The sequence below is a fragment of the Lolium perenne genome, chromosome 7, assembly GCF_019359855.2.
Source record: "Lolium perenne isolate Kyuss_39 chromosome 7, Kyuss_2.0, whole genome shotgun sequence".
Taxonomy (NCBI): domain Eukaryota; kingdom Viridiplantae; phylum Streptophyta; class Magnoliopsida; order Poales; family Poaceae; genus Lolium; species Lolium perenne.
Window position 1 is genome coordinate 234,980,721 of NC_067250.2, and position 72,089 is coordinate 235,052,809.

The 72,089-nt window shown below is 45.9% G+C and overlaps 1 protein-coding gene and 2 long non-coding RNA genes across 6 annotated transcripts; 1 reads left to right on the plus strand and 2 right to left on the minus strand.

The window, feature by feature from the left end:
* The first annotated feature begins 25,216 nt into the window (after positions 1–25,216).
* LOC127313982 (uncharacterized) lies at positions 25,217–28,076 on the plus strand. 4 transcript variants are annotated; one of them, XR_007859285.2, is made up of 4 exons: positions 25,217–25,333; positions 26,592–26,656; positions 27,095–27,602; positions 27,706–28,076. It is a non-coding gene; the product is annotated as an uncharacterized lncRNA (long non-coding RNA). The 4 variants fall into 4 exon arrangements; XR_007859284.1 differs by lacking the exon at positions 25,217–25,333 and having other exon boundaries at positions 25,340–26,656; positions 27,095–27,212; positions 27,347–27,602; XR_007859286.1 differs by lacking the exon at positions 25,217–25,333 and adding an exon at positions 25,340–26,003.
* Positions 28,077–28,685: 609 nt separating this feature from the next.
* On the minus strand, positions 28,686–34,883 carry LOC127313981 (uncharacterized). Its single transcript, XM_051344452.2, has 5 exons — positions 34,419–34,883; positions 30,399–31,888; positions 30,096–30,308; positions 29,882–30,009; positions 28,686–29,621 (listed from the first exon to the last, which is right to left on the minus strand). Exons 2-5 carry the CDS (start codon positions 31,838–31,840, stop codon positions 29,116–29,118), a joined length of 2,289 nt encoding a protein of 762 aa, XP_051200412.1. The 5' UTR covers positions 31,841–31,888; positions 34,419–34,883; the 3' UTR covers positions 28,686–29,115.
* Positions 34,884–50,178: 15,295 nt separating this feature from the next.
* LOC139833770 (uncharacterized) lies at positions 50,179–51,663 on the minus strand. Its single transcript, XR_011749356.1, has 2 exons — positions 51,285–51,663; positions 50,179–51,202 (listed from the first exon to the last, which is right to left on the minus strand). It is a non-coding gene; the product is annotated as an uncharacterized lncRNA (long non-coding RNA).
* Between the last annotated feature and the right edge of the window lie 20,426 nt (positions 51,664–72,089).

Genomic DNA, 72,089 nt, shown 5'->3' on the forward strand with positions numbered 1-72,089 from the left:
CCTAGAGATGTATTCAAAACTTGTTGGATCAATGATGAGATAAAATATTGATGCCATTATATTTTTGTGGATTATGCTTTAGAAGCTACCGCTTTTACACTAGATAGAGCATCATCATGATCCGTTGAAATGACATCATACAAGTTATGGCATGGGTATGAACCCTAATAGTCTTTTCTTAAATTTTGGTATGCATAGCATAAGTAAATGAGTTTACAACCAAAATCGGATGAATGTCTTTGTTGGTTATCCCAAAGTATTGATTGGGAATTCTTTCCACTATGGATACAAAGTCAAAAGTGTTTGTCGATGTTTCTTATTTATTTCCAAGAAATTGTTTCTAGCGAAGTATTAGAGTGGGAGGACAATAGAATTTGATAAGGTTTATGAACCTGAGCACAATGATCAAAGCAGCGCAGCATCGGAATTGGTTCCGGAAGCGGCCACGACGATCATGGCTCCCATGACTACAAAGTGTTTTAGCCATGGAGATCGAAGTACATATTGAACCTTGTAGGTATGGTTTACTTTGTGATCAAATAAATGATTTGTGGACAAAGGATTGATTTTGAACAATGATAAACCAACTACAAACAAAGAAGTTATGATGGGCCCTGACTCCGTTAAAATGGCTATACGCCATGAAATCCAAGATAGATGAATACTTATTGAAAGTAAATGGATCTATAAAATTTGATGAAATTTGACTTGTCGAAAATTTGTTTACGACAAAGTTCAAAGAGTTGACTACGATGAGATTATATCTTCCGTAGCAATGCTTATAGTCTATGTGGATTATTCTAGTAATCACTACATATTTCTTTTATGAGATATGCTAGTAGGATGGCAAAATACATTACTTATCAGAAGTGTGTATTAAAGGTGTATACAAGATACAACCAAGAGTTTTGCTGGTCCGTGGAATACTAGATAGGTATACAAACATCAATTGGATGAAGTGAGTATCGCGGAGTTGGAATCTTCACCGGATGAAATGGTCAAAGAGTTTTTGATTTCATCAGAGACGATGAAGAGGCTTGCATTTGCAAAAAATTAAGTGGGAATGCTGAGACATATTTATAATACTTTATGTAGATAACATATAGTTGGTTATAAATTATGTAATTATATACTTGATTAAAAGGTTTCATTGAGAAATTAACTTCAATGAAAGGAAATGGACTGAAACAAATTTAGTGTCAAGATCTATGAAGATAGATTGAAACACATAATAAGTTTAATTCAAAGTACATAGAATGGATATTGAAGTAGTTCAATATAGAAATATTAAGAAAATGTTCTTGTCATGTGAAGGTTTAACAAGACTTGAGTGTATCTGACACTAAATGAATAAAAACACATGAGTGATTTTAGATCACAAATAATATGTAAAAATCAGATGTCCTGTGCTCTAAAAAGTTAGGAGCATATACCAGAGTGATTCATGTGATGATCATTGGACAAACAGTAAGAATATCCCTGTGTGCTTTAGAAGAACCAAGGATACACATATAGTTTTATATGGGGTAATGACAAACAAATCACTATAAGGTGTTGCACCGATATTTGTTTGGTCACATATAAAAATAAATTTCAAATCTCAATTGGGCTAAGTGTTGTTTAAAAGGTAGCACAATGCTAGATTTAGAAGAGTTCTAAATATTGTGACGGATTCTACAAACGAAGGCAGAGTATGTCATTGTTTTGACAATGACTAAGGATGTTTAAGTCGAAGAGTTCTTTGAGAACTTGGTGTAGTTCCGATAGTGTCAGAACTTTGAAGCTATATTGTGTATGACAATATTAGTGACATATTTCAGACCGCGGAATTAAGGTTCCACCAGAGAACTGAACATATATGATTATGCCGACTCATTTGGAAAATGAGTGATGCGTTGAGGCGCAAATGAATTGCAAAATACATACGTTTCTGAGCGTGTCAGATCCGTTGACTAAAACTTCTCCCGTGAGAAAAAACATGATAAAGCACCGGAAGACCAAGGTGTTATATCTTTACATATGTAAACTAGATTATTGACTCTAGTGCAAGTGGGAGACTGTTGGAGATATGCCCAAGAGGCAATAATAAATGGTTATTATAATATATCTTTGTGTTTATGATAATGTTTACATACCATGCTATAATTGTATTAACCGAAACATTGATACATGTGTGTTATGTGAACAACAAGGAGTCCCTAGTAAGCCTCTTGTATAACTAGCTTGTTGATTAATAGATGATCATAGTTTCATGATCATGAACATTGGATGTTATTAATAACAAGGTTGTGTCATTATGTGAATGATGTAATGGACACACCCAATTAAGCGTAGCATAAGATCACGTCATTAAGTTATTTGCTATAAGCATTCGTTACATAGTTACCTAGTCCTTTCGACCATGAGATCATATAAATCACTTATACCGGAAGGGTACTTTGATTACATCAAACGCCACTGCGTAAATGGGTGGTTATAAAGGTGGGATTAAGTATTCAGAAAGTATGAGTTGAGGCATATGGATCAACAGTGGGATTTGTTCATCCCGATGATGGATAGATATACTCTGGGCCCTCTCGGTGGAATGTCGTCTAATAGCTTGCAAGCATATGAATTGTTCATAAGAGAACACATACCACGGGACGAGTAAAGAGTACTTGTCAGGAGACGAGGTTGAACAAGGTATAGAGATACCGATGATCAAACCTCGGACAAGTAAAATATCACGTGACAAAGGGAATAGGTATCGTATGTGAATGGTTCATTCGATCACTAAAAGTCATCGTTGAATATGTGGGAACCATTATGGATCTCCAGATCCCGCTATTGGTTATTGGTCGGAGAGAAGTCTCAACCATGTCTACATAGTTCGCGAACCGTAGGGTGACACACTTAAGGTTTGATGTCGTTTAAGTAGTTATGGAAATATGGAATGGAGTTCGAAGTTTTGTTCGGAGTCTCGGATGGGATCCAGGACATCACGAGGAAGTCCGGAATGGTCCGGAGAATAAGATTCATATATAGGAAGTCATTTTCTAGGTTTGAAAATGATCCGGTCTTTTTTCTGGAAGGTTCTAGAAGAGTCCGGAAGAAATCAGCATGGAAGGTGGAGTTGGGACTCCACCCACCTTGGCCGGCCAGCCTAAGGGAGGAGGAGTCCCAAGTGGACTCCTCCCCATGGTGGCCGGCCACCCCACCAAAGGAAAGGGGGGATTCCCACTCCCCCTAGGTTTGGTCATATGGAAGGTTTTATGTTGGGTCTTATTCGGAGACTTTGACCTAATCTTTGGGGTTTTCCACCTATATAAAGAGAGGAGGAGAGGGGCTGGCCGGCCACTCTTGCCACCACCTTGGCCGCACCCCTTTGAGGGCCGGCGCCCAAGCCCCCTCTCCCAAACCCTAGCTACCTCTCCTCCACATACAACTCCCGCATACGCTTAGGCGAAGCCCTGCCGGAGTTCTCCACCACCACCGCCACCACGCCGTTGTGCTGTCGGGATTCCAAGGAGGATCTACTACTTCCGCTGCCCGCTGGAACGGGGAGGAGGACGTCGTCTTCATCAACACCGAACGTGTGACCGAGTACGGAGGTGCCGCCCGATTGTGGCACCGTCAAGATCTTCTACGCGCTTTTGAAAGCGGCAAGTGATCGTCTACCGCAGCAACGAGAGCCTCCTCTTGTAGGCTTTGGAAATCTTCAAGGGTTAGTCTCGTTAATCCCCTCGTTGCTCCCATCTTCTAGATTGCATCTTGGCTTGGATTGCGTTCTCTCGGTAGAAATTTTTTTGTTTTCTATGCTACGAATCCCTACATGTATCACCTTGAATGAGCAAGATCTGAGCTTCTTCTAACTCTTTCCAAAGTTCCTTTGGAATCTCCCATTCCGTAGGTTGATTATCGGTACTTTTTCTGCTTATAGCATCTGCTACTACATTAGCTTTACCTGGTGTATAGTTGATCGTCAGTTCATAATCCTTAATCAAATCAGACCATCTCTTCTATCTCATATTCAATTCCTTTTGAGTGAAGAAATACTTCAGACTCTTATGATCTGTGTATAACTCACACTTGGATCCATAAAGAAATTGTCTCCAACTCTTTAAAGCATACACGACTACCGCCAATTCTAAGTCATGTACTGGGTAGTTATGTTTATGTGGTTTCAATTGCCTCTATCCATGAGCTATTACCTTACGGTCTTGCATTATAACACATCCAAGTCCATTCTTGGAAGCATCACAATACACTGTGTAATCCTTTCTAGGTTCTGGAACTGCTGACACTGGTGCTGTGGTTAACTTCTCCTTGAGTTTCTGAAAACTCGCTTCACATTCCTCAGTCCACACAAATGGAGTGTATTGATGAACCTGAAAGCTCATTGGATGAAAAAGAGGAGGAGAGTGATGAACAAAAGGAGGAAGAATGGATTAGCTACCCATGCCAACCTTGTAATGAGAGTAACTCTTTATCTCTTACACTATTTGATTGTCCTCCATGCTTACCAAAGGAGGATGAATGTTATGTTCCTGTGGATTCTCTTGAAATATTACCTATGAGTAAAACTTGTGAGAATAATTATGCTACTATTATCTATGATAATCCATGCTACTTTGATAAATCTTATGATAATGCTTTGTTTGTGCCTGATGTCGAAATGCATGGTACTAAAGAGTTTTGCTTAGCAAATGTTTATGATAAAGCTCTAGATGATGGTCCTATGTTACTTGATAATATTAATTGTACTGCTAATGAAAATGGGATTGGATAAGTCTTGACTTTATCTAAGAGTCCCATATCTCTTGAGATTGATCAATCATCTTGTTATATTATTGATAAAAGTGGGTTTGAAAGTTTTAATCCCACTATTTTTGAGCTTGATAAAAATTATGTGTTTGTAGATCATGAAAAGCATGCTGTAGGTGATAGTTATATTGTTGAGTTTGTTCATGATGCTACTGGAAATTATTATGAGAGAGGAAAATATGGTTGTAGAATTTGCATGGTACTAAAACACCTCTCTACATGCTGAAAATTTTGAAGTTACTCTTGTTTTATCTTCCAATGCTTGTCACTTTGTTCTTCATGAATTTATTTGTGTAGAAGATTCCTATGCATAGGAAGTGGGTTAGACTTAAATGTGTTTTGAATTTGCTTCTTGATGCTTCTTTTGCTTCAACTCTTATTTCTTGCGAGAGCATCATTAAAATTGTTGAGCCCATCTTAATGGCTATAAAGAAAGCACATGAGTAGCAAACCGAGGAAACGGAAAGATAAGAAAACGATCAGTACATCATGCGATGATCTAAAGCGCCACATTGTTCTTTCAGGGAAAAGAAACATCGTGGGAGTGGAGGGCAAGACAGACATGTCAGAAGATTATAATATGTTTGGTGAAATTCCGCCCTTCAAAGTGAACACCGACCCAAGCATTAAGTTAAATGATGAGGATGCTCCATGGATACGACCCAATCGTAAGCAAGCAGGGACACAAGGGAAGAAATGATGTGTAATAATTTATTTTACCAAACTTTGTTGAATGGATCATGTGAATTATATTATCTGTGATGTGTTTGGTGTCCATTTTCGAATGATTCGATTGATTCGAGATACCACTGATGATACATGAAATTTGGAGTGACTAAGTCATACTCCTGCTTAGGCGTATAATGGGAAAAGGACTAGAGGAGCCGTAATTGCATGGGATTTGGTGGATCTAGCATTGCCGAAATTGATTGGCCATGCCATAAATACCACTGATGATACATGAAATTTGGAATGACTTAGTCATACTCCTTCCTAGGCGTATAATATGCATACTCATAGTCTTCATAGTCGCCGCCATTGTACTGGTAGTCGTCGCCTTCTATGTTGCCGCCGTTGTCATCGCTGTTGTCGTCGTCGCTGTCGTCGGGCGGCGCTCGTGGCTCGAACTGAGGGTAGCGCAGGCGGGGGATATCGCCGGCCGTGATGTAGTCCATGACGCTCTGTAGAGTCCGGCCGTACCACCATAGCCGACGGCCGGCCTCGTGGAAGTTCCCAGGAGGCAGACCGTCCTCCTCATACCTGGCGAGCGCCCTGTCACGCCGATTAATTAAGAAGGCGTCCCAAGTATGCTGGTTATCGGGATGCCAGCGGGGATTCATCCGCTGCTCTGGCGTGAGATCGAGGTAGTAGTGGTTTGTGTTGGCCGCCCGGCGCGCAGTACCCTGAGGGACAGGAGGGACCGGCACGCCTCCGGCGCTTAGGCTCCAGCCGGCGGGGACGCGGTAGCCCGGTGGGCAAGGGTAGTTCGAGGCGCAAAGCTCCTCCACCTGCTGGTAGGTTAGAGTGGGTGCGGTGGAAGCCATGAGAGAGTGATGAGAGATTGTAGAGATGTGATAATGCTGGCCAAGCCGGGCTACATATATGTAGTGAGAAATGGCGGGAAAAATGGGAGCAGGAAGACAGGAGGCGGGAAGAAAGTGGCGGGAAGAAAGAGGCGGGAAGACAGATGAGTGAAGAAATGGCGGGATAAGGACGTTTGGGTAAGTTTTAGTCCCGGCTGGTGGGTGCAACCGGGACTAAATGTGGTTTTTGTGTCATCTAAGAAAACTGTCGGTGGGATAAGGACGTTTGGGTAAGCTTTAGTCCCGGCTGGAGGGTGCAACCGTGACTAAAGCTGTCGGCGGGATAAGGACGCGTGGGTGGACGCACTGCTCGATGAGATAAAGCATGTAGCGCACGACGCCCTGTCGGAGGAACAAGACAAAGCAGAAGCGGCGCCGTGCCTATAAAAGGAGCATCGATACGCCTTGGCAAGCAGACCAACAAGCCAACCTAGCAGGTAGGGAGAGTTTCATCCCCATGGATGGAGTAAAGGTTTGGAAAATCACCCGTGGCGCAATTTCTCGAAGATGTCGTCGGTGCACACGCCCTACGACATCTTCGGAAGTTGCTCCTCGGGAAAATTTTCCTGCAGGCCCGTGAAAGACTCCATCTCCTCTAACAGTGTTGGGTAAAGGGTTGGAAAATCTCTCGTGGCGCAACTTCTCGAAGATATCGTTGGTTTACACACCCTACGGCATCTTCGGAAGTTGCGCCTCAATTTTTTTTCCTGCAAGCCCATGAAAGATAGCGGCGGGAAAACAGAGGCGTGAAGAAATGGCGGGAAGACATAGGCGGGAAAGAACTGGTGGGAAGACGGGCCGGGGAGAACTTGTGGGAAGACAGAGGTGGCCGGGAAGAACTGGTGGGAAGCGGGGGGCAGGAAGACAGATGAGGGAAGAAATTGGATTTTTCTGATTTTTTTGATATATTATTTGTATTTTTAACATTTTGAATTGAATTAGTTTTATTTTTCTTAACTTTTTGATATATTATTTGTATTTTAAGATTTTGAAATGAATTAGTTTTATTTTTCTTAACTTTTTGATATATTATTTGTATTTTTAAGATTTTGAAATGAATTAGTTTTATTTTTCTTAACTTTTTGATATATTATTTGTATTTTTAAGATTTTGAATTGAATTAGTTTTATTTTTCTGATTTTTTTGATATAATTTGTATTTTTAACATATTGAATTGAATTAGTTTTATTTTTCTGAATTTTTTGATATGTTATTTGTATTTTTAAGATTTTGAATTGAATTAGTTCTATTTTCTGAATTTTTTGATATATTATTTATATTTTTAATATTTTGAATTGAATTAGTTTTATTTTTCTTAATTAGTTTTTCTGAAAAAGCACCTTTAGTCGCGGTTGGTGTCCCCAACCGCGACTAAAGGTGGTTTCCGCGGAAACCGCAAAACTGCCGAAAATGGGCTTTAGTCGCGGTTGGGGACACCAACCGCGACTAAAGGTCGCTTTAGTCGCGGTTGGTGTCCCCAACCGCGACTAAAGCCCGTTCCCTATTTATACGCGCGCGAGCGCGCCTCCGCGCCCCATTCGTCTTCTCCGCCCGATCAAGAGCTCTTCCCGTCGGGCTGCCGCTGCCGTGTCGCCCGTTGTCGCTGCCCCGCCGTCGTCCTTCGACGCCGCAACCGTCGCCCACCGCCCCGTCGTCGATCGCGTACGTCGTCTCGATGAATGCGCGCGCCCCCGCGCCGCCCTCTCTCGCCCGCCGCTCTCACACTATGGCCGCGCGCCTCGCCCGCCGCCGCCGCGCCGCTCTCACCGGCCCGCCGGCCTCCGGCCACGCGCGCTGCCGCGCGCTACAGAGACAGAGAGAGATGAGAGAGGGAGAGAAGGGGCCGAGGCCGGCGCCCCATTTTTAGTTTTTTTTGTTTTTATTAAATAACTCACAATTTGTTAATTAAAAATGTAAACTAAAATTTGACTTAAAAAAGATTGTGTAAAAAAAACTAAAATTTGACTTAAAAAAAATAAAAATTGACTTAAAAATTCTGTCTCAAAAAAGAACTACAATTTGACTTAAAAAAGAACTTAAATTTGACTTAAAAGTTTGTCTCAAAAAAGAACTAAAATTTCACTTAAAAGTTTGTCTAAAAAATGAACTAAAATTTCACTTAAAAAAGAACTCAAATTTGACTTAAAATTTTTGTCTTAATTCTTTTGACTTAACTAAAATTTGACTTAACCACCGCGCGTATACGGAGGGGGCAGCGAGCCCCTCGTCGCCCCCTCCGTATACGCGCAGTGTTTTTTTTGGGATCGAGAGGGGGCGGCGAGGGTTATGTGTGTTGTCCTCGGCACCGCCACTGCCCTTTCGCCACCGCCGCCCTTTCGCCGCCGCCTTTTCGCCACCGACCCCGCGTGTATACGGAGGGGGCGGCGAGGCCCTCACCTCCCCCTCCGTATACGCGCAGGTTTTCTTTTGTTTTTTACGAGAGAGAGGATCGGCACCGCCACCGCCACCGCCCTTTCTTTATATGTAGAAGAGATGTGATAATGTTGGCATATACACAATTAATTAGTTTTTACTACATGTTTTCAGGAGTGACACATATGGCGGACGATAGAGCCGACCCGATTAGGGATAACTATAATCCGGAAGCCGAGGCACATCTTTTCGGCATCATAAACGGCGACATTCTTTATGTGCTGGCCCAAGAAGATGAAGAATAGGATATCTCTTCTTATCTGAACCTTGGTGGTGAAGATGAAGGTCGTCAGCGAGGTGATGACGAAGGAACGGGCACTGTTGATGGAGGTCAACCGTCGACAAACACCTCCGGCGATGTTGATAAGCAATTAGCAATCACCACCTCCGGCGAGGTATATATATACATTGAGCCTCTGGTGATACAAATTTACCGATTTCAATAAATATGTGTATTAACTCGACTCTCTTTCTTATTTTAGCCCTCGGCCAGCGGATCATCGAAAAAATCGGTGAAGACAAAGCGTGGCAAAACCAAGACGCTGAAACAAGGAGTAATATATACCATTGATGTTATCAGTCCAAAAGGCAAGCCACTGGAGCCCGAAGAGGCGTACACCAAGTTCATCAACCAATGCGGAGTCGTTGTTAGAGACAGCGTCCCGATCACCGTCCAGGAACGGCATGAGCCAGTGAAGGCACGTGTTGGTTCCAGTTTCGTCAGCAAGAGAAGGAAAAAGGAATGCTGGAGAACGCTTATGGAGCATTTCGTTCTACCTCCGGAATACAACAAAAAAGATGAATTCGGTAACGACGATCCGGAGGGACGTAAGAGGAGGAGGCTGGTCAAAGAGTTCGCTCTTCAGAATATGGCCACGGCATTCCGGACATACAAGAAAAATTTAGCGGCTCAATATGTCGAGAAGGGGAAGACTGCGGATTTCACCGGTCAGTATGAGAAGCTGAAAGATGATTGGCCCGAATTTGTGAGGCAAAAGAAATCTGAGGAATTCAAGGCCATATCGGATAAAAATAAGGCAAATGCGGCTAAGAAGCAGTACAATCATATTATGGGGCCAGGAGGATACCGCCTTTGGGAGCCTAAGTGGCAGAAGATGGAGGATGACCTGAGGGCGCGAGGAATCCCTCTAGGTACCGAGGGATGGGACGCTAGGGCCAAAAGCTGGTGGTACGGGCATGGGGGAACGCTAGACCCGGTGACAGGGGAGTGTACCCACCGAGACACAAAGTTTAAACCCACCCAAGCCCTTATTGACGCAATGAGGGATGCTCAAGAGGGGAAGGTCAAGTTCAACAGAGAGAATGACCAGCTGACAAAAGCCCTCGGGAATCCTGGACACGGAGGACGTGTACGAGGCAAAGGCGTCATTTCGTGGGAAGAAGGGTTTTCCCAGGAAAATGACCCCTACAGTTACAGAAGCCGTAAGAGAAAGGCGGATCGGGAAAAAGATGAGCTGGCGCGGTTGGCATCGGAATTCAATGAGATGAAGAAAACCGTGGATGTACTAGTACAAGAAAGAGAGGCAGCTCGGACGCATGAAGATTATCCACCGGATGTCGGAAGCCAGCAGCGGAGAAGCAGCGTGGCTTCCACGGAGGCCCCACCGGATGGTGCTAATGCACATGCACCGACGATCGAAATTACTGCACCGGAGCCTCCGGCGATCGAAATTACTGCACCGGAGCCTCCTCGCTACCCCGTGGACGATGTAAAGGAGATGAAAGAATGTCATATGTATTATCCAATGGGGAACATGTCCATGAAGGTAGCCATCGGTAGTGCTTTACCATGTGAACCTGGAGCACTCCACCACAACAACCCCATTCAAGATGGCTATGCTCGTGTCACGGTGGAGGACTGATACGTCTCCGACGTATCGATAATTTCTTATGTTCCATGCCACATTATTGATGTTATCTACATATTTTATGCACACTTTATGTCATATTCGTGCATTTTTTGGAACTAACCTATTAACAAGATGCCGAAGTGCCAGTTCCTGTTTTCTGCTGTTTTTGGTTTCAGAAATCCTAGTAACGAAATATTCTCGGAATCGGACGAAATCAACGCCCAAGTTCCTATTTTCACCGGAAGCATCCAGAACACCCGGGAAGGACCAGAGGGGGGGGCACTGGGCCCCCAGACCATAGGCCGGCGCGGCCCAGGACCTGGCCGCGCCGCCCTATGGTGTCGTCGCCCCTTCGACCCTCCTGCGCCGCCTCTTCGCCTATTTAAAGCCTCCATCGCGAAAACCCTGAGACGTTCGACGAAACCCACAGAAACCTTCCAGAGCCGCCGCCATCGCGACTCCAAGATCTGGGGGACAGGAGTCTCTGTTTCGGCACGCTGCCGGAACGGGGAAGTGCCCCCGGAAGGCTTCTCCATCGACACCGCTGCCATCTCCACCGCCATCTTCATCACCGCTGCTGCTCCCATGAGGAGGGAGTAGTTCTCCATCGAGGCTCGGGGCTGTACCGGTAGCTATGTGGTTCATCTCTCTCCTATGTACTTCAATACAATAATCTCATGAGCTGCCTTACATGATTGAGATTCATATGATGATGCTTGTAATCTAGATGTCGTTATGCTAGTCAAGTGAATTTTACTTATGTGATCTCCGGAGACTCCTTGTCCCACGTGTGTAAAGGTGACAGTGTGTGCACCGTGTGGGTCTCTTAGGCTATATTTCACAGAATACTTATTCACTGATGAATGGCATAGTGAGGTGCTTATTTATATCTCTTTATGATTGCAATGTATTCGTATCACAATTTATCTATGTGCTACTCTAGCAATGTTATTAAAGTAGTTTTATTCCTCCTGCACGATGTAATGGTGACAGTCTGTGCATCCGTGTTAGTACTTGGTTTATGCTATGATCATGATCTCTTGTAGATTATGAAGTTAACTATTGCTATGATAGTATTGATATGATCTATTCCTCCTACATATGCATGAAGGTGACAGTGTGCATGCTATGTTAGTACTTGGTTTAGTCTTTTGATCTATCTTACACTATAAGGTTACTTAAATATGAACATTTAATTGTGGAGCTTGTTAACTCCGGCATTGAGGGTTCGTGTAATCCTACGCAATGTGTTCATCATCCAACAAGAGTGTAGAGTATGCATTTATCTATTCTGTTATGTGATCAATGTTGAGAGTGTCCACTAGTGAAAGTCTAATCCCTAGGCCTTGTTCCTAAATACTGCTGCGTTACTACTGCTCATATATATTCATACCACCTGTATTTCACTATCTCTTCGCCGAACTAGTGCACCTATTAGGTGTGTTGGGGACACAAGAGACTTCTTGCTTTGTGGTTGCAGGGTTGCATGAGAGGGATATCTTTGACCTCTTCCTCCCTGAGTTCGATAAACCTTGGGTGATCCACTTAAGGGAAAACTTGCTGCTGTTCTACAAACCTCTGCTCTTGGAGGCCCAACACTGTCTACAGGAAAAGGAGGGGGGCGTAGACATCAAGCTATTTTCTGGCGCCGTTGCCGGGGAGGAAAGGTAAAAGGTACTCACACTCCGGATCTCGGCTACTAAGCTATTTCCCGGCGCCGTAAGTACTCAAAGCTATTTCCTTTAGATCCTGCAATTGTATCTTTTTGTTTCTTGTTTACACTTGTTTGGCATAATGGACAAGAATGAGCTTCTTATTCTATTTCCTGATTTAAAACATGGATTGTTTGATGCGAAAATTAAAAAACCTATTGAATCTTATTTGCATGCTGGTAGTAATATTAGTATGAACGCTTTGAACACCATTGTTGATAATAATATAGAAAGTTCTAAGCTTGGGGAAGCTGGTTTTCATGATCTTTTTAGTCCCCCAAGTATTGAGGAGAAAATTTTCTTTGATGATACTTTGCCTCCCATATATGATGATTATAATGATAGTGGTCTTTTGGTGCCACCTACTATGGAGAGTAAATTTTGTTGTGATTATACTATGCCTCCAACACTTGATGAGAATAATAATGATAGCTACTTTGTTGAATTTGCTCCCACTACAACTAATAAAATTGATTATGCTTATGTGGAGAGTAATAATTTTATGCATGAGACTCATGATTTATGTGATAGTTATATTGTTGAGTTTGCTCATGATGCTACTGAAAGTTATTATGAGAGAGGAAAATATGGTTGTAGAAATTTTCATGTTACTAAAATACCTCTCTATGTGCTGAAATTTTTGAAGTTACACTAGTTTTATCTTTCTATGCTTGTTGCATTATGCTTCTTGAATTTGTTTATTTACAAGATTCCTTTGCATAGGAAGCATGTTAGACTTAAATGTGTTTTGAATTTGCCTCTTGATGCTCTCTTTTGCTTCAAATACTATTTCTTTCGAGTGCATCATTAAAACTGCTGAGCCCATCTTAATGGCCATAAAGAAAGAACTTCTTGGGAGATAACCCATGTGTTATTTTGCTACAGTACTTTGTTTTATATTTGTGTCTTGGAAGTTGTTTACTACTGTAGCAACCTCTCCTTATCTTAGTTTTGTGTTTTGTTGTGCCAAGTGAAGCCTCTAATCGAAGGTTGATACTAGATTTGGATTTCTGCGCAGAAACAGATTTCTATCTGTCACGAATCTGGGCTGTTTTCTCTGTAGAAAAATCAGAAAAATATGCCAATTTACGTGCGTGTTCCTCAGATATGTACGCAACTTTCATTAGTTTTGAGTTTTCTGATCTGAGCAACGGAAGTATTTATTAAAAATTCATCTTTACGGACTGTTCTGTTTTGACAGATTCTGCCTTTTATTTCGCATTGCTTCTTTCGCTGTGTTGGGTGGATTTCTTTGTTCCATTACCTTCCAGTAGCTTTGAGCAATGTCCAGAAGTGTTAAGAATGATTGTGTCACCTCTGAACATGTGAGTTTTTGATTATGTACTAACCCCTCTAATGAAGTTTATGAGAAGTTTGGTGTGAAGGAAGTTTTCAAGGGTCAAGAGAGGAGGATGATATACTATGATCAAGAAGAGTGAAAGCTCTAAGATTGGGGATGCCCCGGTGGTTCACCCCTGCATATTCTAAGAAGACTCAAGCGTCTAAGCTTGGGGATGCCCAAGGCATCCCCTTCTTCATCGACAAATTATCAGGTTCCTCCCCTGAAACTATATTTTTATTCGGTCACATCTTATGTGCTTTACTTGGAGCGTCTGTATGCTTTTATTTTTGTTTGTGTTTGAATAAATTGGATTACATCATGCTTGTGTGTGAGAGAGACACGCTCCGCTGTTGCATATGAACACATGTGTTCTTAGCTTTTAATATTCATGGCGAAGTTTCTTCTTCGTTAAATTGTTATATGGTTGGAATTGGAAAATGATACATGTAGTAATTGCTATAAATGTCTTGGATAATGTGATACTTGGCAATTGTTGTGCTCATGTTTAAGCTCTTGCATCATATGCTTTGCACCCATTAATGAAGAAATACATAGAGCATGCTGAAATTTGGTTTGCATATTTGGTTTCTCTAAGGTCTAGATAATTTCTAGTATTGAGTTTGAACAACAAGGAAGACGGTGTAGAGTCTTATAATGTTTACAATGTGTCTTTTATGTGAGTTTTGCTGCACCGGTTCATCCTTGTGTTTGTTTCAAATAACCTTGCTAGCCTAAGCCTTGTATCGAGAGGGAATACTTCTCATGCATCCAAATACTTGAGCCAACCACTATGCCATTTGTGTCCACCATACCTACCTACTACATGGTATTTCTCCGCCATTCCAAAGTAAATTGCTTGAGTGCTACCTTTAAACAATTCAAAATTTATCACCTCTGATTTGTGTCAATGTTTTATAGCTCATGAGGAAGTATGTGGTGTTTATCTTTCAATCTTGTTGGGCAACTTTCACCAATGGACTAGTGGCTTCATCCGCTTATCCAATAATTTTGCAAAAAGAGCTGGCAATGGGATTCCCAGTCCCAAATTAATTAACAAAAATAGACACTCCTCCATGGTATGTGATTGTTGGACGGCACCCGAAGGATTCGGTTAGCCATGGCTTGTGTAAGCAAAGGTTGGGAGGAGTGTCATCATAATAAAACTAAAATAAAAAGGCACTCCTTCATGGTATGAGATTGTTGGCAGGCACCCGAGGATTCGGTTAGCCATGGTTTGTGAAAGAAAGGTTGGAAGGAGTGCCACCCAAAAATAAAATAAAATGGGAGCCGCTCTTTGAAGGTTTGTCTGGCAAGGGGGTTAGAGTACCCGCTACCATTCGTTGACAACAACATACACCTCTCAAAACTTTATTTTTATGCTCTCTTTATGTTTTCAAAATCAAAGCTCTAGCACAAATATAGCAATCGATGCTTTCCTCTTTGAAGGACCATTCTTTTACTTTTATGTTGAGTCAGTTCACCTATTTCTCTCCACCTCAAGAAGCAAACACTTGTGTGAATTGTGCATTGATTCCTACATACTTGCATATTGCACTTATTATATTACTCTATGTTGACAATTATCCATGAGATATACATGTTATGAGTTGAAAGCAACCGCTGAAACTTAATCTTCCTTTGTGTTGCTTCAATGCCTTTACTTTGAATTATTGCTTTATGAGTTAACTCTTATGCAAGACTTATTGATGCTTGTCTTGAAGTGCTATTCATGAAAAGTCTTTGCTTTATGATTCAGTTGTTTACTCATGTCATTACCATTGTCTTGGATTGCTGCATTCATTACATATGCTTACAATAGTATGATCAAGGTTATGATGGCATGTCACTCCAGAAATTATCTATGTTATCGTTTTACCTGCTCGGGACGAGCAGAACTAAGCTTGGGGATGCTGATACGTCTCCGACGTATCGATAATTTCTTATGTTCCATGCCACATTATTGATGTTATCTACATGTTTTATGCACACTTTATGTCATATTCGTGCATTTTCTGGAACTAACCTATTAACAAGATGCCGAAGTGCCAGTTCCTGTTTTCTGCTGTTTTTTGTTTTCAGAAATCCTAGTAACGAAATATTCTCGGAATCGGACGAAATCAACGCCCAAGTTCCTATTTTCACCGGAAGCATCCAGAACACCCGGGAAGGACCAGAGGGGGGGCACTGGGCCCCCAGACCATAGGCCGGCGCGGCCCAGGCCCTGGCCGCGCCGCCCTATGGTGTCGTCGCCCCTTCGACCCTCCTGCGCCGCCTCTTCGCCTATTTAAAGCCTCCGCCGCGAAAACCCTGAGACGTTCGACGAAACCCACAGAAACCTTCCAGAGCCGCCGCCATCGCGACGCCAAGATCTGGGGGACAGGAGTCTCTGTTCCGGCACGCTGCCGGAACGGGGAAGTGCCCCCGGAAGGCTTCTCCATCGACACCGCTGCCATCTCCACCGCCATCTTCATCACCGCTGCTGCTCCCATGAGGAGGGAGTAGTTCTCCATCGAGGCTCGGGGCTGTACCGGTAGCTATGTGGTTCATCTCTCTCCTATGTTCTTCAATACAATAATCTCATGAGCTGCCTTACATGATTGAGATTCATATGATGATGATTGTAATCTAGATGTCGTTATGCTAGTCAAGTGAATTTTACTTATGTGATCTCCGGAGACTCCTTGTCCCACGTGTGTAAAGGTGACAGTGTGTGCACCGTGTGGGTCTCTTAGGCTATATTTCACAGAATACTTATTCACTGATGAATGGCATAGTGAGGTGCTTATTTATATCTCTTTATGATTGCAATATATTCGTATCACAATTTATCTATGTGCTACTCTAGCAATGTTATTAAAGTAGTTTTATTCCTCCTGCACGATGTAATGGTGACAGTGTGTGCATCCGTGTTAGTACTTGGTTTATGCTATGATCATGATCTCTTGTAGATTATGAAGTTAACTATTGCTATGATAGTATTGATGTGATCTATTCCTCCTACATATGCATGAAGGTGACAGTGTGCATGCTATGTTAGTACTTGGTTTAGTCTTTTGATCTATCTTACACTATAAGGTTACTTAAATATGAACATTTAATTGTGGAGCTTGTTAACTCCGGCATTGAGGGTTCGTGTAATCCTATGCAATGTGTTCATCATCCAACAAGAGTGTAGAGTATGCATTTATCTATTATGTTATGTGATCAATGTTGAGAGTGTCCACTAGTGAAAGTCTAATCCCTAGGCCTTGTTCCTAAATACTGCTGCGTTACTACTGCTCATATATATTCATACCACCTGTATTTCACTATCTCTTCGCCGAACTAGTGCACCTATTAGGTGTGTTGGGGACACAAGAGACTTCTTGCTTTGTGGTTGCAGGGTTGCATGAGAGGGATATCTTTGACCTCTTCCTCCCTGAGTTCGATAAACCTTGGGTGATCCACTTAAGGGAAAACTTGCTGCTGTTCTACAAACCTCTGCTCTTGGAGGCCCAACACTGTCTATAGGAAAAGGAGGGGGCGTAGACATCAAGGACATAGTACAAGGGTTTGAGGACCTGGAGATTGACATTGCTACACCTGAAGGGGAGAGAAGACTTGGAGATGTCAAGCGCCAGTTCATTCTATGGCAAAAGAAGTTTATCAAGTTTCCAGGCGAGGCACCAAGGCCAACAAGTCCACCCCCCTATGGTGGTGGTGGCGGCGGCGGTGGTGGTGGTGGTGGTGGTGCTTCACCTACACCTCCTTCACGTCAGCCGACGCCGCCCCCAATTCACCTCCGGCGGGTAAGCAGCCACCGCCCCCTAGTCCACCCCGGGTGGGTAAGCAGACGCCGCCCCCCAATCCACCTCCGGCAAAGAAGCAGAAGCAGTCCTGGACTATTAACCCGGACCCTTATGTACCCAAGACAACAAAGGTACCGGAGCCATCACTGAAGCCTCTCCCCACGAGGCCTTGGGAACGTAGTGCCTGGAAGTCGACGCGGCCGCGGCTGCTCACCATGAGAAATGGAGGGCGGAATGCCAGGCGAGAAGAGAGCCCGAGCCCAAGCCAGTATATTCTGATAAGGAAAAGAAGTGGGCTAAGTCATTTTTGAGCACACCGTCCCAAGCCGCGAAGAATCTGCCTGACGACTATCAACGTGAACTTCGTAGGCAGGCACTCATGTTGAAGGAGAAGAAAGAGCTGGCGGAGAAGCAGGAGAAGAAAGCCTTGGAGGAGGCCGAGAAAGAATTAGCAAGTAAAAAAAGCGGGAAACGAGTTGCCCAGCTCGGGGAACAAAGTAAACAATCGATCGCCCCGCTCATAGTGAAAGCCGCCGGTCCGGATGCTGAACTAATGGACCCCACAATCATAGCAGCTGTGGCAGAACATGGAATGACCGTAACGGGTGCCAGAGAACAAGTGGCCCTGATCGGTATGACTCTTCGTGCACTGTTAGGCCTTGATGAGGCGCCAGTGAAGGAGGTAGTAATTACATATGTGCCGAATGGGCCTCTCGTTGAGCCTGCGCAGGAAGAGGATCTACCTCCACAAATGATAAGTCTGCTAAATTGGTACAAGGGTTAAATAAAAAATAAAAACGCCAAAGAATATATTTATGCGGAAGTTAGACATGAGCATCACTTCAAACATTACTATGTAACAATTTATCTGAGTGAATTGTTCCAGCTTTTCAATCTGCGCGAGCTCGACAAATCTATCATCAGTTGCTACGTTCTGTAAGTGATTTGTTTCTACCCCATCTCGTTCATTGTCTGCACTATATATATATATATATATATATATATATATATATATATATATATATATATTGTCCTAACTATATTGTTGTGTACGCTATTATGCGGAATGAAGATTAAGGAATGCAGAATAAGGAACATCCTTGATGTTGGGTTCATTGACCCACACATCATTAATGGATATGTGTTAGAAAAACACCCCGCCGACGTGGAGCAAGACCTGTGGCGGTTTCTTACAAAGCAGGAACTCAAAAGTGATATTCTATTTCCTTACCATTTTGGGTGAGTGTTTCTGTCTTGAGCACACATTCTCTTTTGTTTACTCCATGCATGGTATGTGGCTAATCGATGAGTTATGCATGACTGTGCATGTATCGTGTCCGCAGGTTCCACTGGATTCTGCTAGTAATTCAATTTCACACCTCCACAGTTCTCGTCCACGACTCTCTGACTCTGGATGCAAAGCTTTGGGCCGACATGAGAAGAATGATGCAGAAGTAATTAGTTTCATTCATTTGCGCTCTATATCGATCGGCCTATTTCGTTCATTCCCTAATATCAAGTAACTAATAACTCTCTTGTTCATTTAATTTTCTTTGCCTCGTAGGGTTTGGAAATGGTTCGCAGATACAAAGGTCGGTGAATTTAAAAAAGAGCTAGAATTTAAAAGGTCAGTGGCTCGGACTGGGGATATTCAGCCACCGGGGACCAATCTATGTGGATACTATGTTTGTGAGATGATCCGGAGATACACCTCTGAGCGGGTTCCGTGTGATAACAATGTCAAGAGGAATAACCTCCGAAAGATGCTTAGTCCAGAAGCTCGCTTCCGACCACTTCAAGAGGAACTAGCTGGATGGTTCGCGAGGGAAGTCATCCATCCTAAAGGAGAACACTATGTAGAGGACGTAGAACTTCATATGCACTAAATTATGTATGGAAACTTGTTCAAAATTGTATATATATGGTCATCCGATATTGAATATATATTGTATATTCCTCTTGAATTCTTTTTGGTTCTAATTTCAAATTTGTTTGAAATTGTACATTCATATGCATGTATGTAGTACCGTAGAATATGTGAAACTCCTTCAAAATTAAAATAAAACACAAAAGAAATAAAACAATACAAATTAAAAAGAAACCAGGGGTTTAGGGGGGGTGCTAAAACCCTAAACCTGCGGCGGCCTTTAGTCGCGGTTGGCCAGAAGAACCGCGACTAAAGGTCCTCCGCCCCGACCGTCGCCTGGCGCCCACGTGGATGGGCCTTTAGTCGCGGTTCGTAAACAACCGCGACTAAATGGGGGGCTTTAGTCTCGCATGTTTAATACTGGTTGCACAACCGGCATTAATGGCTGTTGCCAACCGGGATTAAAGCCTCTTTTTCCACCAGTGATAAGATAGCGCCAACAATCTGAATCTTGGTATTCATCTTCTTGTTTGTAATGCCCTTTCTTTGCTCCTTTACTTACTGCAATCTGCCTCTTCTCAAGTTATACCTTCAAGAATTGAATGCTTAAGAGTATTTTAGGCAACCGTTGCGAAAAGTTGTTCCCCAAGCCTCCTCTCCAACCATGTGCCGTGGGGAGTGGGGGGGGGGGGGGGGGGGGGAATTGGGACATATATTATAATCGTTTTAGCTAGTTTAAGTTTGAAATATGGTTTAGTTTAACTGGTGTTTTGGAACATGGGAGCATATTCTCCCTATCTTTTGAAATGCATCTTACACATATTTTAAATATCAAAAAAATTGAAATAAAAAATTCGCACGTACATCTTCACGTGCTAAGTGCTCACAAAGTCGTTGCATAAAAATAGACTTATCATGTGACGTGTGTAAAAAGGCAAAATTCAGCGTTAAAAACAATGCTTTTCACAGGATAAGTTTTCTCTTTTTTACATAGGTCACAAAAAATAATATTTTTTCGTGAAACTTGACGCACACACATATATTATGAAGATGTACATGTCGAATTTTTTGTCAAAATTTTTCCACACTTCAAAATATGTTTTCTTGGTAGAGGGAGCATACACACCCAGGAGCCGAGAATTGAATTTCCGGTATGTATGATACTAAGTTTAATTTAAGTCTCAATGGTGTCACAATATACTGTTTATTTTCTTCTTTCACTGCAGCGCATAACAAAACAAAACAACAAAGACCCAATTAAAGATAATACCAGGGGTCAAGCCGGTTAAAATAGTACATGTAGGCAAAAACAACTGCGTCGAGGGCTGGACTCGGGGCATCTCCAACGGAGTGACGCATTTCGGACGTCTAAATTGTCCGCGCGCGCCTGTTTGCATCGTCTAGCGGACGCGAAAATGACTATTTTTGTCCGCGCGTCCGTTTACGCTTGGGGATGGCTTCAGCGGGGCGACGCATTTTTTCTACTTGTTTTTTCCTCTTCTCAATTTATAAACATAGTTCCAAACATTACATATTGGAAACATGGTTTTACATAAACTAATACATAATTGGGAATATAGTTTACACAAACTAATACATAGTATAAACCATTGTTGACACAAATTAAAACATTGGAAAATGAGGAAACCTAACTAGTGTTTGTTCCGTATGTTCGCTGCCAAGAAAGAACACTCTCAGGCACACTCAATCACCCAACCTGGAAAATCCAGCTGGTAATTATACCCTTGTTGGTCCTTTCGAGGAAGAACATACATAAATCACCACTAGTATCTTCAATTGGCTCGTGGCCATATTCGCTGCAAAGAAAGAACACTCTAACAGTTTTAACTGTTTGTTTCCAAGCCGAACTCGCCGGTGTGATAGTGCCCGCAGCAGGCTATGTCCTCGAACACCTTGACAATCATCTCGCCGCCCCCCTCGTAGAGGAAGGTGAGCGGGCAGCCGGGCTCGAGCGGTCGCGGGCAAACTTGTTCCACCCTGTGTGCAGGTACATCTTGCACTGCCCGTCAAACAAGACCTCGACAGGCCACCGACAGAAGTTGCAGCTGGCCTCCCGTAGCTGCAACTGGGCCAGCTCGACGCCATCAACGAACTCGGCGAACTTGTCCAGGAGCCGCTTGATGTCGAGTGGGTCGTCGTCCATATCGAGAAGGAACTCGAAGCAGTGCTCCTCCTGCGAAGACGAGGACGGCGCAGGCGACGACGACCGTGGGGCCGTAGCTGCTCCACCTTGGCGGCCCCGGCCCCGGGGGCGCCCAGGCCCGTGGCCTCGACCACCTCGCCGGCCACCAGGACCCGCCATGGCCTTCCTCGCGGGCCTGGCTGCGTCGCAGGAAGAACTAGACGGCGGTACGGTGGAGCTTGTGGCGGCTAGGGTTTGTGTGGGGGAGTAGATGAGGAAGAAGAGCGTGCACCCTCTTTATATAGGCCAGAGGCAGCCGACGGCCGCGGGACGCGTGGTATCGCCATTCTGCGTTGGCGGAGGTGGGCGGCGGCCGCTCGGCAGGCGAGTCATCGCCATTAACGTGGCGCAAACTGCCGAAGCGATGCAGATGGATCCAGTCGCTGGCGCGCCTGAGAAGATGCATCGAGCTAGGGTCGCTTGCAGGCGGGCCCGACGAAATGTCCGCCGGACGCGAACGGACGCTTTGCACAGACGTGCAACATCCACATAGACACATTCGAGACGCATATTTGGGCCAGGTTTGCATCGCGCAGACGGTTCAATCACTTTGTGTTACCTCACTGAGCAGGGACCCGACGCTTTTTTCGGCCCGACGGACACGACTATTTTGGTCGCCCCGATGCCCTCACAACAAATGTGGTCCCAAGTGTCCGATCTTCGCTCTATCATTTATTTGAATTACATAGCTGAGGCCAAAAAGGTTACACGCGAAAGGGAAAAGATCCAACTGGTCTTCCGTTTATGCACCGCCACTCTTATTACGTGGAATAAAATGCACAAAATTTACGTATGGCAATAAATATCAATGCTAAGAGTAAGAACAATAGAAGAGTTAGCCATATGTTTTTGTCCTGTCATTTATAGTCTACTTGTAATCGGCCCATACAATAGTTAAATACTAGTATGAACTACTTTATATGCATACAGCTCACCTTGTAATCTCACAAAGTGTCTAGGAGCATGCGCTACATCTCGCTATTAATCATGTAGTCTGCTTCTTTTCTCTCTCCTCTTCTCTCTCATCCAACTCTAGAAAACTATATTATTTTAAATCTTATATCTTGCTGACTATGTCTTATTGTACTCGGGGGGTGATGTTTTGGAACATGGGAGCATATGCTTCCTTTAGTTTAAAATGTATCTTATACATATTTTGAATTTCAAAAAAATTGAAACGAAAAATTCGCACGTATATCTTCACGTGCTACACGCTTACAAAGTTGTTTCATAAAAAATCGACTTGTCATGTGACATGTGTAAAAAAGACAAAACTTTGTGTAGAAATAATGCTTTTTACAAGATAAAATTTCTCTTTTTTACATAGTCCAAAAAAAATGTTGGTTTTTCTTGAAACTTCACGAACGCGAAGATGTACATGTAGAATTTTTTATCAAAATTTTGTAACACTTTAAAATAAGATTTTTTTGTAGAGAGAGCATACGCACCCGGGAGCCGAATTGAATTTCTCATTGTACTTGCTCTAATGTTGCAAGAAGACTTGAAAAATCCCATTGACAGTTGATTTGTCAGCTGTCTGATTTAACAATGTATTCACAAATAAGATTTACTTCCTCTTTCCACAACAACTTACTATTATTTTGACAAACAAATTTAAGTGATGTAAAAGTTATATAACGTTAAATTTATATTTGAAAATAAACTTTTCGTTGATATGATTTTTGTGATATTTCTCACGTACTATTTGTGAAATTCATAGTCAAAGTTGATGTAGCACGTCGTCATGGACGGGGTGAGAAGTACTAACGAGAACAAGGCAGACAGACATGGAAAACAAGGTCGTGAGAACATGTCTAACATGCCCCGTATTTCTCTGCCCTGTATAATGCTCGTATTTCGCTCCGTATCAAAAAATTGCGCACGGAAGAGCCATTCCGTCTAGCAAACCCTATATTTCGTCCCGTATTTTCAAAAATTAAAACCCCGGAAAATTTATTGATAGTTCATCTTCATTGATCATACTACGGATCGTACATACATTGCGATCATACCTACATCTATCCTACATCTATTCGTCAAAGATGACGAATGCGATGAACGCGATGGCCACCGCCTCCTCCTGCGCCTCCCGTGCCTCGAATTCCCGGACGGCGGCGATGGCAGCCGCCTCCTCCTCTGCCTCCGCCCGAGCCTTCTCGGTGGCATCCTTCTCGGATGCGGCCACCGCCTGCAGGAAGGCCGCGTCCTCCTTTGCCTCCTCCGCTTCCTCCTCGCCGGCTCGCGGATCTCCTCCGCTTCCTCCGCCTGTTGTGCTGCCGATGAGCGCAGCCCACGCCGCCTTCGACGCGCGGTCACGCTCCCACTTGACGCGCCACTTCTCGAAGTCGCCGCCGCTCATCGGCTTGAGCGGCGGATCTTCTTTGTACCACCGCCCACCCGCGGCGAACTCACGGAGCGACGGCGGCACGTAAAGCGCGCCGGCGTACCGGCACGCCGCATGGCGACTCCCCGCGGCGGAGTGCTTGCATTGGCGCCGCCACGCCTCCTCGACGGTGTCCGGCGAGCGGGATTGCTTCGATCCGCTCGCGGACGACACGGAACTGGACCGGCGAGAAGACATGGCCGCAGGCGGGGGAAATGCGGAGGCGAGCTCTGCGGGATTGCTCGCCGGAGCTAAGCGGGGACGCGGCGGCGCACGACGGAGGTAGTTTAATATAAGTAGGGGCGGCGGTGCGGATTTCCTGGGCCCCGTATTCGGTCGAAACGGGCTGGCCCGAATACAGGGCCTGCTAGATGACCCAAACCGCGCTCACCCCATATCCCGCCGTAATTTTACGGGGTGGGCGGGTTTTAAGGGGCCTGTTAGACATGCTCTGAGAGCACCGCGGTCCAATGCTATGAAAACAAATACCGAGAAAAACAAATGCATCTAACAAATAACTCCACCGACATGAGAATCTCTAAAGAGCTCTAAGCTCCCAGGGTTAGGGATGGCAATGGGTACCCATCACCCGCGTACCCGCCGGGTAAAAACCCAATAGGAGTACGGGTATGGGACAAAATATTACCCATGGGTTAGTAAATGGGAAAATATTATACCCATCGGGTAGAGCGGGTATGGGTATGGGATCGTAGAACCCATACCCACGTACCCATTTACCCATCTAAATTTCACAAGTGAGCTGATGTAATATTCTAAAGTGCTTAATTTTACTCCTAATCACCCTTCATGTTGCTAGGGTTGAACCTCACGCTTCTCGGAGTCACGATCGTTGGTAGGTTAGTGATGATTAGATCCCTATTATGATCACTTCATCTCATGTCATATTTTTTGATTAATTTGATATGTTTTAAGCATGTGTATTTTTTACCCATGGGTACCCATTAACCCTGTCGGGTGACGGGTATGGGAAAAACTTGTACCCGTTGGCGGGTATGGGTACGGGTGATGGGTAAGATTGAAGACGATGGGTACGGGTATGGGATGGATCTACCCGTACCCATACCCTGCGGGTGCCATCCTTACCCAGGGTTGCCGACCCCTGTGGTTGATCGGCCTATCGCTTTCTTTGGGCCTACGTGCATGTGTGTAAGCGATTGAATGGTACTCTCGTTGCGTTTGTCTGTCGGTGGAATTCCTTCCCTTGGCAGCCTGGACTCAATGCGTGGCGTTGCAGCGAGTGTTCTGGAGGCACAGGTAGTGGACGTGGAAGGGCGGCCTAAGCGGCGGGGTCGGTTTGCTGGGTCAAAAGCAACCCTTCAATTTCGAGGTATCAAATCTCAAATCCACCCCTTCTCTCCAAATCTTCCTTTTCCGTGGCCGCCGCCGATCCTCTCCGGCATTCTGTGTCGCATAACCACCAATGCTCCCTCTCCTCCGCTCTCCCCGCTGTGGAATACCAGATCACGCTCTTGGGTGCCCCGGGCGAAGCAGCCACAGGTGCTCCATTACCGCTGTCCCTTGCGTCTATGTCCGAGTGGCCTGGCTGCTCACCCCGGCGGCGCAACCGCCGTCTCTCTGTCCACGGCGACCCTCCTTGACGCTCCCGCGCGCGCCATTGTCGGCGATCTGCTTGGTGTGCTTGCCGCCACCAGTCGTTCTGCGGCGGACTAGCAGCATATGAGGATATGCAAGCTGCATATGCTTGGTTCTCTGGGAAATCAAGATGAATGAATCAGGAACTCGACTCAATTAGTGGGGGTTTGTAGATCCTATGCAATTTTACTTCTAAAATCTATCATCCCGCACTTGTTCTTTGCTAACAGGGAATTACGGGACTGTTTTGTCTCAATTCTTTGATTGCCTGTGTCTGCTCGACCTTCCCACTGCCGCTCACCTTTCCAAGCAGAAATCTCTAACTCTACGGCGTCCAAATCCCGACGAAATCGGATGCCATGTCGTCATCTCTAATTTCCCAACTTTGGGTTTTTCTAGCTGAGGTAAGGTTGATACTGGAGATGGATACGTAGCCAGGTAGTTATGTACTGAACATAGGACAGAAATATTCATCAGACTTATGGTGTTTCTTCTAAAGATGGCATTGATTTCACCCTCACTAAGAGTGTTGAGGGAGTGTTTCTGCAATGAGTGATTTCCCAGAGTAAATTGTGAAATCGCATAAGTGATGGCCACCTTAACCATTGACTAGTGAGATATATATTGAGCAAGCTCTATTCCGACGAGTAAATGGGGATGATAAAGTTGAGACTAATACATCCTGCCAGCTATTTTCATTTTTATTTCGCGAACTCTGAACATATTTGGTGTACCACAATATTTTGGTCTTCATAAAGTTATTTCTATGGTTATTCTGGTAAAATATTGTATGCACACCCTCTGAAAAGATCATGACTCTGATACAGTGCTACTGGTCTATGCAATGGCACGAGGTTGTTGATTAAGGCGAATGTGTTTGTTTTGGAGGCCATGGTTCTCACTGGGATGGTGCCATGGTGGTAGGCGAGTCGGTCTGTATTCCCAGAGTTGTGCTCAACACTTTCAATCATTTGTGGCCTTTTGTTATGCAGCGGAGGCGATGACAAGTAACAAGGGCGAGGGACAACCATTGAGAAAGTTGCTATTTATTTGAAAGGTATATCGCATGGCCAGCTATTTGTGTCTACTTCGCTCCTGGTGGGCTGAAAATTTTAGTTGAATCCGAAAATGCGTCCTGGGCCGCAACGAAGAACATATTATATAAGGAAGTCCTTTCCCCTTGAAAATCGTTGATGCCTACCTAAGTGTCGTGGTCTACGATTTTTGCATCACTGTGTTTGTTCCCCTCTATCTGGTGTTTATGCTTTCCATATGTAAACCTCTTCGTTCATGTGCTTGCAGCAATAGATAGTTGCCTTTTTCTGCGTTGTTGGGTTTGGTTGAGTTGCATCGCTGCTTGGATATGATTTTGCTGGCTTTACTATGTGCCATTCTGTGTTTTTGCCGGCTTGATAGGCATCTTTCCCCATATTTTCTTTATCTAAGTTGATAGTGGAATAGTGGTTATAGGTGCTCCTATATGTCTTTTTTCCAGGTTGACTGGAGATGGTCGTGTAGGCCAATTAGTTGCTAGAAGAGGTCCATGAGCGTGAGGAAAACTGGCGTATTCGCGCTAGAGTGGCACGCCTATGGGAGCACCATGGTGGGAACAAGTATGATGTGCTTGTTTGGCTCCATATGGTGTTGGTGCACAAAAAGGATGTTGGATATGTTTTTCATGTCTTTTGTTTCATGTCTCCGGTGCTTGGTTGGTTGTGTTGACGGGATTGTTTTTTTGTGGTTGCAGGGTGACGGCATACATGCCTATGTCCCCAAGACGAAGATCCCAAACTTTCAGTAGCTTTTGAGAGAAGGGGTGGTACTATTTCCGGCACTTTGAAAACAGCACAGTCATAAGGCCATACCGCCCTACGTTGTCAATCACGGTGTGGACTAGGGTAGCGGAAATTGAGCTTGCGCGTGATGCTTTCCAAATCATGCCTTCAAGCAGAGATGGTTCAGGAAAATAGCCGATGATATCATGGACAAGACATATCTCGCAGGTGAGGCAGTATGTCTGTGCAGCAGAGCAAACCATATATATAGGTCCGTTTCATTTTTTCTGTTGTTAATGACTTTTTGTTACTTCTGTTTTAATATGCACAGATGTTGTCGGGCTCATAACTGAGGCATCTGATGTTGCAACATTTGATCTCCGTGGCAGTCCCAAGGCTAATAGGCCTACACATTTTCAGCTTATTTGCATGGTGGGTTTGTTTAGGGAGACAGATGGAAGGTCTATACTTTTTCAGCTTATTTGCTTGGTGGGTTTGTTTCGGGACTGTTTGTCTGTCGCGGACTCTTTGGGTTGCTGGTTGTTTAATGGGTTTGATTTATTTTTGTAGTTTCAACTTTGGTTATGTGAGGAGAGCTTGCTATGTAGATCAATACGGTTGAGCTCATTTACATGAGTCAAATGGATCCTCTCATACTGTTGGGCATGGGCTACACCTTCAAGATGCATGATTTTTTTTTCCTGGGTTGCTTTCCTGCATGATGGTTGCTCAGTGCCACTTTATGCGTTCTGGTTTGGTTTTAGTGCTACTGACTCTCTTTTTTGTGGTGTGCAGTTATGCTTTCTCTGACCCCTAGCTATGACCACTAACCATGTGGATCAGGAAATCTCTCCTCTCTGGAACAGATTATTTCTCTGGTGTTGGGTCCTCTGCATGGTTGTCAGTTGTGTCATTATGCATATCTGTGATGTTGCGACATGCTATACTTCAGTTTTAAAGGATTATTTGGGTTGACTACTCGATCGAACGCCTTGCGGAGAAAAGCCGTCACCTTGCTGCGTTGCCCATAGAGAACACCTCTGTGGACTATATTGTACCTCTTCCTATTCCAAATGAGTCCATGGTAGGCATTATTTCCTCTATTTATCTTGCTCGCACAGTTTGGATAAATCTTTGTCTTACAATATGTATGCAACAAACTGTAGAATAGGATGTTCAGGTGCAAGCTTAAAATAAAAGTCATTGCAGCTAATCAGAACTGGTGGTTCCGCTCGCTGTGATCGGCGTAGCTGTGGAGCTATAAGATGACAGTGCATTTAACTGAACAAGCAAAGAGTGCTTTAACCGGAGTGCCACTTTTAAGATACAAGTTTGGAGTAAAATCAGAGGATGGTGCAGCTGTGTAAAATAACGATCAGGCCGCAAAACCTTAATGTTATTAGCTGAGGACGGCGCGGCAGAGCGCGCTAGGTCCATCTAGTAATACATAGATTTCCAACCAAATCTAGAAGTTCTGCTAGTACAGCACATAGCCTGGGAACCACTTGACCAGAATACCAGGATACACTGCTGAGTTGAACACTACCAGGGATAAACAACTGACTCGGAAACTACCAGGGATGGAAAAGCCTGAACCTTATGAGCAGGATTCCTTCAAACAGACATTGGCTGAGGTCTGAATCAATTTCTTTGCCTAGCAACAATACGTCCAGCACAACTGAAGCTACTTCGCAGAGGACAAGCTAAAGGCCCAGATCACCTTTGCACCATGGCAACAAGTTCAGGACGAGCTTGGCGGCTTCTTGTCCTCCTCTCTGCCACTAGCTTCGGCCTGGCCAAGACCTGGCCCTATCATCTGCCCTCGCATTGCAACTACAACAGCGCCTTCACGTTGCATCTCTTGGATGAGATGTTCGATTCTCGGATTTCCCTGAACCACAAAACCGAACACTGCTCCTGTAGGAACCGCCAAGCTCGAGAGGATCTGTCCATGGTGTGCAGACGTTGTAGCATTCATGGTAGGATCTCTAGCAGGACTCGGCGTGTTGACTCGAGCTGACAAGGGATTCTGTTCCAGCTCCATTTCTTCCGGAGCTTCAGGTCCAGTGTCTGTGTTTAACAGTGCAACGCTGTGACCCTCCTTGTCTACACTGGAATGTGATTCCTGTTGTTTTCCCATCTCATCTTCTGCACAACGGCCTTTGCCATGTTGCTTCGCTTCCACTGTGGCAACATTAATTTTTCTACGCTTGAACACTGCCCACAGGTAGGGTTTCCCTTGGAAGGCTGCAAGTGAAGAAGAGAGCATAGTAAAACACTTAACCGATGAGCCCAATATACACTGTAGTGAAAATCATACTGATTTATGAGAAATTAAATTATTTCTTAAAAATGATTAGTATGGCAACAATTGAATACAAATACTGCTAGAAATCAGGTAGAACACATTTTCTGTGAAAATTATATTTTCAGATAAGAACAGAAGAAATCAGGTACAGCGCATTTTCTGTGACAATTATATTTTCAGACAAGAACAGAATACATACTTTTGTGTTGCTCAGGCAGTAGAATGGAAGGAAATATCAGCATCTCAGCTTCGCCAATAACAGCTTGTAAGACTACATCTTTCTCCACAACTTCCTTAACTAGTTGCTCCAGGTTTGCATCCTCTTGCCTAACGATAAAAGTCGGAACTGTTAGATTCTAAATAATGAAATAGATAAGAGGCGATGCGATTATATATTAGAGTAAGCAAGGTACCTCATTTCGCAGGGCAAGAAATACAAGGCAATGTTGTCATCAGTGGGCCTTGATGCCTCAAAGCTCTTAGGCCAAGCCTCCAACATAGGAAGCTCTGTTACTACAATCTCTTGCTGCAAGGATTCTGCCAAGTTCCACACGGCCTCACAGCATTTGGTTGACATATGTGCAGCCAATGAAACATCTTTTTTGCTGCTTCTCTTAATGATTCCACTATTGAAAAACAACAAAAAACAAAATTAGCATAAAGGGAAGAATATATATCTATCTCATGACAATGGGAAACGAAAAGATATGTTTTACCTCCAAACGGGTTCATCTATGGGCAGCGAACCATACTGTTGAAGCTTCATAGATTCCGACAGAAATGGACTAGAGACTTTGATAGAAGAATCCTTCACAGCACCCGTTTTTGTAGTCAATCCAGCAGTGTCAAACTCAACACCTGCTAGATTTGCATCGCCAGCATCATCGTCTTCATAATCATCGAGAATAAGTCTTCTCCTTCTATTTTTTGGCCTGCAGTTCTCGGGATCTTCACTATCATCATCCTCATGTGTCTCATGGTTCTCTTCCAACAATGGTTCCAACCACTTTCTCTTAAGCTTGTTGGCACCAATTCCTCCATGCTCCAAAAGGTCACTGTTAAGCTTTCTACCATCAACTTGAAAGTGATCGCCCATTGATTCCGCATGCTGATCCTTGTTAGTGATCATGCGTGATACCTTCGCAACATGACCGATCCCAATGTTCTCTTGGTTACCCTTCAACTTTAAGCTAAGATTTGGAGTTTCTAGCATCGTCGAGATATCCTGTTTTTGAGCCTCACCGTTCACCAGTCGTGCGGCAATCCTCGAGTTGCCAAAAATGGATGAGTGGCGTGATTCTATTGAATTGCCAAGCAAAGAATTTGGGTCAAACTTCAACACCAAGGAAGATCCGTTATTAAGACGAGAGGGCTGAGACTTATACGACTCATTGTTCCCCTGCGAAGGAACCAGGCCATTGTTTAGCTCCTTAATTTTCATTGGCGGAGATACCGTGACATCGCTTGGCCTCGACGAAGGAGATCTAGGCATCTTGGTATTGTTTGCGTTGGAGTAACATGTCCTCGGCTTCTCAATATTCTTCAGTCGAAGGGCACCACCATTTGAATTCTTGTTCACGGAATCCATGCCATTCACCGGCCTCAAGGAAGATGGCCTAGAGTTATCAATCATCCTAGTGCTTGGACTTGGACAAGACTTTGCAGTTCTCTGACAAGAAGCTACACCATTGTTTGGCTTTAAGGAAGAGGGCCTAGATATCTCAGAGTTCTTTCGGACACTCCTTGATGAAGAAGACATGGATTTCTCATTATTTGGATGCGAAGATTTCATTCCATTGCTTGGTCTTAGGGATGTCTTTTCAGTGATCTTTCGAACAATCCTTAAGGGCATCGATTTCTCGATACTCTCATGAGAAGACTTCATTCCATTGCTTGGTCTAGAGGAACATGCAAAGCTATTTGTCCGAGGCACTACCGTACCATGGCTAGTATCCCTTTTTGAAAATTTATCACCTTGTCTAATACCATTGTTATATGCATTTGCCGTCGAAACCATATAACACTCACAAGTTCTCTTTAGCTGTTTGAGGCTCTTTTTCATGAGTTCAGTTCTTTCCTTCTTCCTCGAGAACTTGCGCAAGCCTGGACCAAAGTCAAAGCCACCATAGTTTCTCCTATTTCCTCGGATAGCCTTCATGGTAGCAAAACACAAATGTAGAAAGCCACAAGTTTGTCCAAACAATATCTACAAAAGAAATATACGGTAATTATTCTATAGAAGATAAATTATCTATAGATAATGAAAAAAATGCAAGCCTCTATTAGATGGCTTAAAATATGAGTAATTCATAGATGTGATAGACAAAATGGAATAGATTTCGCATTAACGAAGTTTTGCTTTGTCAAAGTATTTTCAGTTAAGGCCATGCATTCCAAAATATAACAATCTTTACAATGAGGTCACATGTATGTCAATATATAACACTTTATACTATGAGGGCCATCATAAATTGTACTATGTGAGAGTTTGTTTACTCTTCTCAGTCCAATTTAGGTGTGGCACACACATTCCAATGTCCAACTTTGACCATTCATTTAACTACCATAATAGATGTCACATACTAGTAAAATTATATCTTTGAACTCATTCACAAAAATATTTAAATGTACAATTTTTAAGACAAATAACTATATATCAATAATTCATATTTATTATTTTGGTTTAAGGAAAATAAGGAAAATGTGGGTGCTACCTAAAGAGGAAAGTAGTGAGTATTTCACAAAACATTATCCTATTCTTCATCTATTATGTGCCACATTAGCTTATGGGTCGAGCTATTACGCTCGACTTTAAATGGGATCATTATATTACAAAGTTTAAAACCATCACAAAGCTAAAACATCACCTGTAACAAAGTTTAAAACCATCACAAAGCTAAAACATGACCCAAGTAGATAGCATGGAAAAAGACGGCAACCTCTCATTAAGTTATATTTATATATAAATATCCTAATTATGTCTCCCTATAATAACCATACCATCCAATCATAAGCCAAATCTTGTCACTCGGAAAATAATACATAAACCTAGAAAAATGAAAAAAACAACCTGTGTGCTCTAGACATGATATTTATCAACCATATTGTTCTTTACTTCTAATTTACATGCAAAAAAAATCAAATATTTGATAAAATATTTTTTATCTTAAATAAAATGGTTGATGTGGTTTGTTAGTAGAAACACTTAATAAACCATTTACTCGCAAACTAAAATTATTTGAAATATGATCAACATGGTTTCTATAAAAATATGTGCATTTACAACTAGGATGGAGTTGTAGAATCAGAAATCCACTTTTGAACATGGGAGCATATCCCCCTGATTTACATGAAAAACATTTAAAATTTTAAAAAAATTAAACAAAAAATTGCACCTATATGACAACATATGTGTGCAAGTTTCGCAAAAAATGACACTTTTTGGGAGTTTGAAAAAGCAAAAAAATGTCTCATAAAAAGGTTTTTTTAAGCAACAAATTTTTCTTTTTTGCACGACAAACAAAATATCAATTTTCCGCGAAATGGCTTTCTGAACAAATATGATGTCAAGATGGATTTGTTGACATTTTTAACCGCTCTTAAAAGACATTTCAAAAACCAGGAACATGCTCATGCTTTCCTACGTACTTCATCAAACATTATAAATTTTGACCAAGGAGAAAGCTAGAACTTCAAATAATTTGTAATGATAGAGTAAATGTTAGAGTACTACAATGTGATAGAAAACGACATTAACTACTTCCTCAATTATCTTTTACTCTACATGCTACAAATTTTTAGACCAATTAGCAAGTCATTTAATATTACTACTACTACCAATCCAAGCTACATTAAAATCAATATTATTGATTACAAAGCTAAAATATTGACTAATATGAATTAAAATTTTGGTCTAAAATTGTAGACTAAGATAGAAAGGTTGTTGTATGTTGTAAATATTTGAATGTAAATCTACAAACATCGATGTTATATCATATAATAAGTTAACTCTTAGTCAAAATAACGAGTATAAAAAATGCCAATCTCAACAATAAGAGCCACTTTAAAACCTTGGAAGCACAAAAACATATGGTTACAAGAGGGTACATACAGTGAGAAACCCTCAAAACAATGATGCTTTCACACGTGCCTGGTTTTATCTAAAAAAACCATACCTCACAACAATAAGACCTCAACTATGGAAAGCACAAACAAACAGACAACATTAGTTCCGTCTATGTCAAACGAGTAATTGCTCACAGCTTGTGGTAGTGCAGCCTCCTCATCGGTTGTGGCTAATTAGGGAAGTCGGATGCAAGCGCCCAGTAGTAAATCACGTGTCGCACAGTCCATGAACTATGTAAATCATGGATTCGTCCGAGCGACTTCCGTTTCAGATCTAGCATGTGTTTCGATAAGGAACGCAAATCGTGTTAGTATGTGTCTAAGTGCGTCCTGGTAATCTAAAAAAAAACTATTTCCGATCTGATCCAGTAACAGCAACTTCCTTCTACATCTAATAGTCTAGACTATGAAAGCAGATAACCAACTAACAGATCCTTTCAGCAGTCAGACAAGTCACCCAACCATAACAGAGCACGGGCACAGCAAACAAATGCACGTTGGAGCCACGACAAACTCGCAATATTATACGCAATAGCTCTTGATACGAGCATATTAACAGGAGCAGATTAGCAGGAGAGAAGACGCACTAGCGATTGACTGAGAGGTATTACCTTGCACCCGTCTGCTGCTCCAAAAACTGCTCTGGTCCGGCAATGAAGAAACGGAGGTCTCGCGCCCAACCCTTCTCCTCGTGAATACGAAGAACCCCACCGAAGAACTTCCCTGTACCTTGATTAGATTAGATCTATGCGGAAACTCGCCGAGAACTCGCACTCGATGACGAGATCGATGCAAGAACTATCGGAGAACTCGCACTCGCCGACGCCGCCGAACGACAGAACCGGCGAGACCTCCCGGCCGCTACAGAAACCCTAGCGAAACCTCAACGCAGAGCGAGCAGAGGAGGAGAAAACAATCGGGGAGGAGAGCCGAGGCGCGGGCCGCATCGCTTTATAGGCGGTAATGACGTCGCGTGCCACAGCCGGAGACCGAGGCGGAAAGGAATCGGGAAACGGAACGCGGTGAAAACCGGAAGGGCTATCAATTTGTTTCTCCAATCCGGCGTCGATACCGCCTCGGCGTCCACTGGGATTCCGGATGGGAATCGGTGCCGTTCTGATTTGGCGTAAATGACTGCGCCGTAGTGGAGGCGAGGGCAGCTGATTTACCGGGGCGCCTCACACGTACTGTGCATGCACAACCGAGGAAACTGCACCAGCGCCTGAGCTCGAGCCCTGCGCGTCCATTCTTATCGGAGCCAACAGCGAATGCAGCTTTTGGCTAGGCAATACGACACGCTAGTCTGTCTCTCGGTATCCAGCCATAGCATGTGTAAGTTTGAGTCGTGCCAAACACATACTCAAATCATTTAGTAATTATTATCTTCATTATTTCTATTGTTAGAACATGAAATTTCCAGCTGCAAAAGCAAACAAAACCTTCCTTTCATGGAGATGGAGTGTTCACAACTAAACAACCGAGAGTGTTCACGACTAAACAAAATATTAGTGGTAAGGTGCTTATCTAAACCGAGAGTGTTCACAGCTCAAAATGTGATATACTATTATGAAATATGCAAAGGCCAGAGCTATGGAAGTTTGAGAGAGAGAGAGAGAGAGAGGCGATGCAACAATTGCTAGCGATCATTGATATATTCGTAGCTATCAAAAAGAGCAAGAATAGGCTGCATGAGTTATCTCCTAGCTAGATAATGTTAGAGATATAAACAACCTGACAAACTAAATGAAGACCAATTCAGCTAACAAAATGTTCTACCTTTCAAATGAAGCCCCCACCTTCACCACCTTATAGAAAATCTTTGTTTTTGTGGGAAATTATCACCTAACTTGTAAAGAAAGTTATTGTTAAGAGAAAGGTACATAGAGTATAAACAACAGTCAACAATGTAACAATCCAAAAAAATGTGTGATTAACTTAAATGTATACTATTTTGAAAAATATAATCATAGACAATAAAAAATGAAGTAGATAAACCGTTCACCATTTGTGTGGCAATCCTCAAGTTGCCAAAAATGGATGAGTGGTGTGATTCTTTTGAAATGCCAAACATGGAATTTGGGTATTCCTTCTGGTACCGAGGAAGATCCGTTACAAATACGAGAGGGCCGAGACTTATACGACTCATTGTTCCCCCGCAAAGGAACCAAGCCATTGTTTGGCTTCTTAATATTCGTTGGTGGAGAAACCATGTCATCGCTTGGCTTCGAGGAAGGAGATCTAGGCATCTCAGTATTTTTTGACTGAGAGGCTTCACCGTTGTTTAGCCTGAAGGAACATATCCTCAGCAAGAACAATGAGAAGAATAGTCAGGAGAGCGATCATAGTCGCTTGAGAGGAATGCCACCGTGAAGGGCGGTAGAAGGCTGGATGTTAATGAGATAGACCGAGGGAGAGATAGCCTCAGCCCAAAAATTGGGTGGAAGAGAGGAAGCGATCATCATTGCACGAGCATTCTCAAGAAGATCACGCAACAACGCCATTCTGAGTATGCGCACCGGGACAAGAGAACTGAGCGAGAGTACCCTCCTCAGCAAGAACACCACACAAATTCTTGGAGATATACTCACGAGCAGAATTACCACGAAACATTGAGAACTGAGTGTGAACCATAGCAATAAATCACTTATAAATAGAGAGAACCTCACTACGAGAAGACATAAAGTAAATCCAAGTATAGCGAGAGAAATCATCTATATAAATAATACATTATCGATGACCCCCTTTCAAGGTGAAGGGAGCTGGACCTGAAACATCTTAATGAACAAGATCAAAAGGACGTGCATACATAGATTCACTATGAGGATATGGTAGCTGAATCTGCTTACCAAGCCGACAACCCATACAATCCAAAGAGGCGTTGCTGGAAACAGACCCCAGAACACCACGATGAACTAGAGATGAGAGACGAGAACAACATAAATGGCCAAGACGATGGTGCCGCTGCTGAAAAGAGCTGGTAGATGTGGCAACATGGCCGAAATACTGGTGGTGGTGGCATCGGAAGGAAGACGAAGCCAGTCAGGTTCCCATCATAGTCCATCAGGGCGCTGGGGGCCGACACGAATCAGAGAGCTCATGCAACTATCCTGAACAGAATAAGAATCAAAGTCGAGAGTGACCCTACAAGGAGAGTTGACGATTTGACTACCAGAGAAGAGCTGCATGGTGAGTTGAGGAATATGAGCAACAGAAGGAACATGAAAAGCCGAACTACTAAGAGTGCCTCGATTAGCAACTAGGAGGGTCGAACCATCAGCGGTAAAAACAAAAACAGGGGAATCGATGGTGTGAACAGAGCTCAAAGAGGAAGAATCATAAGTCATATGAAAAGATGCTCCAGCATCAAGAATCCAAGGGGGGGTACCTGAATGAGAAGAATGTGGTCTCTCAGTGCCAAACAAGTCAGTCGTAAACCTAGCAGAACCTATCGGCGAAGAGTCCCATGTAGCAAGAAGACATCGGAGTTGCTCAATCTCACACGCACTGAGAGACACAACTAAAGAGGTCGAGGCTTCAGATGAGGAAGAGCGAGCGTAATCACCGGTGAAAGCCTCGTGAAAAGTCGATATAGAGAGGTCACAAACTCTTGCACAAGCCATGAGAGGCGTCGATGTAGAGCGGCGAGGCGGCGTAGATAAAATCAACGGAGAGCATCCACAACCACGCGAAGAAGCCGCGAGAGGCGTCAATGTAGAGCGGCAAGGCGACTCAGAAAAATGTGATAGAGAGTTGCCACAACCACGTGTATAATCCGCGAGAGGCGTCGATGTAGGGAGGCGAGGCGACATAGACAAAAACGACGGAGAGCGGCCACAACCACGTATAGAAGCCGCGAGAGGTTTCGATGTAGAGCGGTGAGGTGCCATAGCCGAAGTTGACTTAGAATAGCCACATCGACAAGGTGTCGACGTAGAGACATACCATTGTCAGTGCCACGAGAGGGAACTACGAGAGGTGTCGATATAGAGCAGTCACCATCGCGTGTGAAAACCGACCAAGAAACCGAACGAGCACCAAGTACCGATGGAAGGCACACACCACTGTCGGAAGATGACAGGCTTGCGAAGGCCATGCTGAAAGAACGTTTTCTTTTTTTTCGAGATTTTTTTTGAAGAGATCTGGCTCGAACTCTCCCAGATCAGGCTCGACTGGACACTGGAGGACGTGCGGACGTGCGTGCGTCAGTTCCTGCGCAAAGACAAAGCCGGAGCAGCAGCAGCTCCAGGCAATCGGCGCGAGTGGCCGGGATAGGCGGCTGTTGGGATGGGCGGCAGCTGGAACGGGACGGCGGCAGACGGGACAGGCGGCGATTGAGATGGCAGTGGACGGGATGGGATGAGCGGCGGCTAGGATAGGTGGCGGTGAAGAAGCTCACACTGGAGAAGATCAAGCCTCTCCTAAAGCAGCCAACCAAGATTGGTGGCGGCGCAACAGAAAACGCGAGCTCGACGCATCAAAAAAACTCAGCTCATGGTACCATGTTAGGAATAAGCAATTTTATTTCACGGGAGCCAAAGGCCACAATATATACTGCACGGCATGTGTGAAGTGTGAATATGCAGGAAATCCCCTAAGTACTAGGGATACTACAATATGCTAGTAAGTTTGCACGTGCAATGCACGTCTCAAATTTAAAATTTAAATGCATATCGCAAATCCAAAGTTTGAATACACAAAGCTTATAATGTCAATCCACAAATCTCTTATCCTGCATATGTAATAATTTGGATTGGAGCAATCATTTTGAATAGAAGTCATCTCGTATAAGATGTTAATGTATTTTGTATAACTTGCATGACAAAAAAAAAAGTATATCCATGTGTTAATTGAACAAATCGATCATCTGTCCATGTAGACCATTTCCAGTCATGTGCACAACTTAGCTTTGACACAGTATAAAAAGCACCACCCTGATTAACACAATCAATCTTGTCCATCCATAATAACCAAATCCAATGGATAAGGATAGAATGTAGGTTACATAAAACATGGTCGTAGCTGTTGTATTACATCTATTTACTCCTTAAGCTCACCCCACTGCTCCTTACCAGTTATCACACCTTTTATGGTCTCACAAGCACATCATATCTTCAACAATTTTGATTTCCCGACGATGGAAACACCATAAACAACACGTGCATCTCCACTATTTTTCAACTTGAATCCCTCGCCAGCAAAACCACCACCACCATATTTGGTTTTAGGAGTAAGCAATTTCCACCGTTATTTTGTAACTTAGCCTGATCAAAGGAATAACTCTTAACTATATACAGTGAAACATTCTCTAAAAGTAGTACCAAGAGTTTAACATAAGGAGATGCTGATATGTATCAAGTCATACAGAAGAATAAAATCATTTGACTATTGATGGAATGGAGCTCGTGACTGTTAAAAAAAAAATCCCTAGATGCAAGCTACTCCCTCCGTCTCAAAATGTAAGGCGCCTAAGGTTAGCCAAAAGTCAACGTCTTCTAACTTTGATCAAATTTGTAAAAAAATATAAATATCTACAATACTAAATCAATATCAATAGATTCACCATAAAGTACATTTTCTCAAAGTACCATTTAATATTGTAGATATGGGTATTTTTTCCTCAATGTTTGGTCAAAGCTAGAATGATTTAACTTTTGATTAATCTTAGACGTCTTATATTTTGGGACCGAGGGAGTATTACATAGTGCAACATATTAACACCAGCGGAGCATTGATGCGGCCCTCACCGAACAATTATGCATGAAGGTTCATGTACAACAAAGGAACCATGCTATCGGATTTGATAATATCAACAAGATCCACCATACACCGCTGATAATCCAGCATAAGAACTGATAATCCAACATGGCTTTTTGTGGAATGGCTAAATTATCTATAATAACTTATTGGGATTCCTAGAAAATAACAACATGTACAATGTGCATCTTCTATTGATGCGCTTGCTAAGTGTGAAATTGCAGAATACACACTGTAATTGATAATGCAAAATACAATTGATTTCATAAATGAACTTTTGCATCTCCTATAATTTTGGATGATCTGAAATGATCCAGACATAATACACAAGCACATCTCTTCTTGAAATAGCACATTGTAGGGAATGTATTAGCCTGAACAACAATAAACGATAAACATGTATTGTTGAAACTTGGAACAAAAAGAAATATTGTATAAATAAAATCACAAGAGTGCTAAGGAGTATCATTCATGTCTCAAGGATCATCATCAGTAAAGAGGAAGTTCGCCATGAATAAGTTCAGTCAGGAAGGCTTCCAACTAATAGTCAAATGCAGCGTTATCAATCACATAATTGAACAAAAAAGAATTAGTACGTGAAGATGCAATTACCAGCAACAATGAGGTCACACGTTTCTCACCAGCCAAGACAACACCATCCTTAGTATTTAATCCAGTCAGGGTAGAGCCTAGCTGCAATCCATATCAGGAGGATAGACAACCTAATGGCTAATTGCTACTTACATGCAGCGAATGTTGCACATTGGCCTCAGCTAAGAATCAAGACACCCTCTGTCCCAAAGCTATATAGCCACAGAATTTCCGCAGTTCGATGCTTTGGACATGCGATCCCCTCCCAAAGAAATTAAAAAATGAATCTCACCTTGATGCCTCAATGGCGTACTTGGCCTGGAACTGCCCCTCCGGGAGAAGTATTCACCCTGCGTTCGTACTCCATTCTGCTGCACACACCGAGAAAACCACACGATAATCATCAACCAGCCATCGCCGCCCAACACCGCGATAGATTAGAATTGATGTACAGAAGAAAAATAAAAGAAAAAAATCAAAACTCCAAGAAGGGATAAAATTGAATATTTATTGAGAAGAAGTTGCAGGGATGTCAATTTTAGTCCGCAGCGATGGGTGAAGGAGGAGAGTCAAGTGCGATGTAAGGGCGGCGAGGTCGCTGTGCAGCGAGGCGACGGTGCGGCTTGGACGTCACCGTGCTGGAGGCAACGGGCTCTTGGGCGTCGTCTGACGGTGTTGCTTGGACGTTGCCAAGCAGGAGGCGACGGACTGCTGGGCGGCGTCGTGCGGCTTGGACGTCGCCGTGACGGACTGCTGGGAGGCGTCTAATAGTGGTGAGACGCAAGGCAGGGCGTCGTCTGGGCCAAGAGTGAATAAGATCGCATGGAGTTTCCTTGTTGGAGTTTCCTATTTTGCATTAATTTCTTGCATAATTTTAGGCATGTGATCGTGGGACTGTGATTTCATATTCCTTGTGTGGAGTTTCCTTTTGTGGAGATGGATGGATGGATGGACCGGTGGAGGTGGAGCATGGTCAGTCAAAGTAAAATGCCACGTGTACATAAAAATTATTGTTGACGGTTAGATTAAGTTTAGTGTGTCTAATTGTGAGGTGGTAAGCCGTCGGTGTACAGTTATTGGTGTGGCTTTAGAAAAATTCACGTTTGCTCTTTTATTAGTAGTGGAGATAAATATTTCTCTAACGGATAGTATGCGTATATTGAGCAACAACCTTACCCACGCAGCTAAAACGTGGAGCTCACCGTAACACGGGAGAAAATTTTATCCGCAACACGCCGCTGATAGCGGACGCGGCAAGTAGCGTGCCCAACCGCGTGCTACCTCCTCTGCGCGCTATTCACATTTTTGATCCGGGAATCACAAAGTATCTACCCCGTGCCACATCCGCACACCATGTTGATGTTGGCTGCGCCGTGCCGCTTCGGATGATTTTTTCGGCCCTTGTAACCAGCCACTGTACATCTTTATCTCAACAGTGTAACTTCTTCCTAATCTCATTCCGATCGATAAATCTTCACACACGTGCTTCGTGGCTTCTTGATGGAGGAGGATATAGGTTCTAGTGGCTGTGGTCGTGGTCGTGGCCACGCCGTTATGGCCATGGCGCACGCGCCCACGATGGATCATCGCCACCACCATCGCCGGGGATAGAGGAGTACTTATGAAAACCCTTTGGCAAAGAAGGTACGTGTAAAAAATTGTGCAATTTCTTGAAGGCCAGTAACCCGCTAGAATGTATTTGCGGCAAGCCGACTACGGTCCTCACGTCTGATCTATTGAGGCACTGTTTGACGGGAAAGGCCAAACATACCTCAACAAAGGCTGGGAGAAATTTGCTCGTTTGTTTCTGGTTCGCTGCAGGGCACGATCGATTTGGGGATCCCAACAATTTTGGATCGACAAACTAGGTTCGGTCTATGCATTGTATCTCATAAGTATTTAGAGTTAAAGAAAACGAATAGCTATGTAAAAGGAGATATAGGAAAAATTATAAAAGAAACAGTCTAATATGTGGCAAATCGTAAAGTCTAAGTAATGTGTGGCAAGTTATAAAAATTATAAGTAATATGTGGTAAACTAAAAAATACTCCTGCATTTGCATTACAGAAGTGCATCCTAAGAAGACAACATGCAATGCATATGCTTGCTCTGAAGCTCAAGCATCAACCAACTGCAGTACTTAAATAGAAGAAAAGAATGCTTCGACACAACGGAATGTTCATGCAATCCATATTAATCAACAAGATAAACCCATTCGAACATTCATATAACTCAAATGTCTATGGGTAATCAACAAAACAGTAGATTTCTAGGAAGAAAAGAGTTGATTGCATACGTATTTCACCATTCTAGTTAGTGGCCGTCCAAATTAAATTTGAAAACCGAGATCAAAAAATATAATTTACATTAAACTTTTAAATTTTTTGTAACTTATTTTATTATACTAGATTCTTAATAATATACCTATCTCATTACACAGTTAGCGTACTTAATCTTTACTATTAAATGGGAGTTGGTCGTTTGACGCTCAACGCGTTTGATGGTCGTCATTGGAACCATCCTGACCATACAATGTAATTTGAAGGACTATCCATTGTCCGATCCATTTGCATGGCAAGTCGCCACTGCCTTACCCCTAATCATGGAATCAAATTAAAATCCATTAATACAAATTAAATAGGATCTTTTCTTGTTGTCCGATTCCGAGGAAACATATCACGTCATCTTTACTATTAAATGGGAGTTGGTCGTTTGACGCTCAACGCGTTTGATGGTCGTCATTGGAACCATCCTGACCATACAATGTAATTTGAAGGACTATCCATTGTCCGATCCATTTGCATGGCAAGTCGCCACTGCCTTACCCCTAATCATGGAATCAAATTAAAATCCATTAATACAAATTAAATAGGATCTTTTCTTGTTGTCCGATTCCGAGGAAACATATCACGTCATTCCAATCAATTTTTTAGCTTACATGGAAAGCAATCGTAAGACATTAACACAGTTGATCGCTGCAAAGACATTACCTAACGTCAATCAGGCCTAGCAATCCCTGTCTTTTCCTTGGTCCTTTCTCTCTTAGCTATCCTTCTGGTGCCGAAGATGGCATCTGGCCGTCTGCCTATGCCAGCACCCAGCAGCCAACGAGCATCACGGGAGGAGAGGGACTGGTCAGATCTAACACCATTGTGCGCTGCTGCCACAGGATCCGCGCCACCACGCCGGACTCGGAGCTGGCTGAGCTCCCGGACTCCGCCGCATCAAGTACCCGACCGTACCTCAGGGCGTGCCGCTCCGGACCTCCACCTGCACCCTGCCCTTCCTATGCATCCTCGCGCGGGTCTGGTGGCGCCATGCCCGTCTGGTTATCACCTTACTACCTGCATCCCCACGCAGGTCGGCAGGGTCTGCCGTGTGCTGAGTGCTACATGGTGCTGCATCGCGACGTACCGGCGGCGATACATCGTGGGTTGTGGCAAACCTAGCGTGACCACCACGAAGGATGGAGGTCGACGGAGGTCTCTCAAACGAGGTAACCTACTTTCCTCATCTATTCTCTCGCATTTTCTTTCCCTGGTCAAACAGCCCGGCAGTGGCACAATTAGGGCTGCACGGAGTTGTCAATGCTAGAGGTTGCCGGCCCAAGGTGGCGTAATCGCGGAGCTAATCTTAGCTGCCCTCCTATTATAGTTGTTTCCGCAGACTAATTCTTTGTGAACTCAATTAGCCACAAGGTGTACTGTGCGAGCTAAACGCCACCGCCAATGACGATTGTGACGCGAAGCTGCCAGAGGAGGCGTGGGTTGAGAAGTAGGTGGATTGTATTAAAGCCAATGTTTGAAATTGAAATTTCGATTCATATTTGTAATAATTTTCTGTTTATCTTTTGTTGTTTCCCTATAGTCTTCTTGGTGTCAGAGGGGTGGCTGCCACTGGCTGGAGACGACAACAATAGAGCCCTTCTAGGCGATGGGAGGGGAGCAAATGAGTTGATTCTGCACCGCCTCTCCACAAGGGCATGATCGCCATATCTCTCCCGCTGCACCATGAAATTCTAATGCGTCGCTTTTTCTTGAGGTGAATGCCCGTGATACATTGACTCTTGGAACTTTGCTTTTTTTGAGGTGAATGCCCGTACAAAATATTAGATTTTCTGAAACTTGGCTTAAACTTAGGTATTTGATTGAATTCCCTTAAAGATTTTCCAGTGCACGTCTGAACTGTTAGGTAGGTAGCTGCAGAGACATTGTCGTGTCAATCTAGCTAGCAATATCTTCTTTCTTTAGGGTTTTCGTGATAACACATTAATTACTTCATGAGTCCTACTCTGATACCTCAATTTTGCCTGTACTTTTTTGTAGAATGAACTACATCAGGAGTGAGACGACCTACTGAAAATATGTTTAAAAGAGTTGGTGCTCCTTGAGGTGCTGTTGCTGGCGTATATCCGAAGCTTCTGCATGCAACTTCCGGCGACCACTTCCCAACCTCCCGCTGCCGGCTACCTCCCCGCTACTACGCGCTGGTGCGCTCTCTGTTCTTCTGCTCCAAGTATCCTTGCTCTAAGTATCTCAGCTACATATCCTTGCTACGCGCTGGTGTAGGAGCTGCCCATTCCGATCCACTACTGGTCTGCCTGGTGTTAATTGGAACGTTGATCTGCTAGCTATCAATTCTTCATAGTACTGAACTTTTTACAATTCTATATGTAATTCCCTGATGCTAAGAAGTGAATTATTGTATTTGTTTAGTAACTGTTACAGTTGTGAGTTAATCAACTAATCATCCGGTTCTTTGCACTATATGGAGCTGATTAATTTTTTCTGTATGGCACAACCTATCATATGCAACATGGTGCTCTTTAAAGAACTTGATTTTCTCGCTTGCCGGTTTGTTGGCTTCTTTCTCATGTGTATATATCTTTGTTTTTCTCACAGGTGTGCTTTGTAGAATTTATTTTCCTTTTTATAAGTTTTCCTCATTTGGTTTCCTTGCTTACAGTTTAGTATGGAAGTCTTATAGCAGGTGCGACCATGGTAGGATAGAACCAAGGAGATTGTTTAGACCGTTTGCACTTTCACTTCTTTTTTCTATTCAGGTTTATGTGCAGATCTTTAGTGAAAAGTATATTGTGCAAGAGTTAACCTTAGTATAGGTTTACTAATGAGGATCTTGATCTCATTGGCAACAAGACTGCAAGTGATGGCGTCGCCGATAAGCTGAAGCCCTACAGAGGCACTGCCTCTTTCATCCCTCCCCAGTTCCCACCCGTTGTCTTCCGACCTGATTAATTGCATAGCTGCATATGGCGTGAACTTTTGTCAGCTTCTTGGGTTACTTCTTGTATAAGAAGGTTGGGTGGGTCATGGATATGTAGACTTACTAATGCTGGATGAATTGATTAATCTACATCTTGCTTTTGGTCCCATCTCGCCTATGGTTTTGTTGGGACGGTAGTTCCGCATGTTAGCAGTCCCTCTAGATATGCTTTAAATGAGAGATGTTTCCATTTAAAGGGTATTGGCACAAAAAATTAAGAAAAAATACGCATGGAAGAATTAATTTTTGTTCTCTTCTACTAATATATATCTTTCATATTCCTCATTAGATCACTATTCAGTAGTTGGTTCTGATGCTCCAATGCTAAAATGTAATTATTCGCAGTTTTTGAGGGATCGCCTCAGTGTCCACAATGATTGGCGGACACCATGAACGCATCAGACAACATTGACCATCGGTTGAGGAGTAATTTTTTGTGTGGCTAACTGGCATAGCTTCATTCAGTTTGAGGTTTTCGCAGTGGTAAATTTTCTCAGTGCTTGGCCATAGTACGTGAAATGCTTTCAGTAGATTTTGCATCTGATTGCCCCTAAAGGTTTTTGTGTTTTGATTTAGAGCTACCATCGGTTTTAAGTTTACAAGGTTAGCGTGTTTCTTCTACCATCTCCATCTCTGAGTAAAGGAAGTGTCTTGCAGAATGTGCTACTGTTGAGTAACATATACATAGCTTCAGTCAGGACATTGGAAAGGGAAGTTTCTTGATGATTTAGTATTATCACAATGATAAGTAGCTAAATAATGTCATGTTGAAGATAAATAGTTGGATTAACCATTCAGTGAGTTAACTTCGATCTTCTCATAGTTATTTAGGACATCCCGCAGTCTAGCCCATTACTAATTTTTTTTCTTCTTAAGAGTAGTCTATTGTATGTTTCTAACGTGGTATATCCTTACAAGTTGGGAACTTTGGTCATATCTTTCTATTCAAGTACTTACCCTAATCTTTGACCATTAAGTTTTCACCTTGGATGATTTGTTTGACTGCTATTTATAGGCACGGGTTTGACAAATATTATTTTGAGGGCATGAGCTTGACAAAGGTACTTCCTTGAGATGTATAATTGGTCGAAACATATTTTGTTAAATTCTCTATTATAAGAATCCTAATGCTCAAGTTAGCAGCTACATATTTTTGTGTTTCATGCATGTTTCTATTATAAGAATCTATATCCTGCGTGTGCAGGTCACTTATTAGTTCCATGCTGAATTAGGGAAATCACATCTTGTATACATTGACTGTGCATCCTCTGAGTATGAACTTTACAACTTCAACTCCTTGTAAGTGTTCTGCCCCACCAGCCAAGCTGAGGACTACTTTGAAGAGTAGAATCTCCACATAATCTTACAGTTGGATAAGAAAATTCTATCTCCATACTTCTAGAAGTAGCAGAGGCATCATGTATGCACATACGTACTTTTACAAGTTATTTTGATGTTTCCGTTTCAGTACTCACCATGTGTTTCATTTATCTTCTGTGTACTGAAGTGTAGTAAAGCAATCTAGCATGTGAAGAGATTATCCAATTGGCTAAAATTACTAAGATGACAAAAGTCCATCAAAATTTCCGATGAACATTCTCCTTGCTCATTCTGCTGAGTAGAAGACAGTAAAAAGCAAGCGATGAGCTCATAGTTTACCCTTTCGTTTACAACCTCAATCTTATGTGTTTTTAAACTCTTTAGTCTATTTGATTTGCCATGCAAACAAGCAGTTGTGCATTCGTCCTTGTATCAGGAATGTTTCCTCTTGCACCATATCTGCTCTGTTCTGGCATTGCGTTCAAATGATCGTCTCCTAAGATAGATTTTTTTCTTACATTGTTTACCTTCCAAAAGTCATACATGTGGGACTGCTAGAGTGAGTAAAAATTCAGAGAAAGGACCGGATGGAGCCTTAACTCTAAATCAACTCATATCATTTGACATTATTTCATATATAATAAATTTGTTTTTCTCTTTGTGAATACTATCTATTTTTGTATGCTTATCAAGATGAATTTATCGAGACAACCACCCCATCATTGCGGATACTCATGCTGGTTGAAACACAAAGATGGTGGCTGGGACCTATCACAGCAATTTAGTGCTCAATTTTTTATTTGGATATTTCCATTACCCAAAACAATGAAATGAAGGTAATTCTTTTCTGGATTTGAGTTGAGACGTACTTTAAGCTAGCCAAATGTGCATTGCACTGTATCAGCAATCTATCCTCATGTTAGGATTATGTCATAACATGAAAGAAAAATATTAGCTCAAGGAAGAGAAAATATTAAATAGGTTGGAAGAGACGGCGAACCTTCAGGAATGGACTGTTGTAGAAGGTAATATGCTCTTAGAGAGGTGGAGATCAAGCACTATTTCGTCTATTTAACATAACCTTTAATTGTTGAGTCGTAATTCTTTAATTTTGGATCTACCGACATTCAAGCAATGCTCAACATGTGTAAATGTATGAAACCTCGCTTAAGGTGAAAGTTTATTGAATTCTATAATATATGGTTTCAAGTTATTGCATCTCTCTATTTTTTTGTTACCTTTTTTTTTATTTTGTGGTATGATGGTTGTGCTGGTGCATGATTCTTCTCTTTTTTCCTCGTTGAAGAGGGAGTTTATGAGCTCATCTAGGACACTAGCACTTCTAGGAGGCTAAGTAAGTTGTAGATACATGTAAATGTGTATCAAAATCTCTAATAAGTATGTGTATCATATATTTATAATTACCAAAAAATGCCTTCATAACTTTGGCTACAATTCGCTGGTCACTGTACCTTTCTTCGGTTATTGACTATTTCTTGCAGAACAGGTTATATATCAATCACAAACTACAAAGAAGATATATAATTAAGAGTACGTAAATAATATCGAATGACGTATGCACATTGGTTATTTTTTCACCTGATTCAGTTTGCTAGAACTCACATTACTAGCAATCAAGCATCGATAGGACTTGGTTGGGTACTTCTGTATATATTAACCCATTGCCGACTGTGTAAGCATTTAGTATCCATGTTAGATCATCATAATCTTTGCAATTCTAGGGATCTCAGTGGCCAAAGTAAGTATTCCGTGCACCCATTATACTGTTGGAGCTGCTTGATTTGAACGGAATTAGATGTGTCATGTGATTTAGTGTGCATTCTTACTCTAAAAAACACTATATTATATGGGATGTTATGTTTGGGGGATACATGTGATGGTGAAGCGGGTATAGGAGAAAGACGACACTATTGCTTGATTAAAAAGGGAGAGATAAGGTGAAAGCTGGTGAAACAAAATGATGATCAATATATTTATATATCCGTAGCAACGCACGGGCATTCAACTAGTCAAATATAAAATTTTACTAATGTGTAATCTCTCTTTTTTTCATTCCAATGAACATTAATTATTCTAGTTACATTGGGCTAATTATATGTATTTTGTATGAGTCCTTGTTTTTTGCATCTACATTAATGTTTATATAAATATCTTTAATAGTGTGGTACATATATCAAATGAGTATGTCTTAACAAATATCTTAATAGATATATTAGTGTACGATTATGTAAGAAAATTTATAGAAACTTTTAGACTATAAATCGGACAGCCCGACATGTTTTAGAAGTTATAATGTGTTCAATCATAATCCGACAATGCATGTATTTATATACCGGATATTAAAATCACGACTACTATAAAAAAATACTATGAATCGTCCAAATTTATCGTACATATGACTTGAATTGCTAGGCTTGTCAAGATGCCTTTGGTATACACAACTATTCATGTCGATCTTTCAAAAAGAAAGGGCATAATATTAAAAAAATAAAAATTTGGTTACCATTGCTTTCACTACAACCAGGCGAGCTTCCATTGAAGAGATACTAACGATATAACCAATCTCACCATCGAGTTGATCAATTTGGTTTGATCAAATGTTATACAAGGGTTGTGGTGCGGGCATACTCCTACACACGAACGAAATATTTTATATATTTAATATCACTCTAATTCATCATTTAAGCCGATTTACAAAAAATAAATATTTTGCTAAAACGGCTTACATTATGAAACGGGGGAGTAGGTTGTTGGGAGATAAAAGGTACTCCCTCCTTGCCACAATGTATGCATATAAGATTTTCGGAAAGTCAAACGATATCAACTTTGACCAAGTCTTTTGAGAAAATTATCTATGCCTACCATACCAATTGTATACCATATGAAAATATACATCGTGATGAATCTAATGGTATTGAGTTTGTATTCTAGATGTTGATATTTTGTTCTACATACTTGGTCAAACTTTATGTCATTTGAATTTAAAAAAATTATTATACGCACTATATTTTGGCAAAGAGGGAGTATCTCTACTTTACTTAGGATTTAGACCTCTAATCAAATTTTCTAAGTTTACGCTAGTAACTTGGGCCTAAACATCTAAAATATGTTACTACGAACATGGAATTATTGCCTGGGCTAGGGCCCCCGCTCTCTCGGTTGCCCCAGGGCAGGCGCCTATGGGCCGGCCGATTCTAGTCTGGCGGGCAAAACCACATCGGGTACCCTGCTGGCTTGCTCTCTGCCAATCAAATGCTCACTTATTACTCCAGTTTCAAGACTGTACTGCTGTGAGCGATACGCAAACTGCTGGTTGTCTACCGGCAGAATCTGCGGGCAAAAATGATCAAGAAAGTAGATATGACCACTCGTGATTTCCTTGCGATCAGACGCATCAAAGCATTCAATGGAGCTCAGACTTATCAAAATGGCCATGGAACCAATGCTCTGTTTCTCAGTCCTGTGCGTGAATCTGTATCAAACTGAAACACTCTAACAGCTACCAACTGATCCCAATTTAGTGTCAAAGTATCTAACAACTAAAAGAAGGTGCTCGTCAGACTGAACAAGGTTCCTTTGCTGGATGGTGTAGTTCACTATAGAAGGATCAATTGCTGCACATCTCTGGATCCTGCTAACAGCTGGGAACAAGCACATGTGGGGACAAAAATCAATCATGAGGCGTCCTGTTTGATTGCCACCAAACATAAATAGTTTCTGTTGAAAAAATTGAATATCGCTTCCCCTGGTAATAAACCCTGCCGATGAAATCGTCCAAACTTTAGAGTCTGGGGTGCAGAAGATGACATGGTTCTGGGCTCCTTGACTGGCTAATCCTGCAATTTTGAAGTTGACGCAACAATGGGATCGACAAAGAGAAACTTTTTGTAGTCTTACACGGCATCCTCTGGCCGGCTGAGAGTAACTAAGGTTCCATCCTAATCTTCAACTAGCAGTGAGCTGGAGCGTCCTCTGTAACTAGACAAGCACGGGCTTGCTAAGTGGAATATGCCACCCTTGATGGGCTGCACCAGCTAACAGTCGTCATGAATAGGATGAAGGTTCTCTTGGGGATGGAATACAGCTTCGTAGCCAATTACTATCCAGTTGTCCAACGAGCCAAGGCATGTTGACAGGTGACTAGCAGGATGCTGAACAAGCTGGTTCATTTTCTGTGGCGCGCAGTCGGCACCTTCAGCGAAGTCGGCATTTACTATGAGCGGCAAAGGTGCCCTTTCACAGTTCATGGCAGCGCTGCGTCAGCGGCCACATACTCTCTGCAGCGCCCACCTGTCATAGATTGAAGGTATTTTCGACACAATCAGCGAATCAATTTCTGTTGGCAATTCTTGGGCTTCGCTTACTGCTGGGAGCGTCGCCACAGGGTGTTCTTGGTCCTCGTATCTCTCTGGGACCTCCTTCAGCTCTGCAAAACGACGGCAAACTTTGGTGAGCAATCTGTCGAACAACTTGTGCGCGTATCAAGCCGAAGAGATTGACGACAAGACCTTGTGCTCGGGGTTGGGATGGCGGTGGCGGTGGCGGTGGCGGTGGCGGTGCGGCCGCGACCCTGCCGGTCCTTGTACCTCAGGTCGTCGTCCTCGTCGTCCCCTCCGGCATCACCATCTCTCCCCGGCGCCAGCAACTTGCGGTCGTCCCCCCGGCCGACGCCCCGGCTCTTTCGACGCCCGGACATGGTGAAGCAGAGCGGTCGCCTCCGCCGGCCCCGCCCGCCCCCCTCGACGCCGACGCCGACGACGCGCGGTCGTCAGGGTTCCCGTCGATGGCGTCCGCCGTTAACCTAGCCATTGAGGGATGTAATGGAGCGCGACCGATTTCGATTTGGGGACGGGAAATTTCGTCAGCGTATGTAGTGTCCTGGGAAGAGACCTGCCAGCGAACAGATTCTTTGTCCACCGTCAGATCTCATTCCAAGCGCTTCGACCGTCCGTTTCGGCCCGCAGAGTCATTAGCTCGCGACAGTGGGCCCAAGAGTCAGCGACCCATGTGATGGACAAGCTCTTCTGCCTTGTCCACTAAAGGCCCCCATCCTCCTCTTCTCGCCGCCGGCAACCGTTGCAGCGCGCCTGCAGCTCGTCCTCCTCCGTCGCCTCCCCAAATGCTCCCCACCGTACAGCTCCTTAGGCCGCCATCGCGCCTCGCGCTCAATGCCATCTCCTCCGTCCACGTCAGCACCCGCGGTGGTCCTCTACGGCGCCAATGGATCCGGCAGGCCATTTTCCTTCGAATGTTCGCCAGATTCTTGCGCCCCTACGTTCTCTCACCATGGCATACTAACATAACTGCTAGTAATCTGATGTCAACTCCATTCTTATTGTATAATCTTGCAGATTCTAAATTTAGGAGGTGATGTTAACTGCTGAGCTAGTAGGGAATTACGCATATAGGTCATCAACCCTTATGAGGTCATCTTATCCGGCCTAGAGCTAGCTGGATTCTGGATCCTAGTCTGTCAACATTAATATTACCCTGTACAAATTGAGTGCTTAGAGCATCTCCAGCCGCGTCCCCCAAAGTAAATTGGGGCGCGCCGGACCAAAAAAATGTTTCAGCCGTGTCCCCTACACCCGAATTTTGTCTGGCGCGCCCCGATACGGTGTCCGGCCCCGAGCCCTTCCCCGTCCCACAGGGGACGCTCCGGGGAAGCCGGACACACCGAAAAGCGAGGCGGGGAGTGGCGGGGCCGACTCGTCAGCGACACAATAAATTTTAACCTAACCGTCGCCTACCCCGCGACGAAAGTTATTGGCTTTGCAGTGACGGTGCAGTTCCCGCAGAGGCGCAGCGACGCGTCCCGTCGCGCCTAGCTCTGCGTGCCGACGTTAATGAGCGCCACGGCTCCTCCGCTTCCCTCCGGCCTATAAATGGGCCGCCTCTCATCGTCCCTCTCACACACAAACTCTAGCGCCTCTCTCCCAAACCCTAGCCGCCACCATCTCAACAAGACTCGACGCTATGTCTGGTAGAGGTGGAGGCCGACCTCGCGGCCGTGGTCGTGGTCGTGGTCATGGCCGCGGCAGAGCTGAACGCTCGCCGTCGCCTCCCACGCCGCCGGCTTCATCGTCGGAGATGGAAGTGGAGCCGGACGTGCTGTTCGAGTTCGTCCTCGTCCTCAAGGGCGACCCGCGCGGCATCCAGAGGCTGCCGGACTCCTTCGTCGACTACGTCGCCGGCGACGACCGCCCCTCGCACGATGCATCTGCGGGAGGCTGCGTGCGGTTACTACCGGTGGATCGTCGACGTGATCTACGACACGCGCGGCAAGATGTACCTCAACATCGGCTGGGAGAAGTTCGCGCGACACCACAGCCTCGAAGCCGGCTTCATCCTCCTGTTCTCCTACTTCGGCGACATGGACATGAGCGTCAAGGTCTTCGACGAGACGCGCTGCCGCCGGGACTACCACGGCGACAGCACCGACGAGGAGGACGACTGATGATGCAGAGTGTTGTTTCTTCGCAGCGAACACGTGCACGAAAGTTTCTGGATGTTCGCCTCATCGGTAGAACCAACAAGGGCACCATCCTCCCGCTGGATTTTCCAGTTTGGGTGACTGGGTGTGCGCTCGAGTGTTCTTTCTTAGCAGCGAACACAGGAAACCTTCGATGCACGACCTAGTTAGGTTTAGTTTCTTTGCAAAATTTTATATTTGTGTCCACCATGGTTCAAACTGTGTATTAGTTTGTGGAAAACCATGTGTCGTTGCCTAATCGACGGTACCTCGGAGGAGGGATCCTCACGAGGGGGAGAAGAAGTAGGGGCCATAGGGCGGAGTGCACGCGGGACGGTGGTACGCGAGTTACCCAGCTTCGGAACACCTGCACGATGACAGGGCCTACTGCTGCTTGTCTGGAATTATCTGGGCGCTTTCGCGTTGTTACAATGAGTTGTGGTTGTCCCTCTAGGGCTCCCGGGATCCGGCTTATAAAGGCGCACGGATCTAGGGTTTACATGGAGAGTCCTAGCCGGATTACAGACAGCCTAGCTACGGTACTACATCTTGCCGTGCACGTCACGGATCCGCCTTCCATATACATCGTACTGGATCCGGGTTCCTCATGGGCCTCCACAGATCCGGGTGACTTCTATGTCGGTACGGATCCGGCCATCGATCCTGGACTGGACTTCTTCCTTCATGATCAACAGCAACTGGGCCGCCCGATGGGCCACATGCCTCATCACCGTCCGTGGGCCACCCGGGCTTGCCGGATCTAGGCACTGTCGATGGTACACCCATGAAGTATACCCACAACAGTAGCCCCCAGAGTTCTCCGAGTTTCACCTGCAGTTTCCGCCTTGCTGGTCCATCATGATCTTCGGCAAACGTTGGTAACGCGGAGAAACTTGAAGAGCTCCAACTTTGCATTTTCTTCTTTTTCCAACTTATAGCCGGAAAATGCTCCCATCCCGCGGGACTTCATCCATCGACGTTCCAAAGAACATTTCCGGGTTACTCCCTGCTCGAACGAGAGCCAACTTATCCTCACGGAATTACCCGGAATCTTAAAAGACTCAAAACGGTTCCGGAAATCCTTCATCTTCAGATCATACTTAACAACGGAAGTTCCACATTTCCCGCGCACAACTTCCTCATTTCCCGCGCTAAATTTTCGCAAATGCAAATCTTCAGCCGGAATTTTCGGGAGTGCATGGTTAAGTTACCTCCACGTCGTTTTACCGCAGTTGACCTAAACACGTGTCATCCATCCAACGGTGTGACCGTTCAGTTTCCACCGTCGGATCCGGATCCCGAATCTCCGCGTGTGGCCTATAAATACCCCGCGGCCCGGTAAAAATCCATTCTTTCACCTCTCCTCACCACCTCGTCTTCCTCCTCGCGCCGCGCCGCCCGCCAGATCTCGACTCCGGCGAGCTTTGCCACGGTGAGCTCCGCGCGCCGCCAAACCAAGGCTCCCCTCGCACCAAGATTCCCACGTTTGAACGAGAAATTCGCTCCGCCGCCGATTCGTGGTCACGCAGGACGATTTCCTTCAAGTTCGGCGACCTCATCTTCACCGGAGCTCCGTCGAGCCACCGCGCCATTAGCGGTAAGTGCGCCGGCCTTGTAGAAGATAACCTAGTGTAGAAGATAGACTTAGGTGATCCGGGAACTTAAACATCTTGTATGGGTGCAGCCGGAAGCATGCCACTCGATTCTTCGCATTTTACCGGTAGCTCTCCAAGTAGCCCGGATCCCAACCAAATAGAACCCATATGCCCGGATCCCATATCATTCTTGCCACCATATATTTCCGACATTAGACTAGCTCAACCTTTTTCCGCATCTTCCAGCACCGCTCCAAGCCGGATCCCTTCCCTCCAAGAGCTCCAAGAAGAACTCGAGGGACAAGCTCGGATGGCAGCAAAGGTGCAGGAGACGGAAAACAAGCGGGCGTCCAAAGCCCGGATCCGCGAAGGAGAGCGGGGTCAGTGGTGGCCTTGCGCCACTACCGATGTGGAGCTTAGAGAACTCCAGAACGAGGGCATGATCTCCACACATTGGAGTTTTACGCGTGACTCCGACGTCCCCAAGCCCGAAGCCGGAGAAATTGTTATGACCAAAGCTTGGGTGGAACGCGGACTCTCGCTTCCCTGTTCGGAGTTTTTTCTCTCCGTCCTCAACACATATGGGCTCCAGCCCCACAACATCTGCCCAAACTCTTATCTTCTTTTGTCCAACTTCGTGACTCTCTGCGAAGGGCACCTTGGGATCCGGCCAGACGTGAAGTTATGGCAGTTCTTTTTCCGGGTGAAGAAGGAAACCAAGGACAAAGCAATGGTGAACTGCGGAAGCATGACGTTTATGCTCCGCCCTAACCGTATGTATCCTCCCCACGATTCGCACGAATCCGTCCGGTACTGGAACGCCGGATGGTTCTATGAGAAGAACGCTTCAGTTCCGGAAGTCCACGAAGGCCTGCCCCAGTTCGTCAACGAACCTCCGGAAGAACTTGCAAGCTGGAGCTTCGTCCCTTCACTCGCCCTGACTCCGATCTTGGAGAAGGCTGCTCGGAGAATCTCCTGGCTAGTCCACGACGGACTGACCAGAGCCCAGCTCACACTTAGCTGGTTCTCCCGGAGAATCCAGCCTCTACGCTACAACGCGCGCCTGATGTGCGCTTATACCGGGGCGGACGATCTTCTCCGGGTTACCCGCCACGATCTTCCGGCCGACTCTCTGAAGAGAAGGTTCAAGACGCTGGTGAAGATTCCGAGGGGCCAACAGGTCCCGGAACTGTTCAAGGACATTTACACGAACGACCAATGTCCTCCGGTAAGCTTTGTTCTTTTCGTTGCTTCAAACTTCACAAGTTTTTTTTTTTGATGTTTAACTCTAACTTTTGTTCATTTTCCTTCCAGCTCAACACTTTGGCGGAGGAAAACTTCCGCACCATTATTCGCGTCCCCGTCACCGGCGACACGGCGGAGGAGGCTCCGGAAGACGACGAAGAGGAAGAGGAACAGGCACCCCGCAAGGCGGCCCCTCGACCTACAAAGCGTCCCCGCGCCAAGGCTTCCGGCTCTGAAGCCGGAGCTAGCGGCGAGGCCTCCGCCAAGAAACCGAAGACGACAAAACCACCTCCGCTAGACTCAAGGAAAGCGGAGCGTGCGCGTCTAAGGATGCTCTCAACGGCTGGCCAGGGCACGCGCCCCATCATCCCCGGCGCCCCGTAAGTTTCCGAACATGATGCAACTTTGTCTTGGCGAAATTATCTCTTGTCTAAACCCTTTCACTTGTTTGCAGGAATCCGAAAACCGCTGCCACGCGGACCACCAGCCAGGAGCCCATCACGAAGTATATGAAAAAATCTCCGGCTGTTGGTCCCTCTACTCCAGTTCCACCAAGCGCCTCCCACCCAACTCCTCAACCGTCGCCCCCTCAAGCTGATCCATCTCCCCCACCTGCCGCAAACACTCCACCGGAAATAATTCCGGTTAGCAGCGGGCATGCGGGCGGAGAAGATCCTAAGGCCAAGGGCCCTGCCCAAGAGGACGCGGAAACACAAGGCCAAGGAGAGGCTGAAGTCACTTCTTCCGAGAAGGCTGGAGAGGGCGCTGGCGACATGGTCGTTTTTCCGAAGAACTTTGGAGATCCGGCCGACACCACTTCCACCCCCAAGGCGTATGCCACTAAGTTTTTCAACAAGCTGTCCGAGGCGGAGAAGTGGGAACTTGAACAAGACCTGCTCAACGCCATGCTGAACAACGCCTGGGGGAAGCCTGATTCCAGGACATCGGAAATCCAGGACTTCAAGAAAAACGTCGGCCAGTTCTTCGACCAGCTCATCTGCAAGCAAAAGGTATTCCCCAGTAGCCCCCAAGCATGTAGGCAGAAACTCAAATAATAGTTAGCGCTTAGATGCTTAGAGAAAGATTACTTCCGGGAAAATTGTTTAGAATGGACCAGTAGCCCCCAAGCATTATGGCGGAAAAGTTCCGGCAATGATGCTTTGAAAGAAACCACTGCTACAGGCGGAATTTTTACTCCTGCACTGTTTAAATTTTACAGGAACAGCAGGCGCTGCACTACGAGCTGCACAAGAACATTGCCCTGCAGCGCCGCGTTACTCTGAGTCAGGCGGAAAATATCCGGACTCTGAAGGATGAGAATGCGGAACTGGCTAAACAACTGGCGGACGCCCAAGGTTGGTTTCCGCCTTCTTCGTCGTTAACCAAATTCCGACTTTGAACTTGCTGTTAACTTATGTCATTATAGGTGCATCCTCCTCCCTTGCAACAGCTTCGTCTGAACTTGAGAACCTGCGCTCCTCGTACCAAGAGTTGGAAACGAAACTAAAGGAGGCGGAACTTAAGAGAGAGCAGGCCGAAAAGCAGCTGGCGGAGAAAAACTCCGAGCATATCAGGGAAAAGGGGGAGCTGGAACTGAAAAAGAATGCTGACAGCGAGACCATCAAGAGACAGCAAAGAGAGCTCAATGGACTCCGGAGATATATGGAGACGGCGGAGCATCACTGGGACTTGCTCAACGAGAATATTTTGGGTAAGACATAGAAACCTCATCCAGATGTTTGCTCCGACTTTTACTTTGTGCTCAAGTTGCATGCTTATATCCTGATTATCTTATGCAGAGCCACTTGGTTATCCGGAGCAGCGCCGGAATTTATTCCCACGGGATGACCTTCTTCAACTTGCAGGCGATGACTGCAAAGATCTCATCTCCGCCTCCCGCAAGATATGTTATAACTTATCCATCAAGAGGAGCCGCACTTGCAACGTCCAGAAGCTTGTTGGAAAGATGGACATTCTTCCGGAGCTGGTGACGGATCTACAAGCATCGTCAGCCCGAGGCGCAGCTGCAATGGCCTTGACCATGTGCCTAGCACATACTCCGGATCTTGATCTTGATGAAGTGACCACGGGCGTTCCTCCGGATGCGGATGTCGGCGCGCTGCTGGATGCAGTTAGCGGCTACGACACCCGAATTGCGCGCAGGATCCGTCATGGGGAATTCTACGACAAGGTCGTTCTGCCCGCCGACGAGCCCTTGGAAGCGGAACTTCAAAAGGAGCTCGAGGCGAAGGCGCGACCCACAGAATCCGGGACCCAATATACCTGGACCAGCTCCAAGGTCGCTCCCCAAGAAGAACCCAAGACCAGCACTGCAGCTTCTGAAGAAAAAGAAAGTGAAGAAGACGTGTCTTCTCCGGCCGAAGGCGCCAAGGAACAGGATCCAGAGGGCAAGACTTCTCCGGCTAAGGGGGAATGAAAACTTTTATTCCTGCGGGAAAGACAAATGCATCATTTTGGCCCCAGCGAGGGTTTGTAATAAGACTTTAAATTCTTAAGTAGCTAGGAACAAAACGATTATGCATGGGGCGGAAACACTTATCCTGCTATCCGGTAATATTATGTGCATGTTTCGTTTTATGTCGGAAAGCAAGTGCTGACTTCATTGTTTTCCGGCTTACTCGCTTGACCTTCCGCGAGCCGGAAGACCTTAGCCGGAAACGCTCGCCAGCGGCGACGAAGCCCAATGGCAATCCGTCAATAACCGCGGAAACAAGCCCCCAGGCATAGGTGCCGGAAATCGCTACTAGGAATCCACAAGTTCGCAACAGATAACAACTTAATCAGAAAACTTAAGCTTACGCCCTAAAGGACGGTTTTGGAAATCACAACTTTCATACACGCCTAGGCGGAAATATCCAGCTCTGCGGTTTTAGTCGGAAAAAACATACACGATCTAAAATGAACAAGTAAAGGAGGTAAAAGACTCAAAGAGTGAACCATAAGCTTTATTTCATTGATCATGTATAACTATTACAGAGTTTATAACTCGGAAAATATATGCTAAGTGTAGAAAGGACGTAGCTGTGCGATGTTCCAAGGGCGATCTGTTTCATCGTAGATATCATCCGGATCCTCACGCTTGCGTTTCCGGTGCCAGTTAGCAGGTCTATCCCTCAGCTCGCGGAAATCAACAAGGTAATACGACCCGTTATGAAGCACTTTGCTAACGACGAAGGGTCCTTCCCATGGAGATTGCAGCTTATGGTCTTTCACCTGTCGAAGGCGGAGGACCAGGTCTCCTGCCATAAAGGAGCGTTTCCGAACTCGACGACTGTGATAGCGTCGGAGCTTCTGCTGGTAGATGGCGGAGCGCTGGTCAGCTAAGTTCCGAGCTTCCTCGATCAGGTCCACAGATAGCTGTCTGGCCTCATCAGCTGTTTCTTCATTGTAGGCGGAAACTCGCGGTGAGTCGTGGATGATGTCGGAGGGAAGCACGGCTTCGGATCCGTATACCAGGAAAAATGGGGTAAACCCTGTTGATCTGTTAGGGATAGTTCGTAGACTCCACAGAACAGCTTCCAACTCGTCAGCCCAAGCTCCGGCTGCTCGTCGCAGCGGTTCTTCAAGGCGCGGCTTAATTCCTGATAATATTAGACCGTTAGCCCTTTCAACCTGACCGTTAGATTGTGGATGAGCCACAGATGCAAGGTCCAGTCGAATCCCCATTGTGTCACAGTAATCCCTTAACTCTCCTTGAGCGAAGTTTGTGCCATTATCTGTGATTATGCTGTGCGGGATGCCGAATCTCATCACGAGGCTGCAGACGAATTTTAGTGCCGTAGCACCATCGGCTTTTCTCACTGGCTTAGCCTCGATCCATTTGCTGAACTTGTCAACAGCGACCAGGAGGTATTCAAAACCGCCAGGAGATGATCTTTTTAACTTACCAACCATATCGAGCCCCTGCACCGCAAATGGCCAGGTGATAGGTATGGTCTTCAGCTCTTGGGCTGGAGCGTTTGGTTGAGTAGCGTAATCGACAACCTCGGCAGGTCTTGACTATTTTATCAGCGTCTTCTTTAGTCTGTAAGCCAATAGAAACCTAACCGAAAAGCTTTTGCAACGAGTGATCTGGGAGCGGCATGATGCCCGCAATCCTCGCGTGGATCTCTCTGAGGATTTCAATGCCATCTTGATTGGAGACGCATTTAAGAAATACCCCTGCTGCACTTCGTTTATAGAGCTGTCCATCAACTATTGTGTAGGTTCTGGCTCGTCTGACGATCTGTCGTGCGAGGACCTCGTCCTCTGGCAACTTCTGATCGATGAGGTAGTCCAGGAAAGGCTGTGTCCAAGCCGGAATGATAGCCATCACTTCCCTAGCCGGAGACACTGCCACCTCTGGGTTTTCCGGGTTAGCGCCCTTCACCGAGGGTATCCGGAGATGCTCCAGGAAAATGCCAGGCGGAATTTGCCTCCTGCCGGATCCGAGCTTGGATAGCATGTCTGCCGCTGTGTTATCGTCTCTCCTGACGTACTTGACTTCGTATCCGAGGAAGCACTTGGCGATCTCATCAACTTCGTCTCTGTAGGCCGCCATGACGGAGTTTCTGGCGTTCCAGGTTCCGGCTACTTGTTGTGCCACCAGGTCGGAATCTCCACAGCATATGATGTGCTTGATCCCAATTTCCTTAGCGATGCGCAGACCGTGTAGTAGAGCCTCATATTCCGCCATGTTGTTACTAGCTTCGAAGTGGATCTGCAGAACATACTGCAGTTCTTCTCCGGTAGGGGACTTCAGGGTGACTCCGGCTCCTGAGCCTTGATGCTGCTTGGATCCATCGAAGTGCATGACCCATGTTTCTGGTTCCGGCTCCAGACTTGCATCCGGAGCTTCTGTCCAATCTGCGACGAAATCTGCCAAGACTTGGGATTTAACCGCAGTCCTGGGCTTGTAAGCGATGTCGAAGGCGGATAGTTCAATGCCCCATTTAGCCGTACGTCCTGTTGCGTCAGCGTTGTTGAGAATTGTTGACAGCGGAGCCTTGCTCACGGCCCCATTCTTGGATGCTCTTGGAAGTAGTGTCTCAGCTTCCGGCTGCCTAGGAATACTCCATAGGCTAGCTTCTGAAAGTGAGGGTATCTTTGCTTTGACTCCGTCAGCACCTCGCTAATATAGTAGACAGGTCTTTGGACGTCATATTCATGACCTTCTTCCTTTCGCTCCACCACGATGACGAGGCTGATGACTTTGTTGGTAGCTGCCAGATAAAGGAGCATTGGCTCTGACTCTGCTGGAGCTGCCAAGATAGGTGGGGAGGTAAGTATTTCCTTCAACCCTTGAAGAGCTGCGTCGGCTGCGTCGTCCCAGACAAATTTGTCTGTTTTCTTCAGCAGCTTGTACAGAGGTAGTGCCTTCTCGCCAAGACGGCTAACAAACCTACTGATTGCTGCAACACAACCAGTTAGTCGTTGCACATCTTTGAGACAAGTTGGCCTTTTGATGCACAGGATTGCCTTGATCTTTTCCGGGTTAACTTCAATGCCTCTGTGAGAGACTATGAAGCCAAGGAGTTTTCCGGCTGGCACGCCAAAGACGCACTTCAGCGGATTCAACATCATCTTGTACCTGCGGAGGTTGTCGAAGGTTTCTGTGAGGTCGCTGATCAAGTCGGATCCTTTCCGGGTCATGACCGCGATGTCGTCGACGTAAGCGTGCACGTTCCGGCCAATTTGGTCCTTCAGGCACCGCTGCATCGTACGTTGGTAAGTAGCACCTGCATTTTTCAAACCAAAGGGCATAGTAACATAGCAGTAAGTACCGAACGGGGTAATGAATGAAGTCGCCTTTTGGTCGGATTCCTTCATCCGGATCTGATGATACCTGGAATACGCATCAAGAAAACACAGAAGTTCCGCCCCTGCCGTCGAATCAACGACTTGGTCAATGCGCGGCAAGGGGAACGGATCCTTCGGGCAATGTTTGTTCAAGCCAGAGTAATCGATGCACATTCTTAATATTTCAGTGTTCTTTTTGGGTACAAGGACGGGATTCGCGACCCAATCGGTGTGGATAACTTCTATTACAAAACCTGCTTCTAGTAACTTTGCTAGTTCCATTCCTATGGCGCGGCGCTTCTTATCTCCAAAGCGTCGCATAGCTTGCTTCACTGGTTTGGCCCCCGGATTTATGTTGAGGTAGTGCTCGGCGAGTTCCCTAGGTACTCCGGACATGTCAGAAGGTTGCCATGCGAAGATATCCATGTTAGCGCGGAGGAACTCGACGAGCGCGCTTTCCTATTTGGGGTCCATGTTGGCTCCGACTGAAACCTGCTTGGAAGAGTCACCTGGGATGAGGTCATGCTTCTTGGTTTCTATCGCGGGCTTGAAGGAGGTTTTCTGCTCGGAAATCTGCTTCTTGGTGGTCTGCATCTCAGTCGGATCCACCGCGGCTCTGTAGCCTTTCAGCTCTTCTCCGGATATCACAGACTCTGCGAAGGCGGCTTCGCCTAACTCGCACTCATGAGCCTTTTTGTAGTCTCCGGATACGGTAATCATACCTTTAGGACCCGGAATCTTGAGCTTGTTGTAGATGTAGCACGCTCTTGCGTGGAACTTGTGGTAGGTGGGCCTGCCGAAGATGACGTGGTAGGAGCTCTTGAAGGGCACAACTTCAAACGTGATCTTCTCTTCGCGGAAATTATGAACATCGCCAAAGGCCACGGGAAGTGTGATGCTGCCGAGGGAGTTCGCCTTCTTACCCGGAACCACACCATGAAACTCAGTGGTCTTTGTGTTTGAGCTGTTCCTTGGTGAGGTTCATCCGCTCTAGAGTCTCCAGGTACATGATGTTCAAGCTGGCTCCGCCATCCATGAGGCACTTGGAGAAGTCATACCCGTCTATGCGGGGACTTACAACCAAGGCGTAGCATTCCTTTGGCACGATTGCGGGGTGATCCTTCCGATCAAATGTGCACGGGATTTCCGACCACCTGACGTACTGCGGCACAGCCGGAACTATGGCGTTCAGGATCCGGGTAGCTGACTTGGAGGCGCGTACTGTTGGGGTTCCGAGGAAAGTGTGGTAAGCCCCCACGCTCTTTTTGTCGAATGGATTGGATTTACCTGCGGCTCCTGCCTTGGGATCCGGCGAGTTATCATCCTCATCCATCGCCTCGGAACTATCGTCCTCTTTGTCCTTGTTCTTGCCCTTGCCACCTTTGCCACGTGGGCGGTGCTTCCGGGCGCGCTTGTACCCTGCCTCCGGGTCGTTCTTTAGATCATTGACCCATTTGCAGTTGCGGTTGGTGTGAGTGGACTTCCCTGTAACCGGATCCAGATGGGCCAGGCAGGGCATGTCTCTGTACTCCTCGTAGGTTTGTGGAGCGCGGGATCCGCCAGCAGTGACCTCGGAGGTATGCTGCTGACCCCGGCCGGCTCCGCCTCCACGTCCGCGTCCTCTTCCGCCTCCTGGACCTCCGCGTTGAAACGCCATGGCGACCATCTCGGATCCGCCACTCTTCTGGTCATCAGGGTTCTTGCGCTTATGGCTGCTGTTGCTACCGTTGTCACGGTTCTTCTTTTGCTGATGCAAGGGGATTGCTGTGGCTGCGAGATCACCGCCTGCGTCGTCATCGGCGGCAGTGTGATCGCTGGCGATGGTGATCATGTCGTCCAACGTCAGTTGATTTGCATTGACCATGCAAGTTAGCTTGTGCCGTAGCAATCCTCCTCGCTGCAAGCCCCCAATGAAGGCGTGCATTGCCGTGCGGTTGTCGACGTTCTCGCACTCGTTTCTGCATGCCAACCATCGGGTGAGGAAATTCCTCGATGTTTCGCCCTTCTTCTGGATACATGCCTGCAGGTCGCTTGTTGTGGCAGGCCTCTTGTAGGTGCCCCTGAAGTGTTTCTCGAAGGCGTTCTTCAGGTCGAACCAGCAAAAGATGGAATTCTTCTCGAGGTCGCTGAGCCAGATCCGTGCTGGACCTACAAGGTACAACTGAAGCATGCGGCAGGCGATGTTAGGGGTTCCTCCGGCGAAGGTTACAGCATTGTAGTAATCCTCAATCCAGGTATCCGGCCTTTCGGTGCCATCATAATGCTTCAGGTTTCCGGGTAGCTTGAGGTTCATCCTTGGCTTTGGTTCCTCTCGAATCATCCTGCCAAAGCACTTCGGACCAATGTAGTCGGTTCTGTATTCGTTAAGGCGATCCCGTGCGTCGCGTGAGCCGTGGCGAGGAGACTTTGAGCGAGAGCGAGATCTTCGACCGTTGCCTCCGCCTCCACCTCCGCCTCCACCGCTAGGTGGTGGTGAGGGAGACCTGCGAGGTGGGCGGTGCGATTTCTTGCTTCCGCCTTCTGACTCTCCTCGGCCTTCCAGGTGCTGGCTCCGGCTCCTGTGGCTGCCTTCGCCCTGGCGTTGGCTGCCCTGGTCGTTCCGATGCGGTTCCGGGTCACGGCTCCGGCGAGGCTCTGGGTCATGGCTCCGACGAGGTTCTGGATCGCGGTTCCGGCGAGGTTCTGGACCACGGTCCTCATTCCGACTCCTTCTGGGCTCGGGCTCATGAACGTTGTTCTGGTTCCGGCGAGGTTCCGGCGAGCGCTCCCTATTTCTGTTTCTTGGCAGCACGTTGTCGCGGATAACAATCCCACCATGCCCTGGGGGCCTGGTGTTTCCGGCTGGACTACGGCGGCGAGGGGGTCGCGGGTAACCGTTGGGCGGAGGAGAGGGGTTGCGGTATTTGTCTCGTCCAGAGTACATAGCATCCTTTCCCTTTCTTGGATCTGACGGTGGCGTCTTTGATGGTACGGGGATCGGATTTGGGTGTTCCCTGGCTTTCCTTCTTCTGCGCTCCGAGGATCCGGTGTGTGATTCATCGTCGGGATGCCGATCAGCGCGGGCGTCCTTCTGCGCGGTAGATACACAGTTATCCGGATTGGATTCCAACCTGCGCGAAGTATCCGCCTTGCTTTGCTGCTGCATTGCTGAAGCGACAAGTGTGCGGAGATAGTTGATATCAACCTCTTCGTCCTTCTTCTTCAGCAATTCCGCAGCTTTTTGCATGTTGTCCTTTGGGGTTTCCAGCGGCTGGTGCTCTGCGGGCGTGTTGAAGGGTATCCTGCGAGGCGGAATTGCTTCTCTAACAATTCGATCGGCCTCCGCCTGCGCATAGATCATTTTTACTTCCCACTCAGCCCTCATGCTCTTGACTTGCTCGAGTGTGGCAGCGATCTCGCGGTCCTGTCTGTCGAAGTTTTCCGCCAATCCTGCAGCTTCTGCCCTCTCTTCCCTTAACGCGGCTTCGGTACCGGCGAGCTTCTTGGCTGTGGCCAGCATTTCCTTTCTAGTAGCCTCTAGGGCCTCCAGATCTGCGGCGTCGCCCGGGGTTATAGGTGTGTTAAGGACTGCTCGCGCGACCATCTCTTCTGCTGACAGGATTTCCTCCGAGGAAGGATCCCTGTGGGGTCGCACCCGAGACATTGGAGATCCTTGTTGGGATGGTTGAGGGTCAGATTGGCTGGTTGGCTCTTCAGATCCAGTTTGTCCCTGCGCTGCTATCGTTGCGAGAACCTGCTTAGGCTGGGCGGAGTCGACTTCGGGCTGATCACTGTATCCGTATTCCCTTATCTTGCGAACGAAGTCATCAGACTCCATGGAGGAGGTATCTCCGGAAATTGGGCTCAGATTGCCCAAAATCGACTCTTCAACCGGAGCTTCGCTTTTTCCGACAGGCTGAGCCTGATCCGGATCTGCGCCGTTTTCCGGTGCCTCTACCTGCTCAGGACCAGCTCCGGCTTCTTGAGGGGCGGTTCCGGCGGTATGGGCCAAGAAGTGTACGAAGTGGCACCTCTGCTTTTCTAACACCTGGGAGACCCAGGCGGATCTGCATTGGTCTTCCACCGTTGTTTCCTGCTCAGGGGCGGATTGGGTGGGCTTTGAAATTTCCAGATCTAAGGCGGAATCTTCCTTGGGAAGCTCCTGCATCTCAGATCGGATCTTCGCGACAGCGTCCAGCTCTGCGGCGGTCGCGTTTGCGTTACTTACCAGTGGGTTTCCGTCGGAATCGACGGTTTCCCCGATGAAGATGTGAATGCCGCCAATTGGGACGATGGAGAGCTTGACGGGGTTTGTCCTAGCCGGAATCCAGCACTCATCCGGAGGGACGATCGGCAGATTCCCGGCGTAAAGGACGCGCCCCACAGCGATGGTGTCGTCGTAGCTTCCCATGGCGGAACCCTCCCGTTTCCGGCCTCCAGACGCCACAGGCCCCACGGTGGGCGCCAACTGTCGTTGCCTAATCGACGGTACCTCGGAGGAGGGATCCTCACGAGGGGGAGAAGAAGTAGGGGCCATAGGGTGGAGTGCACGCGGGACGGTGGTACGCGAGTTACCCAGCTTCGGAACACCTGCACGATGACAGGGCCTACTGCTGCTTGTCTGGAATTATCTGGGCGCTTTCGCGTTGTTACAATGAGTTGTGGTTGTCCCTCTAGGGCTCCCGGGATCCGGCTTATAAAGGCGCACGGATCTAGGGTTTACATGGAGAGTCCTAGCCGGATTACAGACAGCCTAGCTACGGTACTACATCTTGCCGTGCACGTCACGGATCCGCCTTCCATATACATCGTACTGGATCCGGGTTCCTCATGGGCCTCCACAGATCCGGGTGACTTCTATGTCGGTACGGATCCGGCTTACTGATCCTGGACTGGACTTCTTCCTTCATGATCAACAGCAACTGGGCCGCCCGATGGGCCACATGCCTCATCACCGTCCGTGGGCCACCCGGGCTTGCCGGATCTAGGCACTGTCGATGGTACACCCATGAAGTATACCCACAACACCATGTTCATAATTGTGTCTTCGTGTAAACCACGTTCCCAATTATGTATTAGTTTGTGGAAATTGAAATAAAAATGCCAAAAAAAGTATTTTAAATGTTGGGGGGCGTTTGGGGGACGCGGCTGGAGATGCTCTTAGGTAACTTTTTTTTTAATGGGGGAAATATCACCCTAGCTTCTGCATCCAAAGAATGCACACGGATTTTTTTATTAGATTATTCACAAAACCTTACAAGAAGAATATAAAACATCAACCTCGAAGCCACCTTACTAAACCTACAGTGGGATGAAGAGGGTGACAATACACCAGCTCACATCAACCAGGTGAGAAACACATCCAGTCAAGCAGACTCTCAGCACACGCCAATGCACACGCCAGAGAAGTTGCTACCGCCGTCTTCCTCGACTCCATCTTCAAGAGAGATCATCGCATTAACCTTGCAAGATCTGCCGTCGATGCCACCACGACGCCAGACGGCTCCACCATCCTTCACGCATACATCATCCCGCATCCGTCGTCGATACCCTGTAGCACCATGCCACCGAGACTCAGCGCCAAAAATATGGTAGATGAATACCACTCCACACTACTAGGAAAAGGCCTAGCCGTAAGATAGGTGTTAGTGGCGCACCAGGAGGGCAGTGCGCCACTACTACTTAGCAGTGGCGCACCGGAAAGTGGTGGGCCACTATAAAAAATGTAGTAGTGGCCCACCTCTTCTGTGGTGCGCCACCACTAAGTTTGACCATGGGTTTGACCCAGCCTTGTACATAGCAATGGCGCACCATGTAGAGGTGCGCCACAGCTATTTTATGTAGCAGTGGCGCACCTCTACATGGTGCGCCATTGCTATGTAAAGGGGATGATGGACATGTTTGGGCATCACTTAGTAGTGGCGCACCAAGCATCCACTCCCCCCCGTGGATCGCCTTTTCGGGTTTGGAAAAAATAAAAGAAATAGATAGAAATTTCAAAAAATAAAATCCTTCGAGATGCCCATGTAATATGTCATCTAGGTTTAGTGAAATTTTAAAAAAATGAATTTTGATATATTATGCAAAATGGCGTCATCTTTCGGTAAAACGGGATTTCTGGTTGCATACGACCTCCGATGAAAAACTTTTTTATATCAAAATCTATCTACGCGAAATTTCCTATTCGAATTCAACCGCCTACGGCCGTTTGGAGAAAAAATGGATTCGTCAATTGGAAAACAGAAACAGGACTTTTTTCAGGTTTTAGATTTTGGGAAAAATAGAAAAAAAGTAGCGGTGGCGCACCCATGCCTTGGTGCGCCACTGCTAAGCTTCCCGCCCACGAATTTCAAAATGGCCGGGATTCAAAGTGGGAGGAGCCAGCCACTTACCCCCTCCTCCCTCCTCCCTCCTCCCTCCTCCTCCACACATTCTCCTGCTCTCATTCTCTCCTCCTCCTCCTCCTCTCCTCCTCCTCCTCCTCTCCTCCTCCTCCTCTCCTCCTCTCTTCACCTCTCCTACCCCTCTCGTCCTCTCCTCTCCTCCTCTCTTCACCTCCGGCGACCTCCGCACTATGTCGACCTCCGGTGACCTTACTCTCCGACGACCCTCCGACGACGATCCTCCGGCGACCCTCCGGCGACCCTCCGGCGACTCTCTGGCCTCCATTACCTCTAGCCTCCGTCCTCTTGTTCATCCTCTTCTACATCCTCCATCTCCTCACCTCTCTTCACCTCTCCTACCTCTCTCATCCATCCTCACCGGCGGCTAGGCTAAGAAAAATGAGATTGAACATTGCACAAATAATTCTAGCAACAAAAACGAGAAAAAATAACGAGCCAAAAAAATTCGAAAAAAAAGTGCCAGATCCACATCCAGATCCAGATCCAGATCTAGAAATTTCAAATTTTAGTAGTGGCGCACCTTGTTTCTGTCCAGTGGCGCACCTCAGACATTTAGGAGTGGCGCACCATGAAGCTAGTAGTGGCGCACTACCTGGTGCGCCACTGCTAAGCCAAATAGCAATGGCGCACCACTAGTGCGCCACTACTAAAAGTTAGCAGTGGCGTGATAGTAGTGGCGCACCAGCAGTGCGCCACTGATGGGGAATAGTGGTGCGCCACTGAATAGCCATTTCCTAGTAGTGCCAACAACATCCGCCAACATCTAGCAGCTGCTCCAAAAACGATGCCCCAACAGGTACAACGATGCAGGTAGCGCCACCATCGTCCGATCCGAGAGACCCAGATCTAGAGTTTCCCCCGGAGCAGCACGAGTGAGTAGATGCAGGTTGCGATGGTGATGCCTTCAAGAAGGTAACGACGCGTAACATCGCCATCGCCCGCCATGACCAGGGTCGGAGCACGATTTTCACCGGCAACCACACATCTCCAACTCGCCGATTGGAGTGACGAGACAAGCAAAGATGATGCCTTCGACAAGGTAACGATGCCAATCAACGCCGCCATTATCCGCCAAGCCCGAGAGCGAAGCATGATTTTCACCGGCTGCCCCATCACCCTACACTCGTCGTCGACTGAATCTTCACCACCGGAGATCTGTGTGGGATCCCAAGATCCCCCACCCCAGATCCCAACGAGTTCGTCCACCTCGGGGGAGGAGGTCACCACCACCATGCCCGGGTCCGCCGCCCCGGCTCCCATGTGATGTAGACGGAGCATCCCTTCACGCGCAGGAGAAGGCGCAGCAGCCGGCCGCCTCCAGGCCCCAAGGCCAAGATCCGGCCACGCCCCCACCGCCGCTGCCTCATCTTCCGATCGCCGATGCCGCGCACCACCACCACCAGAGGAGATCATGGGCGCTGCCCCCACCCCCCATGGTCGCGGCCATCTGAAGCCCCCACCACCGCCATGCCGCGCGGGCTTTGCCCGGTGACACCTCCGGCGGCGGCGGCGAGGGGAGGGAGGGGCAGGAGGGGGCCGGAGTCTGGAGAGGAGGGGGCTCCCCGGAGTGGCGCGGCGCCGCCACCCGGGGGAGGGAGGGTTAGGGGTCTGTTTGTTTGGGCTGCAGCTTTTGAGAAGCAGCTGTAGCTGTTGAGCTGTGGAAAAGCAGCTGTGGGAAGCAGCTGTGAGAAGCAGAGATTTGATGTTTGGCAGGAGTGTTGTTAATGGCTGCTGTAGCTGTGATGAAGGATGAAATCTCTGAAATGCCCCTAAATGCTGAAGAAGTTGTATAAATGCCGATTTGAGACGAATCAACTAATTCTGACTGTTTTACGAGACATGTTCATATTAAATATAAAACATTACATATATTCAAGATAATACGAGAGTGTTGTGACATTTATATTACAAGACATGACTCATCAACCCAAAAGAGCAACAAGTTTTTCACTTCTTCACATGTACCCAAAAGAGATAGAAGTGTTCTAATGTCTAGACACCTTCACTTGCTGCGAACAAAGCATTAGCTATGTTGTCACGAGTGTTGTTCATGGTAACATGATCTCCTCCTAAATTGTCGCCTACATTGCCTCCGGATGTGGAACTAACATGCCCCGGAGGCATGTAGTTCTCATCAATATCGCATCTATAGAAGTGTAGATCAAACAATTGACTATCACGAATGAAGTTATGGAGTGCTAGACATGCAATGATAATCTCTGTCTGCTTCTCTATTGGATAACTTGATATACCATGTAAGATATGCCATTTTTGCTTCAATACCCCAAATGCTCTCTCAATAGCATTTCGAAGAGATGAATGAGCATGGTTGAATATTTCTTGCTTCCCAGATGGCGGTCTAGCTAGTCGAAACTCGGGTAGATGGTACTTGGTTCCCGTATATGGTGAAAGATAACCATCTTGGTTCTTCGTAAGATGCTTCTCGGAATGTTCAAGAACATGGTACATCACTTGTGCATTCCGTAGCCGCCGACGCCTTCTTGATTCCATAAGTGCGAACTCGATGCCATCATCGCTTTCACTTTCATCACTACTCTGACTTGTGCTCATCTAAAAACAACAAACAACAACATATGTGAGAAAATAGCACCATATACGAACAAAACAACAACATATACCACCACAGCAATATATACCACCAAAACAGCAATATGCATGAGTAAACAGCACCATATACAACCAAAACAGCACCATATAGCACCAAAACAGCAACTTATATGAGTAAACAGCACCTTATATGAGTAAACAGCACCATATAGCACCAAAACAGCACCTTATATGAGTAAACAGCACCATATAGCACCAAAACAGCAACTTATATGAGTAAACAGCACCTTATATGAGTAAACAGCACCATATATGAGTAAACAGCACCATATAGCACCAAAACAGCAACTTATATAAGTAAACAGCAACTTATCCCAACCAAGTCCAGTTGCTTTGGTAGTGTAGTACACCCATGCTTGATACAATGCTTTCGTTGAATCCCATTTATTTTTGAATTGTGGTTTTGTGTAGTTTCTCCCTGTCCTGCCACCAAATTCTCTAGCTAGATTTTTGTACCCCTCTGGACTAAGGAAAGCAGTAGGCCTATTACCTGCCTTTTTTTGTTTCATGCAGATTTCACAGAATATTGTGGTGGACATTGCATCCCAAATTGCCTTAGGTGCCTTATCTTGATCCATCTAAATACATAAACATTGCATCAACTCACAACACTAAATAAGATTTGACACATCAATGTCCCGAGTTTGCTATACCAATTTGCATTTGCATCAACTCACAACAATGGCTAGTGCAATGTCATAGCAATTAAACAAAAAACCAGAGTGCATCTGTCTCACCTTGCCCCTGGAGAAGATGTTGCAGACAGGGAGCTTGAGGACGACCGGGACGGCGAGGAGGACGGGGTCTGCACGAGCTGGAGAGGGAAGCCGGCGCCCCGACTACAGGGACTGGAACGGGGACGAGCTCCCGGGACGAGGACGGGCGCAAGCTCCGCGAAGACCTCCTGGGACGGTGGCCACGTTGACGAGGACTTGGACGGCCCGAGCTGGAGGAGGACGGCGGCGCGTCGACGAACGGGGACGGGTACGGGGACAGGGACGGTGGCGCCTCGACGGACGGGGACCTCCTAGGACGGGGCCGGCGGCGCGAATGGAGTGGGGGAGGAGGACCTCCTGGGACGGGGCCGGCGGCGCGAATGGAGTGCGGGAGGAGGGAATGGCGCCGGCTCTGGCCCGGAATGGCGGCGGCGGGCGGGGTAGGGTGGGGAAACCTAACCCTAGCCTCCCATTG

Coding starts and splice junctions, on each gene's coding strand:
- LOC127313981 (XM_051344452.2), bottom strand. CDS start 31,840: ATGAAGGCTATCCGAGGAAATAGGAGAAACTATGGTGGCTTTGACTTT. Junction 30,309..30,398: donor ATAGATGAACCCGTTTGGAG/GTAAAACATATC, acceptor GTTTTTCAATAG/TGGAATCATTAAGAGAAGCA. Junction 29,622..29,881: donor ACTGCCTGAGCAACACAAAA/GTATGTATTCTG, acceptor CTTCACTTGCAG/CCTTCCAAGGGAAACCCTAC.